Genomic DNA, 72,089 nt, shown 5'->3' with positions numbered 1-72,089 from the left:
GAGACATTAGAGCAGAGGCTTGTCAGAGGCCCCTGTCTTATCCTGGGTTTAAATCTTAATGGCACGCATGCAAATAAAGACGTACACTCACACACGTACATACACAGATAATCTGGGATAAGATGTGCTCTGACATGCTGCCTGCTGGGCCGGTGGCCTGTGGTGAGGGCAGACAGGAGGATATTTGTTTCACATTCCTCATGGATCCATTGACAACATAATAACACAGGAATACGCCTCGCAGCGTCATTACATAGGTCCTCACACAGCTCGTCATGTTAATCAGATAAAGTGCAACTCGTTGTCAATATCTCGTTGGCAATGAAGAGTGATTTATTGGTCTGGTTTATACAGCTGAGGAACACACAGGAGGTCAGTTGTTGGTGTACTGTTGCTGTAGATACAGCAGTAATTCATGTCTCAGGTGTTCTTCAGATTTAAGGGGACATGCTTCTTTCTATATCTTGCATTATGCAACATTCAAAGATTATGAAGCAGAGAAAAGGCAAGAAGACAAACCTAGCAAACAGACAAACATGTATTATAGACATTGGGTAGTCAAGACAAACATAGGGAGTCTGAGACCAAATACAGTTAAAGACCAAGTGGAGACCAAGTCTAGAGCAAATCAGGTCCTTCTCTAGATAGCAAAAGGCAATACTTTATATCCAATGATAATTCTCTTCTTCCGGCATAACCATGCACACAGAGCTTAGATAATGCAAGCAAAAATATTAGGTAACATACTAGCTGTATCAAAACAATTGCAAATTTAGCAAATTAAATATTAAAATCCTGGCCTTTTGAGTCCTACGTTTTATTAGGATTTGTAGTTATTATCAGTCAGTTGTAAGACAAATCAGTAAATGAATCAGTACCTAAACAGCAAATACAATAACTAAGTGATTTTCCAGCAAAAGAATACTAAGCTTTCGATGGTTCCAGCTTCTGTGGGACTTAAGGAAAACTCAAGTGTGCCCGACGTATGGGTACTTTCGCCACATATGGGTAATTTTGCTCTCAAGAGTCAGGCCATTTTGGCTTCATGCGCCACTGAGCAACTTTTATAGGAATGAACGGGGGACCCCCTAATGCTGTATCCAGTTCTCTTTATCAATCTATTGGAAGATGTGAATTCTGCCTCAGGAGTGTTTGAGGACTTCACTAACTGCCAATCATTGTCCTCCACAGAAAGACATTTGACATAAAACAGCAACAAACGGCTTAGGGTTAAGATATTTATCTTCGGTCCTTTTTTCTCTCTCGCTGTAAAACTGTTGCCAACGGAGTCCACTTTAAATGCTGTGAGTCTAACATAAGTGCGATGGAAACAGATATTTTGGGGAAAAGAAAGCCATGATTGACATGTCTCTGTCAGTTGTTTCTCCATATTGATCATTCATATTGTTCATAGAACGTTGTTTAGCTAAAGGAGGGATAACAATAACAGTATGAGGATGTAGAAAACATTTAATGATGATTATATGCCAAAATGATATAGAAGTCAATCTTTGAAGAAACAAAAATTGCATTTCCATTGAATATTAGGTTGGAAGAAATAACAATTAACATATTAACGTGACTTCTGACTAAGTTTTCTGTCTTTCTTTGTATCGAACATACTGTAGGAGGCCTACTGTGAGAGTGTATAGTATGAGTGTGTACAGCAGGTGTGTGTATGTGTGAGTCCTGGGGCATTGCAGGACATTGTAGCAACTTGTTGAGAAAATATGCACTCTGAATCTGTTACAGAAACACCTTTTCACCACCCCACACAAAGACACTCATACACTGCCGTTGAATGATATTTAATTTCCCACTTAAGTCTTGCTGAGTTTCCTTCCTCAGCTACTTTAATTCATAAATCTGCCATACAATCATCTCAATGCAGGACGTATGTCTGTGTCTGTGTGTGTGTGTGTGTGGGTGTGTGTGTGTGGGTGTGTGTGTGTGTGTGTGTGTGTGTGTGTGTGTGTGTGTGTGTGTGTGTGTGTGTGTGTGTGTGTGTGTTTGACAAAGACATCCTTTCTCGTTACTGTCTTCCTAGGCCTTTGTTTGCCTAGTCTGTCCCCGGAAGGCTTATTCTGCTCTATGACCTCACCAACAAACACACACACACACACACACACACACACACACACACACACACACACACACACACACACACACACACACACACACACACACACACACACACACACGTTTCTGATAGGAAGAATTAGTCTAGAGTGCTATTGACAAGACAACTCACAGTGCAGGACATGTTCACTCCCTTGACGACTCTTGACCTGTGTGTGTGTGTGTGTGTGTGTGTGTGTGTGTGTGTGTGTGTGTGTGTGTGTGTGTGTGTGTGTGTGTGTGTGTGTGTGTGTATGTTTGTCATGATGAGGTAACAGTCTGAGTCCTGTAATTAGCCAGTGTTTTCACTGAGTTCAGGTTCCACCCCCCACACACAGCGCACAAATGAAAAACTTCTCTCAGGAATCCACAGCCGACTGAAACTGACCCTCAGTCTTTGCACATGCATGCACATGTGTGAGCATACAGTACATGTGACCTGCTCTATCGAATTCAGTCGCATTGACCCGAAGACACATTTTGAGTTGTATACACTCTTGGAAAGAGGAGATTCCTAGCTTTCTAATGATATCAGGATTGTTGTTGTACTCCAAATATTAAGCAAAATATGTCACATTATATAATGACTGTCACCAAGTCATCATTTTGAGAAAAAGGCCTTCAAAGTTTCCTCTTCTCTGGAATCCATCGATCTGATTGGTTATTACCGGAGCAAATGATCAAAATAGTGCGGAGGGAAAATATTTTCGTTTGGATTACTGGTATGGGGGAAGCTCGCAAGTGTGTGTATGTATGTGTGTGTGTGTTTGTGTATTTTTGCGTGTATTGTGTTTGTTTCCCGGGGAAAACACGAGAAACACCGGCTGTTGTTATGCCTGCTGTGACGTTCAGTTACTCCGTTCTCCGCTTGTAAGGACTCTGTGTTCACCCTAGCGGTTGTCCAGAGGGGGAGTCTTTTAGAGAGCGAGTCCCTGAAGGAGAAGTGCAGCTGATATTTTACAAGAAAGACAGGAATTTCCCAGGATTTGAAAGGAAGGACAGAGAAAGAAAGAAAACATTTGAAGTGACACTTGGAAGACAACTACATTTGTCCAAGAGCCACATTTCCAAATATGTTTTAAATATGTTTTTATAAAGGCCTAATCAGCCTCTCATTTAATGTTTTTTTACTTTCTTACAAAATGAATGTCTATTTTAAAAGACTATAAAAAAACAACTACAAAATCTAGCAAAAATCTGCAAAGATACCACGATAAGCTTACAACAACCAAGCATGGGCAAAACAACCACAAAGACACACAAAATGATCAAGAAAAGACACAAATTGAATACAAAGAAGCACAGTATGAAACGGACACAAAATGATCACTAGCAAGACAAAATAACTCTACAGAGACACACACAATTACAAAAAGAGGCAAAACAATTGATTTATAAACAGCTGATCACCTAAAACTATTTCCATGTTTTTAGTTTCCTTTAACCAAGAAAACATAGATGCTATACGAGACTAGTGTTGTACGTTTATCTGTAAAGACTTTTGTCTGGAGTCAGCAGTAAAACCTATATAATATAAGATGTACTTTATTGATCCCAAACTGGGACATTTTTTAAATGTACGCCAGTCATCATACTCACCTGTATAACCGAAAATGTCATTTGTTTTCTCAGTATTATGTTGTCTTCAATTGTTTTCCATGAAGAGAAACAAGTAGATGAAGCACAAAGGCAATTCTTCCTGAAGAACACAGTGAAAGTTAACACGCTGTTTTGCTCTCTGTCAGTGGTGTATCAGGGCATGAACATGACCGCCTGTTACCCCAGCGTGGGACAACATGACATCCAGAATGACGGCAACGCTGTGGCCATCATTGGAGCAGCCATCATGTACTGCTGCGTCCTCTTTGCATGGTGGGTCGTCTCTATGAACATCATATATGTTTAAATAATGACACTGTCATGACCATATACCATAAAACATAATGTTTCCAAAAATAAATTACAGAAATAACTTTAACACTACTACACTTTACATCTTCTTAAAGGAGGAAATATGTGTGTGTTCAAATGTAATTTCTCCGCAGTAATGAAGCTTCCTACCTGGCAGAGGTGTTCGGCCCGTTTTGGATGATCAAAGTTTATCGCTATGAGTTCCAGAAAGCCACCTGCTGCTTCTGCTGCCCTGAGGAGGAGGAAGGTTTGTTCTGATGACGTTAATATTATAAATCTGTTTTCTTAAAGGTGCTTGGTGGGGTACTTTTGCATCTATATTGTACTCATTCAGTAATATTAAGATGAAAGCCAGACAAGAAGGTGGTCCAGGGTCCAACATCCAGGCAATTCAAGCTATGTTTTGATAATTGTTGTGCTTTCGTTTCATGTATGCACGTTTTACATACAAACAAGAGCGGGAGAAATGTCAACCACAGAAATAAAAAAGATGGTGTCATGGACTAGACGATACTAAGGTTGGAGGTTGTGTAAAATCTATGTTTGCAGTATTCAGGCACAGAAAATGTCATATCTGGGTGAAAAACATTATTGAAGGTAAATGTATTTGTTTGTATTTTACAAGGCAGGGCAATACAAATAACATCAAGCGCAAATTGCTAATTGCTGCGACCAGGTATGCGCGTGGATGTATAAAGAGAAGTGGATACAACGTTGGAAGAAAGCTCCGATTCATTAGTCTGAATGATGCTCAGTTAGGCACTACCAAAAATCTTGACAACGGAGAATAAAATCATTGTGATCTTCAGCATCAATATGTTGAAAATGCAAGCGCTAAGGTTATTTATAAAGGAGGGTGGGGTTAAAGTGAAGGTGGCGGGGCAAACTGTAATTCATTTCTGTGTTCAGTTAGTTGCTGCAACCATGACAGTTGTTTGCATATTGACTATTTAAGGATATTTATTTAAACCAGTGTTTAGTGGCCATTAGAGGGCTATACAAGTTGATGAAAGTAGCACCCTCAACAAGTATGTAGCCTACTGTATATTCAAAATCTATTTCAACCTATAGGCTACTGGATGGGCAGTACATCAAAACATTGTCCTCATAAGTCTTTAGCTGTTCTGCAAATTAAATTGAATTCTGCATGGAGAGATTGGGGATCCATATTTAGCTCTGATTCCTGCAGTGTGTACAAGTTCACCATTTGAATTGATCTACTATAAATGCAGTGATGTTTGAAGTTGGCTGTGACAGTTGCACATTTTCCTTTTCAGCTGAGGAAGAGTTTGTGATGGAGGACGACAGCAAAGGCTGTCAGAAGGTTGTCCACAACGAGACGCAGAGAGTGGCCTACAGCTACTTCTTCTTCCACTTCGTCTTCTTCCTGGCCTCGCTGTACGTCATGATGACCCTCACTAACTGGTTCAGGTTAGTTTATACTATGGGATGTATGGAAATTATAGTGGGAGTGAAGGATCAATTAAGGTGAAGAGTAGTATATGTTTTATTATTTTATTAGCGTCAGCTAAATGCAATGTAATGTAATGTAATGTATTATAGCTGAAGGACAGGGAATATTTTTTGTAAGAGTGTGTATCCGGTAGTGGTGGATGTAATAAATTACATTTACTCAAGTATTGTACATAAGTTACATTAGGAGAAATTTGTACGCCATAATACGCGCTGCAGTTACAAAAACTATGCAAATAAAAAAACACAAATGTGCCGAAACACATTGTGGGTAGAAGGGATGCTGGGGTCCTGATGTATTTTGGTAACGGCTAAAAAATTGCCATGTTATGACACTCCAAATATGTCTTGAGCACAACCTCACAGAAAATAAAAAGAACGTGTTTCTATTTCATTTGTGAGACTGTGGAATCACGCGACACTTGGAAGAGTGAAGGATAGGGGATGCCTCTTTCCTTTCCTTCTTTTCCTCCTTTCTCATCTTCACCTTATCTTTGTCAGATTTCTGTCAGCTGATTTTCCAGAACCCTCTTTTTGTTTTTTAACTGGCACTGCATGATTTTAAATATTGTCAGCTTGGCCTCACTTTCAAGCTTCTTCTTACACGAGAGCTTCCTCCTGTAGTGTAAACTTCCACTTTTCTCTGGGTTCTCCATGTCAGCTGTTAAGAAACCTTGGATGTGAAATGTGGTTTTTACTTGGCACGTGTTTTCTAATACCTTAATAAAATGCTGGGGATTATTCATACCATCTCTGTATAGCTTTAAAAAATATATGGTTATTAATGTGTTTTCACCAGTCCCTAAGCAACTTATGTTTTCCTGCCTCAAATTGTGTTGTCCTCCTGCAGCTATGAGTCAGCAGTTTTGGAGACTACCTTTACCCACGGCAGCTGGTCTACCTTCTTGGTGAAGATGTCGTCGTGCTGGGCCTGTGTGATCCTCTACCTCTGGCTGCTGCTGGGCCCTCTGTGCAGCTGCCAGTCCGAATCAAGACCTCGACGCTCACGCATTAAACGGCGCTCAGGATTGTCCCGTCACGTGCACGTCAGTGTGTGACACGCTCTGGAAGAGGAGTGAGGCGGACATGGCACGATGTGGACGAGCGACCATCTCCCCTCGGTGGCCTGCAGGAGGGGTTTATTAGAACTGAAGGTCACAGGCGTCAGGGGTCAAAGACTCACAGGGCTGTGAATGGACCAGTCAGAGGGCTCAATGCTCTGTTGATATAAGACGAACTGGATAAAGACTTAATGATGTCACAGGCTACATGCAGTAAACCACTAGTGAGGACCTGACTGTGGTTTGGAAACACAATTACAGTATGAATTGCCAAAGGGATCAGAAGTAAAATGTAAAATGTGGGAATTATAGTAGGTAGGTTAAGATATGTTAGTATTACATTCAAATATTGACTGTATTTAGTCTTTAAAAATACAAGGAAGGCGGCTTCCATATACTAGCAATAATATTTCTAGAGGCCAGTATCCCACTGTTTGTTTATCTTTCTTTTTTATAATAATCTTCCCTAAAAAAGAAAGCCCTGTTAGTCCTCTAAACTTAGATGATGGTTTTGATCATGAACAAATCTTTCTCAAAGTTGAGGATTGATTGCATTGACTGTGTTGGCTCAAATATGACCTCTGATCCATGATATTAGTCCTGACTGGTTGCAAATGTTTGCATTGCACAGGGACATTTGTTACAACTATAGAAAATATATTAGGTAAATAGCAAGGCAGATATACGCCAGTGGTGTCCAACTATATGAGAAGGTTTACCTGGAAAGTGGGGGTGGACCAAATGGGTGGGCAATGCAATGCAAACAGAACAGAACTTCACAACATACAAGGGTCCAAGAATGACTAAACAAAAGACAAGATTTAAAAACAACTGAACTAATGACGGGATGAAGTGCAGGTGTACTGGAGGACAGGTGGTTGAAGGGCTAATGGGAAACAGGTGAAACTAATAAGGCCAGAACAAACCATCAAAACAGGCTGAAAAAAACACACAAAGACTGGAAGTAAAAAAATACATGGCATTGAGAAATCGTCAAAATAAAACACTAGACAGATAATACATAAAGCAAGATCATAATAGTATTTTTTTAACCAAACATAATCCCAGATGTTGTCTCTGTGTTTGGTTACAATTCGTTCTGATTTCCAGTACAAAGCCAAAGAAAGATTTGTTCATGTGATGAAAAAAAACCTGACGTGTCCAGGATCACGGGGATTCTGTTTCAGTATTTTCTCTGCATTGACTGAGGGGCAGCTAAATAGAAATGTATGATGTTCTTTAAAAGTCAACACAAGGCATTTTTTAAATTGAGGCAAAAATACTTTGCATTTGATTTACTACGAGGAATATGTTGCATGCTCACATTATGTTGCTCTACAGTCCATCATTCACTTTTACTCTTGTTTACATTTTGTTTTACGTTTGTTACTCTCTTTTGAAAACTTAAAACAATTGAAACCATGAGTGCTCAAAATCTAAAAAGTACTAAAAGTCTCTTTCAGAGGGGATGGAAGCTTTCTGTCTCATGCCTTCAAATGAAATAGTCATGTCTGCTGAGGTGAACTGTGTGATCTAAAAAAGCCCCCCACATGTTTGTGTTGATGTTGGTATGTGGAAACCTGAGGCCTGTACTACGAAGCCGGATTTTCGCTTAGCGAGCTAACTTCAGGTAAAACTCTGGGTTTCCGGTCCTACGACGCTGGTTCACTTCTTAGCGGGCTAGATCTCCATGGTAACTTATGCTGAACGGCTAGCCTGGTCCGGAGCAGGTTAGGTTCCAGGATAAGAGATCAACTCAGTGAAAGCACCGCCTGCTGACCAATCAGAGCTCAGTGTGCGGAGTTTAAAGCTATCAAGTCATATTACAGGAGAAAGGAAATACAGTTTAGACTGCCGTTGCAGGAAAGACGGCCGGCAAAAATCACCGACTGTGTGAACGTGAAAATGAATAGAATATCACCTCCCATCTTCAGAGCAATCTGACTATTATAACATTAGCGTTAAGAAAGCTTACTTAAATATCTGCCATAACACAAGTAACCGGATCAAAGTAACATTACGTACAGTCTGCGGCACTGTGAGTGCAGACGTCGATGTGTCCCATTATCATTCATATCACATCATATCACATCATAATGTATCATATATTTCCTTATTTGAGTCAGCTTCTTGAGCCGTATCTGGCCACTTACAGTGTCACATACTGCAGAAGTATTATTTTAAGCAACACATTAAGTTAACGAAACACTTGAGTCAAATGTAATTAAAGTCAGATCCACTCGTGTCTTGGCAGTGATTTCATAAACCTGTTAATGTACGCATTCAAACACTTTTTCTTTTACCAGCTGTATTCACCTTGCAGGTGCAGCTATGTGGCTTTTATCCTGGATAAAGTGTTTAAGTCTGGATGTTTAAAGTTTAATGTCTTCATATGTCTAATATTATACTTTACTTTTCATTCAGGAAGTATGACGTTGCGCTGTCAGTACGCTTCTCCATGTTTGTGATTGGTCAAATGTAGCTAGCCCCGCCCCTTTCATGTGAACGCGCACTCAGCCGGGACAGAGAAACCCTGGCTTGAGTTACCGAGTTGATAACCAGCGTCGTAGGACCGTTTAGCGAGAGCGCGTTTGTTTTGGATTAGGTAAGCCAGATAACTCAAACATATTCAGGGTGAACTGGATTTGTAGTACAGGCCTCTGGGAAAGAATGGTACCTGTTGCAATATACGTTGGCCAGGGGGACATTATTTGTTGATGCACAGCTGGCCCGCGGGGACGACAGGAGCCGAGGGACCAGGCATGAGCGTCAGTTCTGAAGTTAGCACGGCTAGGATGTTGCATTGTATCTTGTGGAACATTACAAGTAAAGTACGTGAGAGTAAGATAGAGTGTGTCGTTATTATCAGTATAGTACACAATACATATTGAAACATGGTGGCAGCAACACAAATCCAGCCCTGGAGAACAGCGTTTTAGCGCACCACGAGGATTGAGTGAGTGGCTAGCGAGAGGGAGCTAAGAAGACGACTCGAGTGACAGCGCTACGCACGAGTAGACATGGAGAATGCAATCAAACCGCCGGGTAAAATTGACTTTGATGATGCTAACTTGTCACATGCGTGGAAAAGATGGAAGGAGGAACTCTGTTTGTACATGGATCTAACTATGGAAGACAAAGATGATGGATACAAGGTAAAACTGCTGTACTACCTGATTGGAGAAAAAGGAAGAGAAGTATGTGCAACATTGGGAGTTGGAAGAAATGAAGAAGAATTGTACATAGATGAAGTATTGGCAGCATTGGATGCATTTTGTGACCCAAGAAGAATGAAACTATTGAAAGATACAATTTCTTTACAAGAAGTCAGGGCCAAGAAGAGAGTTTGGACGAATATCTAAAAGAACTGAGAACGTTAGCAGCAACTTGCAACTTTGGCATTATTTCAGACTCTCTAATCAGAGATAGGATAGTGTGTGGAACATGGCATTCACAGTTAAGAGAACAACTTCTCAGAGAAACAGATCTTACATTAAATAAATGTATACAACTCGGGAGGGCATCAGAGCTTTCCAGACAGAGAACCAAAATCATAGAGGCACAGAGTTCGCTGAATGTGCATGCAGTACTACAAAAAGAGAGACAGAAAGAAAAAACAGAAGCGGCGGAAGAAGTGAACACCATTCAGTGTAAATTCTGTGGCCGGAGACATGAAAGGAAAAAGGAGAAATGCCCTGCATATGGACAAAAGTGTAAAAAGTGTGGAAAACATAATCACTTTGCTAATGTGTGCAAGAACTCAGCAACTGTAAAGAAAACACGGGTGTTTGCTGTAGAGCAGGGGTTTTCAAAATGTGGGAAGGTGAGCCTCCCCTCAGAGAACATAAGAACAGCCGCGCCCCCCCTCCCAATTATTTTTGCTATTATTATTATTGTTGTTGTTGCTATAATGCAGGGGCATTCAATTGCATTTTAAAGAGGTCCAGTAAGAGAAAATGTCATTAAATGCTCTGTTTTCGCTGTCTACCTTTCTCTTTTTTGAGCACGCCATTTGAAATTACTCCGACTGTTTCTCTCTTCTTGTCTCGTCTCTGTGTGTTTGAATCTATCGTGCTGAGTCCCAGTCTTCTCTGATGTTACACTGCAACCTGCCTGTCCAACCACACACTCTGTCTGTCCAACACATGTCCTGCAATACACATGCTGCCCAGCTGCTCACTGTTTGTAAAAGTAAATAAATAGTATTTTCATTTCAATAATTTACTTTCTTTACCCTGCTTCATAAACAATATTGACATCCCTGTGCTCCTCCGAGTCTGGGGGTCCGGGGATGTGAGGACAGCGCGAGGACACAGACAGGGAGGCTGCTTTACTTCATAAAGGAAATGGCGGTCAATATTAACAACACAGGAGCTAAAACGCTTAATAACCTTCATTACGTGTTAGAGAAAGAACATAAGAAAGCTTGACAAAGATGAGGCTGTTAAACGGGCAGAAAAAAAACACAAATGTGCCGAAACACATTGTGGGTAGAAGGGATGCTGGGGTCCTGATGTGTTTTGGTAACGGCTAAAAAATTGCCATGTTATTCGGTTCGGAGCTGGAGCTTTAAAAGCACCGGGTTTTCCTGTTCACACCGCAGCGGAGCAGCCTCTAAGCTCCGGAATCCGGTTCGTTTCGAGCACCAAAAAGTTGTCCGTCTAGAACAGGGGTGGGCAATTATTTTTTCCATGGGGCCACATGAGAAACTGAAAATATTGTGGAGGGCCGGGCCAAAAGGCTGAACTCAATTCTGCATAATATTAATTGTATTTCTTTATAAAAAGCAGTAAATAGCATTGTTTTGACAAGCTGGTAAGAGTATATGTTATAGTTAAGCAATGAAAAAGTGAGGTTGCCTTACAAAAAAATGTCATTTATTAAATCAAATTTCCCAAAACAATGGTAAACAAAATGAACGTTTTTCACCATTTGTGACTCATATTAGTGAACATTTTCAGTCACATTCACTCAAACACATTTTGAGTTTCATTTACTGTTGGAAAGAGGTTCTTAGCATTCTAAAGACATCACAATATTGTCTTTGTACTCCAAATATTAAGCAAGATACATCATATTGAACTGTCACTAAACATCACTGAACTGTGATTTTGAGAAAAAGGCTTCCAAAGAAAGTGCCAACATTTGTAGTCTAACCACCTCATTTGGTGTTTTTAAGTTCTCTTTTCTTGTTCAGTGAGAGAAATCTAGTCTCTGCTGGGCTTTAACGAGTGCATCAAAGTCAGGTTGAATGTCTGAGGTGGAGATGCGAAGCACAGCTGACAGATGATCATCAGTGAGAGAGGATCTATACCTGGATTTCGTAAACTTCATAATTGAAAATGTTTGTTCACATATGTATGCGTGTCCATGCACTCGTTTACCTCCGTGAACAGATCGCTCCCTGTCGTCGTCCCTTTCATCGACCGCATTGCTGCCAGCTCCTCCGCAATCTTGAAGTCCGGTGTTATCCCGCGGACGAATACGAGTAACTGGGCTGTGTCGCGGACATCACAGCTCTCGTCCAAAGCCAAGGAGAAAAAGTCGTAACTTGCCACTTCACGTTGCAGCTGAAGCTCCAGATTCCCCGCAATGTCCTCGATCCTTCTAGTCACGGTTCGCCTGGACAGCGGGACTTGCTCAAATGCGGCTTTTTTTTCAGGGCATATTAGTGCTGCAGAGTCCACCAAGCACTCTTTGACAAACTCCCCCTCCGAGAACGGCTTACTGTTTTTAGCAATTTTGTGGGATATCACAAAGCTGGTCATGGTTGCTGCATCACTGGATGTGTGAAGCTTGGTAAAAAAGCCTTGCTGCTTTTGCAGCTTAGCTAGCAAAGCTTCCGATGTCCGCGCCCTTTCAGCGTCAGTCAAGTTTTTATATTTCTCCGCGTGTTTCGTCTCGTAATGTCGACTCACATTGTACTCCTTAAACACGGCGATCTGCTCCCCGCAAACTAAACACACGGTTTTACCTCCGACTTCAGTAAATAAATACTTAGCAGTCCAATTTTTGTTGAAAACCCTGCATTCAGCATCTACCTTTCTTTTTTTAGCGGACATTTTTTTGAGGGCTAAAGTCGTCTTGTGACAAGGATCCAATAATGTGCACGTCTTGATATACGTATTGCGTCATTATGCACGTGAATAAAAAACAACTTCAAAATAAAAGCAATGCAGCTTTAGTCCATGCATGAGGTAAAGTTAGAAAATATGTTTATTTTGTAATTTCCAATTAGCCTTACACGGGCCGGTCAGAGTCAACCAAAGGGCCGTATGTGGCCCGGGGGCCGTACGATGCCCAGGTCTGGTCTAGAAGCAAGAACCGCTTACGTCGGAGGGGGGCGAGATTAACCTGAGCTAACAGTTAAGGCGAGTACGGCAAATAAAAGTTGTAACAAGCAGTAGTGCTGAGCAAAGTGACTAGAACGCAACCACACACTTATTTGTACCTTACTTTGACCATCCGTTCGCTGTTATTGATCATTGTGGAGAGCAGGCAGACGTTTTGTTTGTTATTATAGCAGCTATCGGATGGAATCAATACATGGGCTGCACAGGTTGTCATGTCCGACTATCACAAGTAGAATCATAATGAAAAATACGCCGGTAAAAAGTGCCTGGAGAAAACGGCTTAGCAAGTAGTCAGTTTAGCTTCGGTTGCTATGCTAACATCACCCATGTTATACCAGAGAAACTTTCATAACAGCGTTGTGATGCCAAACAGCGTCAATTCAGACTGACACACATTCACTTAAGGGGAACTGGGGATATGTATCAGCTGCTTGTGTGACAGTCAGACAGTGAATACTTTAGAGCCGTGTGAGCTAACCCGGAGCTAACGGGAGAATACACTCGTGGAAGAGCAGCCAGCACTGCAGCGGTCGGTAAATGCCGCTGAAACACATTAATAAACAATGAACCACGGCACTCTGGAGAAAAGTATAAGGTTGGAGAAGTCGTTATTTAATTTAATCTGGCTTCGTATGATTAAAAGCAACACGATCATCGGCCCGTTGTTGTTGTGAGGTGAGCTCCGTTGGGGAGAAAATAAGCGACGTAAACTGTGACGTCATGACGCAGCAGCGGCAGCACCAGTCGGGCTCTGAGCGGTGTGAAAAGAGCTAAACCGAAGTACCGGTTCTGAACCTGAAAAGCTCTAGCACGGAGCTTGAACCGGAGTTGCGTTGGTGTGAAAGGGGTAAGAGAGAGAGAGCTGCGGTCAGCGGGGCTCCGCCTCCGCCTCCTGTCCTCACAACTCTTATTATTCGGGCAATTGTTATTTGTTCTTACTCGGAACCGAGTTTTGCTTCCCAACCCTGCCACTGTGCTACACGTCCCGCCCGCCCCGTCTAACAGAAAGCGGCGAGATGCATTTCCTTAGGAATCGACAAGCAGAACCGAAACTAACATTTATGGGCGAAAAACGTCACTTGTCCGTCGGACACGTCAATGGAAAGATATATTTGTCCGATATTATAAATAACACGTCGCGGACGATCGGACGTGTGCTTTTTCGCACACTGCATGTTGCCGCTCGCATAAAGTTAGCTGAAAGCTAGATTTCACTGTTTCTCGTTATTTCTTTCTCACGCTGCGCCTCCCCTGAAGCTCTCTGGCGCCCCCCAAGGGAGGCGCGCCCCATACTTTGAAAACCGCTGCTGTAGAGAATGCAGCAGAGCAGTCAGAGAGTGGAGAAGAGGTGATGTGCATCAGTTTGGGATCCGGGGGAGAGGCTGTGAACACAGTTAATAGTCAAATAGACTCAAAGGGACCGATATGCCAACATACAGGTAAAAAAGCAACGTGTTGTAGTGCCGAGAGACGGGAGTCGGAGGCGGTGTATCAAAAGTACAAGTTAGACTTTATTAAGCATCAGGACAGCACGTGTTATCAGCTTCAAGCCCGGGAAGACAAGAACGGAGGGAAAACAGTACGTAAGGTTAACATAAATGTCCGTGTGGAACAATACCCCAAACCCATAGTTCCGTGGGTGAATTATGTCAATAACCACAGTGTCAGATTTCAGGTGGACTGTGGTGCAACATGTAATGTTATTCCAGAAAAGTATGTTAAAGGTGTCCAACTGGAGCAATGTAGCAGAAAGTTAATAATGTATAATGACACTTCACTGAAGCCCCTTGGAAAGTTTTTTAATCCACGAAACAAGAAATCTTACAGGCTTGAGTTTGTGGTTGTCAAGCAGAAGAAGCTTAAACCTATACTAGGAGGATCTGCAAGTGAAGAAATGCAGTTGATAACAGCACAGCACCACAACATCCTGACTGTGGAAAAAGAAGGAGCTTGGACAGAGGAGCAGATAAAAAAAGAATACTCAGATGTGTTTCAAGGTGATGGGTGCCTCGAAGGAAAGCTAAAGCTTGAAGTGGATCCAACAGTAGAACCAGTTCAGCTACCAAAGAGAAGGGTGCCAGTTGCTTTATACAAGCCACTAAAGGAGGAACTTGCAAGTTTACATGAGAGAGGGATCATAATGCCAGTGGAAAAGAGCACTGACTGGATCAGTAGTCTACTGACAATAGAGAACCGCAGTGACACGTCCTAAAACCCTACTTTTATAATTTTCGAATCATAAATCTAATCGATAGATTTATGATCGATAGATTTATGATTAGAAAATTATAAAAGATGGGTAGACATGTGGAGATTATCCGACTAAACAAAACGTGATCCGTCTCTTAAATGTGTGTCAACCACAGACCTTATTTCAAGTTATTTTCCAAAATCCTATGGAGAAATTGCATTGCATTTTTGTTGAAGGAACCGGAAGAAGTTTACTTCCGGGTTTTAGGACACTGCGGTTCTCTATAAGGAAGCCCACAGGAAAACTGAGAATTGTCATGGATCCTAAGCCACTGAACAAAACACTCAAGAGAAGTCATCACCCATTACCAATTATGGAAGATATACTGCCTGACCTGAACGTGGCACGTGTGTTTACAGTGTGCGATGTGAAAGATGGATTCTGGCATGTGGAGTTGGAGGAAGAATCTAGTTACCTCACAACATTTGCCACACCTTTCGGCCGCTACAGGTGGTTACGCATGCCAATGGGAATAAGCCCAGCCCCAGAGATATTTCAAAGAAAGCTGAAACAAACATTTGAGGGGTTACCAAGGGACTTGTCTCTATTCTTGTTTTGCTCAATCTCAGTGCTGCATTTGATACTATCGACCATGACATCTTATTGCAAAGACTAGAGCACTTAGTTGGCATACAGGGAACTGCTTTAGGCTGGTTTAGGTCCTATCTATCTGAATGCTCTCAGTTTGTATGTGTTAACGATGAATCTTCCATGCAGACCAAAGTTAGCCATGGAGTGCCACAGGGCTCAGTGCTTGGACCTATTTTGTTCACATTATATATGCTTCCGTTAGGCAATATTATAAGGAATCATTCTGTACATTTTCATTGTTATGTGGATGATACTCAACTATATTTATCAATCAAGTCTGATGAAATTAATCATCTAAATAAAATTCAAGACTGCCTCAAGGACTTAAAAACGTGGATGACCTTAAACTTTTTGATGTTAAACACGGCCAAAACTGAAGTTATTGTACTCGGCCCAAAGAATCTACGAAACAAATTATCTAAAGATATACTAACTATGGATGGCATTAATTTGGCCTCCAGTGAGACTGTAAGGAATCTTGGTGTTATATTTGATCAGGATTTATCCTTTAACGCCCACATAAAATCAATTTCAAGGACCGCCTACTTCCATCTACGTAACATTGCAAAAATCAGGCATATCTTGCCTCAAAACGATGCAGAGAAACTAGTCCATGCATTTGTTACTTCAAGGCTGGATTATTGTAACTCTTTATTATCAGGGTGTACCAAGAAGTCAGTTAAGTCGCTTCAGCTGATTCAAAATGCTGCAGCATGTGTACTAACCAGAGTTAGGAAAAGGGACCACATTACTCCTGTTCTGGCTGCCTTACACTGGCTCCCTATAGAACACAGGATAGAATTTAAAATTCTTCTTCTCGCCTACAAAGCCCTTAATGGGCAGGCGCCATCTTACCTTAAATAACTCATTATACCCTACTGTCCTACTAGGGCATTGCGTTCCAAGAATGCAGGGTTGTTGGTTGTTCCTAGAGTCTCTAAAAGTACAATGGGAGCCAGAGCCTTTTCTTATCAAGCTCAACATTTGTGGAATCAGCTTCCAGTTTGTGTTCGGGCGGCAGACACCCTATCCGTTTTTAAGAGTGCGCTTAACAGGTTAAAGAGTGTTATTCAGCGGGGATGGCCTGTGACAAAAGAACATGTCCCCATAGAAGTGGCAAAGTATTTTCACCACAGAGATGAACTGAGCATGCAGAATGGAGTCATTTTCAGAGGGGAGCGAGTGGTGGTGCCTGCAGCACTGAGGTCAGATATCATGCAGAGAATTCACTCCTCACATATAGGCATTGAGGGTTGTCTGAGAAGAGCATGTGAGTGTGTATACTGGCCAGGCATGAATGCACAACTAAAAACATTCATGGAACAGTGTAGTACATGCAGTGCATGGGGAGTAAAGCAGCAAAAAGAGACTCTGAGACCACATGAGACACCAAAGCGTCCCTGGGAAAAGATAGGAACCGACCTGTTTATGTTTAATGACACTACTTGATAACTGTGGACTATCTAACAAACTTCTGGGAGGTGGATCGTCTGGAGAATACAAGATCTAAAACAGTGATTCGGAAACTAAAAGCATACTTTGCCAGATATGGAATTCCAGATGTGGTGTTCTCAGACAATGGTCCTCAATACACATCGGAGGAGTTCAGGAATTTCAGCAGGTCATGGGACTTCAGACACAAAACATCCTCTCCAGGATACCCGCAAAGCAATGGGAAAGTGGAATCGTCTGTTAAAACAGCCAAAAGGCTGATAGCTAAAGCTAAACGGGCAGTCAGCGAGCCCTATTTAGCCACGCTGGATCACAGGAACACTCCAATGCAAGGTACGGACTGCAGCCCAGCAATGATGCTCATGGGGAGACGAACCAAAACCCTTCTGCTAATGAGTGAGGCTCTGTTGAGACCAACAGCAAGCAGACGGAATGAGGGTTCAAGGTTCAAGGGTTCAAGGTTCTTTATTGTCAATCTGACATAGCTACAGAGTAATTATGCAGTTGAAAATCTTATGTCACAGGCTTCTCCAACAATGCAACATAATAACATAACATAATAACAATAAGAGCATGAGCAATACAAAAATAATAATAGTTATAAAAATGAAATAAAGTTATGATGTGGAATAGTGCAGTACGAGTCTATATACAAGTTATTGGAATGATATATATATATTAGGTATTAGATACATACTACTGAGTAGCAGATGAATGTTTGATGTTGTTTCAACAGTTCAATTTTTTAACAGTCTCACTGCCCGCGGGAAGAAACTGTCTCCGAATCTTCTTGTCCTTGCCAGGATGCTGCGGTAACGTCTGCCAGACGGCAACAGAAAGAACAGTTTGTGGCTGGGGTGATGGGGGTCTTTGATAATTCGTAGTGATTTCTTCCTGAGCCGCTGGGAGTAAAGGTCCTCCATGGATGGCAGCTCCGTCCTGGTGATGTGCTGTGCAGTTTTCACCACCCTCTGTAAAGCCTTACGATCGAGGTCGGTGCAGCTGCCGTACCAGGCCGTCATGCTGCCAGTGAGGATACTCTCTATCGTGCACCTGTAGAAGTTGCAGAGTATCCTGGAATCCATTTTGAACCTCCTCAACCTGCGGAGGAAGAAGAGCCGCTGTCGAGCTTTCTTGGTGATGGTGGTGGTGTGAAGAGACCATGTCAGGTCCTCAGTGATGTGGACCCCAAGGAACCTGAAGCTTTTGACTCTCTCCACCGTAGTCCCATTGATGGCGATGGGGGCGTGTCCCTCTCCCTGCTGCTTCCTGTAGTCCACAATCAGCTCCTTTGTTTTGCTGATGTTGAGATGGAGGTTGTTCTCCTGGCACCAAGATGTCAGGTTTTCGACCTCCTCTCTGTACGCCGTCTCGTCATCGTCTGTGATCTGGCCGATGATGGTCGTGTCATCAGCAAACTTCACGATGGTGTTGGAGCTGTGTGTGGCCACGCAGTCGTGGGTGAACAGGGAGTAGAGGAGAGGGCTGAGCACGCAGCCTTGAGGGGCACCGGTGTTGAGAATCAGGGTGGAGGATGTGATATTTCCCACCCGCACTGCCTGGGGTCTGCCCGTCAGGAAGTTCAGGATCCAGTCACAGAGGGCGCTGTTGAGCCCGAGGTCTCTGAGCTTGATGGCCAGCTTGGAGGGCACAATGGTGTTGAATGCTGAACTGTAGTCAATGAACAGCATTCTCACATATGTGTTCCTGTTCTTCGGGTCCAGGTGTGAGAGGGCAGTGTGGAGGGTGAGGGCTATGGCGTCGTCTGTGGACCTGTTTGCTCTGTAGGCAAACTGCAGGGGGTCCAGAGATTCAGGGAGGGAGGAGGTGATGAATAATTTGACTAACCGCTCAAAGCACTTCATTATCATGGAGGTGAGTGCTACTGGGCGGTAGTCGTTGGGGCAGGTGATGATTGTCTTTTTGGGGACAGGAATGATGGTGGAGTGTTTAAAACATGTGGGGACTACAGACTGCAGCAGGGACCTGTTGAAGATGTCTGTGAACACCTCTGCCAGCTGAACTGCACACACCCTGAGAACACGGCCAGGGATGCCATCAGGTCCAGGAGCCTTGTGTGGGTTAACCCTTTTAAAGGATTTACACACATCTGCCCTATTTAAAACAAAAGGGCAGTGTAGCTCCTGGTCCCTCTGTACCTCCACAGCCTGGCTGCTCTCAAAGCGTGCAAAAAAACTGTTTAGCTCATCTGGGAGAGATGCGCCCGCAGACACTCCCGCAGCACCCCCCGCTGCTCCTTTGTAGTCAGTCATTGTCCTTAGTCCCGCCCACATATTCCTAGTGTTACAGCCTTTGAAGTCAGATTCCACCTTGTCTTTGTACTGTCTCTTTGCATTTTTAATTGCTCTCCGGAGATCATACCTAGACTTCCTGTACTCCTCCAAATCTCCCACTGTGTGCGCGAGAGTGCGCGCTTTCAGTTTGCCGCGCACCTCACCGTTTACCCAGGGCTTTTGATTTGGGAATGTCCGTACAGAAACCTTCGGTACCACGTCATCGATGCATTTCCCAATGTAGCAGATGACAGTGTCCGTGTGTGTGTTGATGTTATTGTCCTCAAACACACTCCAATCCGTAGATGCAAAGCAATCCTGCAGTGCCTCATCTGACTCCACGCTCCATCGTTGTACTGTCCTTGTTATCGGTCTGTCCCTTTTAAGTTTCTGCTTGTACGCAGGCAACAACAGTAGTGAGATATGGTCTGATTTGCCGAAGGGAGGGCGAGGGAGAGCCTTATATCCATTCCGGAAAGGGGAATAAACATGGTCCAGTATGTTTCCCCCGCGCGTCGGGAAGTTGATGTGTTGGTAATATTTTGGCAAAACCTTCTTCATGTTGGCGGTGTTGAAATCTCCGGCCACAACGAACGCCGCATCTGGCCGTGAAGTCTCGGTTTTATCAATAAACCCAAACAGCTGATCGAGTGCCGTGTTGTTGTCGGCGAGTGGCTGCGGCGGGATATACACTGCTGTTATCACAAACAGATGTGAATTCCCTCGGCAGATGGAAGGCCCGACATGAGATCATGAGGTGCTCTAGCTGTGCGGAACAGTCCGATGAAATAATCTTCACATCTGAGCACCAGTTGTTGTTAGTCATTACACACACACCGCCTCCCTTACTTTTCCCCGAGTTAGCAGTCCGGTCCTGACGAAAAATAGAGAATCCGTCAGGGACAATAGCGGAGTCCGGGATAGCGGGGTTGAGCCAAGTCTCAGTGAGAATTAACACGTTACAGTTCTTAATGTTCCGTTGAAAAGCAATCCGGCTTCTGAGTTCATCTAGCTTATTTTCAATGGATTGAACATTAGCCAGAAGAATACTCGGAAGAGGGGGCCGATTCTCTCGTTTCCTCAGTCTGACCAGCAACCCGGCCCGGCATCCCCGCTTTGTCTTCTTCTTGCGTCTCTCAGGTAGAACAGCAACAGGTAGCCATGGTGAATCTCCATTGTTTGTCGGAGGGTTATTATTGTCCACGAAGTTTCGCAAATTGGAAAAGTTCCTCTCTGCTATATTGTATGGCAGAGTAGGTGCGGTCGGCTAGCATGTTGCGAACCATGTTAAAAGTAAAACGGCAAAAGTAAAAGAAATATGTACAAAATACGAAAATGGGCAAAGTTGGAGAGGAGCACATAGACGATGCGGCCATCTTCACCATCTTCACCAAGTGAAATGAGACGAAGTGAACACTACAACTCGACTGCAAAAGACTTACCTGAACTGCACAGAGGGGACAGGGTGCGAATCGAACCACTCACTGGGCAAAAGTGGTGGTGGAACAAGGCAACAGTCATTCAACCTGTAGAGCAAAGGTCCTATGAAGTAATGACAGAGGAGGGTCAGGTCTTGAGAAGAAACAGGAGATATATCAGGATGACCAAGGAGCTAGATGAGGACATCACAGCAGGGGAAGGAGCTTATGCTGAGCTGAATGGTGAGCCCGAACCAACACAGGACGAGAGCAGCAGCGCAGAGGCAGAAACGAGGCCGGACGGGATGCCCCGCACTCCGCGCACGAGGTCAGGCAGGCCTGTCAGAAGGCCGGCGCATCTGAAGGACTTTGACTGACAGTTATACTTACTCAATACTAGTGAATAGGTATATAAAGAACAAGATAATATGGATACAGGAAAATACATTAAGATACTAAATGTTGTTCAAATGTGTGACTGCTAGTCATTTGTGTAATATTGTTGTTTGTGTTATTCTTGTTAAGTATTGGCAGTTTGTGGACAGTTACTTACTAAAAAAAAGGGAACATGTTGCAATAAACGTTGGCCAGGGGGACATTATTTGTTGATGCACAGCTGGCCCGCGGGGACGACAGGAGCCGAGGGACCAGGCATGAGCGTCAGTTCTGAAGTTAGCACGGCTAGGATGTTGCATTGTATCTTGTGGAACATTACAAGTAAAGTACGTGAGAGTAAGATAGAGTGTGTCGTTATTATCAGTATAGTACACAATACATATTGAAACAGTTTCCAAACTGAAGGGACACAGTAATCTGGCTCAGTCCAAAAGGAATATATTATCTCGAGTTTAGTGTAGTGTTTCCTTTGTTGTAGATGTGAAGATTTCTTGTAAATACAATGTTTTCTTACGATCACGTCTGTTTTCATAAAGTGGCAATTGGTTACATTTTTGCTTTAACTTACAAGTATTAAGTACATGTTGATCAAATGAAAAATGAATAAAATGTCATGACTTTGGAAGAATTGACACTGTAGTGTTAGGTTGGTTCCTATACTTTGCCGGCTCGAGGGCACTTCCATAAGTTAATTGTAAATTAACTGAAAAACAGGATTAAATGGGGAAACTACCCTGCACAAGTGCCCTTTTGATAAAGGATGCAAAGAAGACGAAGAGGGAGAGTAATAGAAACACTCTTTCTACTAAACTAAATCAGAAATAAATAAAATATGCCTACCTAATACCAGGTGTTTAACCCTGCCTGTATCCTTGCTCTTGGGTTTCTAGTTATGTGGGATTCTCACAGTAGTTTCTGGCTTTAGACAGTGGCATTAGCTAGGCTGCTAACGGTGGCTAACGAAGTATGAAAATCAAAGGACAGAAAATATGTTTTCAAGTTCTTCGTCACGCAGCTTGTTTGATCAAATTGAGTGTGTCCTCTGGTTGTAGCTCTGAGGAAAACTGAAAGTGATCTGTCAACAAAAATAATAATACCAATTTGATAAACTAGTGGGAACACTTTTGGACTGTGTGGTAAAGAACACAAATCACTTTATCATGTTTAATCAGCTTTAATACCAATTTACCAAAAAAATATATGTGAACATCTAGAATACGTTCATATTAAGAAGAACGGGTGATTATCATTTTTACACTTTTGGCACATGTAGATGAGGTTAGAAAAAAAGTGTTATAACTCAAATGCACAACACAAGGCACATAAGTTAACTGACTATTAATCAGACTGCAAGTTATCTCAAACAAACGGTAAAATTAGTAGCTTTAGTATATTTGTAGCTAATCAGTGCCATGCAAAAAAATACTGTTTATTTCATAATCTCTTTCACGTAAAGTATCACAAAGCAGACCTGATTTAACACACTATAAAAATGAATACCACAAAAGGAACAGACATTACGAAAAATGTTAAACAACAAGTGACACACAACTTAATGTGTTATAGTTTAAGCTTATTTTTTTTATACATAAATATATTGTGAAGCAATATGTTGTTACTATATCTGGAGTTAAAACCAAAAGGAAAATCCACCTCTAATTAAAGTCCTAATTCTATGCTGTGACATGCACAATGTACTTGAATTTAGCTGCAGTTACATGTGCTGTTTGAAGGAAAGATAATGATATGTTCTACCTGTGTTAGATTCTTTTTTAAATTGTTAAAGTTCGAATCTGGTCAGCTTTCCTCCCTGAAATTCCACTTCCCCAAAATGTCAATGTTGCTCAACATAGAAACCCAGGCACAATTTGATGACATTTTTGGTTATGCTATGGAAGCCCTGGAAAAGGCAGCTTATTGCACTTAAACTTTGAGGGACTGAGACTAAAATACAACACCTAATATTAATATTTTATACTGAAGAATTTACTCTTATACCAACTCTACTAAGCTTCTGGAAATATTTTAATGAGTCCGTCTATCCCAGAAAATAAGTTGAGGACAAACTCAAAATGGTGTTTGATGGGAATTAAGATGCTCTTTAAGTGTTTTGAGGTGGATTTTTCCTATAAAATGTACGCACGCACAAAAATATAATAATATAAAACACTTAAATGATAAAAAGGCCATTCAGTCAATGTTCTTCTCTTTGGTACGTGTTTAAAGGTGGGCACAAGCATCCACCTAAAGTGCTCTATATGGTACAGTAAGCTGGTCAGGCTTTTAAATAAACGTGGAGTCTTTTTTATTTCTGACTGTGGCGAGTCTTAAATGAGGCTACAATTGTCTGTTTTCTATCCAGCTGTCATTTTTCTCCAGTGACGCCACTCTGGAATACATCAGACCATCGTATGGACCGGATGTAGTCTGATAGGGTTCGAAGGTCCAAAAATAAAACATTTGAAGTGATAAAGCTTCAGTATGAGCTCTATTTTCTGACACACACACACTCAAACACATTGTGGCTCCACTCTCATCCCGTCCGTTCTGCTGGGTGTTTGGCTCCTCTGTTGTTGCAGAGTCTTTCGAGGGGTCGCAGCAGTTCTTCCTCTCGGGGTCTGTACGGCACGACGTAGCTCTCCTCCTCCAGCAGGATGCGGTTCAGTGTCTCCTCGTGGTTGATGTGGCGGCGCACCATCAGTATGTACTGTTTTCCCTCCTCCAGATGGGGGCAGTCACACACGTTAGGGACCCACAAGAACTCCCGGTGCTCCAGGCGGAAGCCGTTGCGGTAGGTGTGGAGGATCTGGACGTCATACCGCGTCTCCTGGCCTCGGTACAGCTTTCCGAGCACCCGGGCACGGAAAACTAACAGAGAAAATTCAATGAGATATTTAAATTCACATGTTAAAGTCATATTTAATTTAAACTACAAGGTTCCAACTCACCAAAGTCCTTCTGGCAATACTGTCTTTGGCGTTCCCTTCGACCTTTAATTCGATGACATTTCCCACAATGTCCTGCGCAAAAAAGTAAGCATAAAAAAAAAGGATCACAAACATAGGCCTGATAAAAATAAGTATATATATGAAAATAAGTACTTCAACATCAAAAAAGACATGCTTGCTTGCGTTGTATGAAAAGACGTTTAATATAAACAAAGGCATTTTATGAAATATCTGAGTATCGTTTACACATTTATGGGACCATGCTTAGCTGGGCTGTTTGGTGAGGTGAGGGTCAGGTTGGGAAAAGGTGAACATACTTCCTGGTGAAGGCTGAGGAAGGAGGTTTCTGTGGTTCTCCTCTCTCTGTAGGCGGGGCAGGATGGGCTGGTGGGGGGGCTGGCGACGGTTGTGGTGGGGAGATTGGCGAGGTGGCTTCAAATGTCTTGAAACTAGGAGACACATATCAAACAAACACAGTGTTACCATGACATGTCTTCCCAGTCAGAGATTTTTTAAATAGTAGGTTACATTTTTTATAACACTTCTGACGTAAGCCACTTTTTAATTACAAATATGTGACAATGTCTCACCACTATCCGCAATAGAGTACTAAAGGATAAAGACCTGAAACTCATAAATGAGGTTCCTTGTTTCAAAGCCAATAGGTTGGTTAGATGCCTGAAATAAGATCTGTGGTAAACAAAACCCTAATAGACTTTCACGTTTTGCACTCGACATAAGATGGCTGGATGAGAGTTAAAACATTGTTGAAGACTTTGAAACATCATTCCTTCAAGCACAGGAAAATGTATCTACTCAGTCATGTGACCAGAGTGTAGTTTGATTATAGCCCAAAGTTAGCTTTCTACTTCTGGCGATTGCTTTTAAGCCTCAAATTAATATTTGTTACCACAGAGCCATGAATTGACATTGGTACCAATAATAACTCAGACTACTTTTTGTCAAAAAGGAACTGCAGGCACAGTTTAGCTTAATATGTAGCACAACACATTAGGACATTTCTTTTTGCATAATGGTCTGATACTGATGAACAGGAAGGAAACAGCCGGTTTCTCTCAAAATGTGGTGGTAGATTTATTCAAATAAATAACATGCCAAACCATGCATTCTATCCTCATTATGTCTTTTCCAAGAAACAAAACCATGACCAGACTAAGCAACAGAAAAGTTCACCTTGCTACCCAACAAACGACCAACTCACTTCTTCTGGCAACATCAAGAGTCAAAGTGTGTTTTGGAAGAATCCATCAGCAGGTAAATGTTTGCAGAAAGGCTCAAAGATTTATTGCAGTGTTAGATAGATTCCGACAGAAGGCATGAGTTGGCTGTGTGAGGATTTCCATGTGAGTGTGAATATTTACGGAGAGAGTCAGCACATGTGTACAGCAGGTTTATCAAGAGAGATGAACCAGCCGCATTCCTCAGCTGCTCAGCCTGTAGATAAACTCTTCCCGTTTCAAGTCCCGTAAAGATGGATTGTTTAAACCATTGTCGACCACACAGGTGTTTTCACTTATTGTTTCTTGCTTTCAGGACTTTGTAGGCTTGTAAATATTGCGATTGATTGACATTTCCCTCGTTCTCCTTAGTGTCTTGCACCTGTGAGCTTCCTCAATCATTTTTATTGGCGAACAAATGAAAACACCTGTGAGGGAGTGTAGGGATTTCAACATGATCAAGATAAGTGTATTTGAAACACAATCCGGCCTGAATTTTAATGCGTCCTCCAAATTTAGTTGAGTTATCACATACCTAACCCAAGTCAACTGAAACTCCATCAAGTTTTTGAGACAGCAAACAGTTACTTTTATTTTTATTTTTCAGCCTCAAACTTGACAGTAGAAGCATGAATGACAAGATCTCTATCAGATACCGTGCTCCTTGATGATTTAAACTTTATTCTATACATTTGTTTAAGGGCAATTAAATGAAGCTAGCTGCAGGACTTACTCCAATGTGTTTGGGTGGTGACAGGGGAAGCCCGGGTGGTGGTGGTAGTTGTGGTTGTGGTGATTGGTTGATCCCAGGGGAGGTAGTTGTCAGTGTGGTGAGCTTGGCGCAGTGGACTCCTCCTCCCATGGTGGAGGGCGTATTGACCTGGTGGGAGCCAGTACTCATACTCGATCCCCGGGTTTTTGTCTGTAGCCAGCACCTGCACACAAGGACGGCACTGAAACTTATAGACTATTTTATTAGCTTAAAGAGCAGCTTACTTTGTTATACTTTTTACTACTACTACTATTTTGGCATCAAAGCAAGTCCTAGAAACAAGACCAAGACCAAATCAAATATTTTGGTCTTGATCCTGATCCGAGTCCTCTAATATTTGGGATTTGTCAGCACCAAGTACGATCCGATACTTGTATTTTAATCTCAATTATTTTGTATGTGCTCCTCATAACCTTGGTATTGTAAGAGTTATTGTTTGGATTACTAACCAACTAAACTAAACAAGCAATGAACGAAACTGCGTGATGACTAAATTGATGACACATGTTCCTTATGTTTTACAAAGCCAGAGGTAAAAGTTGCCTTAACCCTAAGGAGTAGGATTAACCCCTAACCCTAAGATTTAGTGTTACAAGGGTACTAGGCCAAATTATAGGCATTAAATCCAGGCACTTTCCAGTAAGAAGTCCTGAGTGTTGCTGAATTTATACTCACCATGTAGAAATACCACATGAAACAAAGAGTACACTGTTCTGAGGATGCTTACAGCTACCATCAATGTTCTACAGAACTCCCAACAGCAGTGTTCTTACAGGAGAAAGCAATAGGTAACAGCTGTTTGGTAACTAACCAGATCTTTTTATAAAATACCTGCACAGGGTCTGAATGAAACCATAAAATATTCATTCAAAGCTGATGTTTTTCTTCCCTTGGGAAATACTGAACGATGTGCAGAACAAGTGTAATGCACAATGCAGGAAGGTACAATGTGTTTATCTAGTGCTGTGTTGTAGCCTGACTTGGTTGACCAGAATGGCCTCAATAATAAATCCTGGTTTAACTGAAGCTTCTCGATGGCTTTACAATAAAGACATTTATTGCATTGTTTTGGAGGGGGGTCCTTTTTCAGTTTCACTACCCATTTTTTCCTGTAAAGGTTGTTTTGAGGTTGCTTTCAGAGGGTTTTGTTTGCAGGCTGTAAAGATTGTAAGGTCCTGAAGGCAAATTTCTGATATTGGTAAGATCAACGAAACATCAAGAAGAGATTTCCAACTCCTGCGACCGGATGCTGACCAAACCATCCGGCATCAATACGTTAGAGCTCTCACCATGAGATGGAGGTCTTCCTGGGTGGGTCCTGGTACCTCGAAGCTCTCCCAGGTGTCTGCAGAGCGCCGGTACACCAGTTTCGTCCCGGCTACATTGTACTCGCCCGGAATGCTGATCTTCCAGTTACCGTTGATCACAAACTGGGAGTGACCATTCTGGAGTGCTGGATAAGGGATCAAGGTACGGAAAGGAAGGAAGGAAACGTTTGATGTTATTCAGAGTTGACCAGTCAGTCAAATATTTCTAAATGCCATACATTCTTTGTCCATATAAGGGGGTCATGCTCTCTGTTTGGTGTCAGAAACAGAAATATTTCCAGCTGGCTATATAAGGCAGCTGTCTCTCCTCAGCAGTGGGAAAGGGAATTTCCATGGCATGAAATGGAAACAAGTACCTTCACCTGCCTCGCCCCAGTGGTCAGATAAAGCCTTTTATGAGCGTCCCCTTTCAGGACCACAGTGTGCGCTGTTTGAGGGCCTGTTTTATTTTGGTCTCATAAACAAGGATGAGAATAGATGTCCTTGGTTATTATGTTGCCTGGAAAACACACAGCGGGTCCAGAGACCAGATAGGACTGCTGAGCCCACTGTCTCTGGGGAGAGGAAGTTATAGCAAGTCTAGGAAATACTTTAACTGCTGGATTAACACTTCAGCCATGGAGCCAGTGACGCAGAGGGAGTCCTATGCAGAGAGCTGAGACTGATATACAGAGCATCCCAGGAGCCATGTGTGTGTGTTTGGTGTGCATGGTCTTACCTAGATAATTCCTGCTGTTATCAGTGACTCGGATGTGAGTAGCTCCAGCTGGGATCATGGTCACTTCGTTGTATCCAAAAGGTCCGCCTGGCAAACGGAGACATTCAATTAGAAGCTCTTTTTAATGAGTCTCCTCTTTTTTTTAAACTACTTAACATGATTAAAGGAAAAGTCAGTATTTACAAGCTTAAGACAGTTTTGCAACAAAGTGAAGCCCAGAAAAAAGAAGAATCAGATGGCTCTTTAAGTCATTTGAAGTTATTTTAATCTGAAAGGAGAACATCAAAAGAAAGTTTCGCATAATCTTTTAAGACTGTCTGTTGCATTATAGAGATAATTCTGAGATCAACGAGTGTCAGTGTCAGTGTGAGATCAAACAGAATGAGAAGTTAAATGAATGTCAAAGGGCCCTTCATCATATTAACAACATTCATAACAAACAGTTGAGTTATGTGCATTATGATTACAGTGTGTACCAAATCTAATGATATGTTATCCTTCACTGCAATACTCTTGGCCTTTCTTTAAATCACTGTCACTTGCCATACACTAAATAAATGCTACTTTTAATAAATAAATTCCTTGATTGCATAAGACTCCACTGTGAGGTTTGTGAGGTTTTTATATGACTGTAATGACAGTTATTACTGCAATGTAATGCAAACTTAAAAGCATGTAAATTCATCAAAACTAAAAGCATAAAACCAAGGTTGCGAAATACTGTAATTCCCATTTGCATTTAATTACAGACTGTGTGAGCAATCAACACCACTAACATCGTCTTTGCATTCATCATGGTGTCACCTGAGGTGGTTGCCATAGTGTTCATGTAAACTCACAAATCAAAATCACAACAACAAAGCAGCAGTGTTGTCCAGTTCATTTAGTTTCTTTCAAAACCTTAAACCAGTGCTGCTTGTTCAGATGCTGCTAACAACTATGCCTTCAATCCTGCTTCAATTCACCAGGATGCACTAATCATGTTTTAACAACAAGCAGATATTTAAAAGCAAGTATGTCAGCGTTTGTAGGTTTCAGATCCAGGCCTGAACAGATAGATTCATTTATATAGTTTGCTCTTTAAAACGCTCTTAGACTGAGCATGTAAAGCCATGTGTATAGTACTTTAGGTGTAAATAGGCAGGCCTGTTCATTCAATAGTAATTCATAATCTATTAATAGTTGTGGATTGATTCCAACCACAGCTGCAGGTCTTTAACATTTGACTGTAGCATTACGGTTCAGTGCTGTGAGCTGTCACTTGAAACAGAACAGATTGCTGCACGCCTTCCCTTTGGACTGAGCACTTTATATTCAGGGTTAGTCTTTGAATAGCATGCTATGCCATGCTATGCCATTTTCCAGCAATCAGTAACTGGTATGTAATCAGCAACTCACAATAATCTGGATTAGTAATCAGATAATTATATCTTTGAACATATCTTGCCAGACATTGATGTGGCTCGTACAGTATTACAAAGCTCTTGGAAAGTCTTTATCATCTGTCATTAAAAAACAATGACAATCTATGATGTCAGCAATGATTAACTGCTATCAATGGTTTACTAGATTTTACAGCACAAAGACAGATACTTTTTGAATGAGCTGAAACCACAGCCCTTCAATATAGAGTGATATTTCACTTCTGAGCCAAAAAAAAAAAAAAAAGAGACAGGGACAGCTCTATGGTTCTCCTGCTGCTGTGGAGTGTAAGGTGGCCGCGGGGTGAACCCCATTCATTAGGGCCTTTGAAGAGCACGTAACTTTGGTTGCCCCGGCTCACCCGTCTCAGAGAGGAACTATTCAAAAGGTTCATCTCTGGGGCTTTAGCTACATGAAGATGTAGCGCTGTAACTGAGGGAGTGTCAGAGTTACAAACAGGCAGCGGGAAGCTCCAGGCCGTCGGTATTTGACCTTGTGAGGAGCGATTTTGTGCAGCCGCCCTCCATCAGATCTACCTCCTTTGGGAAACACAGCTGTAGGCGGAGGGACAACATCTCAAGGCTGTCGAGTCGCCAAAACAAAGCGGCCATTATCAGCATTATTTCTTGCTCAATCTGAGCCATTACGGCCGGCTTTTAGTTCTGCCGACCCACGGAGCTGTGGGAGGAAGCCACTCACAGAGGTGCTCCTGAGCCAAGAGCCAGAGGTGCTTTCTGTCAATCAGTGGTGGGCGAAACCATAGACCTTATATTTAAGTAGAAGTAGCAATACCACAGTGTTAAACTACTGAGCTGCAAGTATTCATGTTTCATTCAAAATTAAAAACTTAAAAATGATGTTTGCATGTCACATGTTTGCATGTCCGTCTCGCAGAACCTTTTTTGCCTAATTTAACTGTACAATTCTTATTATTTTGACATTTTCTTTAAGTCTCTCTGATTAAACTTTACATTGTAAATGCAGTTAGTGCTGCAGAAGGGGAACTAACATTTTCAATGATTCATTTTTCCTCCACAACACATACTGTGGCATTTCTTCAATGCCATATTCACGACAATGCCACATCCTTATACAGAGGCATTTGAATGAGTATGTGTCTTTCTTTGCCTCTACCCTTTGACCCCTAAACAGCACATTTGGGTCGAAAGGATGGAACACATGTTTATTTTGTTGCATGTCTTTGTTTGAGTGGTTTTGGTATACACACATTTCTAAGTTGGTTTGTTGTTCTGTGTTTTTGGTAACCCTGTTTTCCAAGTTGGTTTTAGTTGTTCATCATTTACAGATTTATTGCCATAATAGTTCATCTACTTTTAATACTTTAAAACATTTGACAAAAAACTCCTCCTCCCCACATGTTGAACAGAAGAGAGCGACCGCATGTTGCCCTCTGAACTGCAGATACAGTATGAACGTGGGTATAACATGTTTTGGTGGCATCCAGCCAGAGTTCCATTTAGAGCAGGGGTGGGCAATTATCTTTTACAAGGGGCCACTTCAGAAACTCGAGCTGTGTTGGGGGGGCCGAATCAAAAATAAGTTGAACTTAATTCTGCTCAATATACCAATACTGAAAAGGTGTTTTACAGTATGTTAAAGATAAGAAATGAATCAGCTTTATACAAAAAGAAATGAGTGCTTTTGATTTTTGTTTTTCAGTTCATTTTACTTGTTCAGTGAGAAAAATCCAGTCCGTCTTGGGCTTGAACAAGTGCACGGAAATCTGGTTCAATGTCTGAGGTGGATATGCGAAGGACAGCTGAGAGGTGATCATCAGTGATAGAGGATCTGTATCTGGATTTGTTGAACTTCATCACTGAGAATGTCTGTTCACATATGTAGGTAGATCCAAAGAGGACCATCATCTTCTGAGCACGTCTCCTGATGTGTGGAAAGTTCTCCTCTTTCAGGGAAGCGTAAAACTCAGGCAGTGAGACTGACCTAAAGTGCTCTGACAGAAGTGTGTCAGACTGCAGGTCAATGAGTTCAAGCTGAACATCACTGGGTGCATCATCCACATGGCATGTAAATGGGGAAAAGATCATGTTCATTTCATTCTCAACTGTTTTGAAGTCTTTAAATCGCCTTGAAAACTCACCATGCAGTGCTTCTAACATGGATGAGTACCTCTGGAGGTGATCAGCTGATGGTGTGGCTTCCTTCAGTGTTGGCAAGTGCGTGAGAATGTTGTCCTCCATTTGGCTTGAGAGAAGCGTAGGAAGATGAGTAGCTGGGCAGTGTCACGTACATCGCAGCTCTCATCCAAAGCCAAGGAAAAAAAGTCAAAGTTGACCGCTCTGTTCTGCAGCTGAAGCTCCAGATTTCCCGCGATGTCCTCAATCCTCCTCGTAACAGTGCGTCGGGAGAGCGGCACTTTCTCAAATGCCTCCTTTTTCTCCGGGCATATTAGTGCGGCAGGGTCCAACAAACACTCCTTAACCTCTTAAGCCCTGAGCCTGTTTTTCAGGTCTCAGGCTCGAAAATGACATTCCCAGAACAAATGACCATATCTTCCCTTCTAAAAGGGTTAAATTAATCATCTTTATTCTCAAAGTAATGATAAACCTGTGAGTTGGATGTAGAAAAGTCAGAATCAATATAGATGTTTTTTATTTTAAAGAAAATTCAGATTTTACATAGTAAAAAACTGTAAATTATAGTGTCCGTCCAAAAATTCTTTTTTACTTATAGTGAAAACTACCCTTGGATGATGGGTTAGTAGACTAAAAGCTTTAGGAATCCAAAGTACAACATATAATAAGTACCCTGTATCAAGATTGATGCAAAACAAGTGAAATTTGACCTTTTTAGAGAGATTTAGCCAAAACCCCCCACTTCTGGGGTCATTTGGGTGGATTTGACCTATCTCTGGCCCCCCTTGCTCGATTTTGATGAATGAAATCTCTTTATAACCGCTAGAGCCAATGGAATCGAGGGAAAGTTATATACACACCAAAACGTTAACAAATAAGGAGTGAGAGTGACGCGTTACCAAAACCGGTGGCTACCATTAGCAGCTAACTTTTCCGCTCCGATCTTTACATAAAAAATGGAATTATGGATTATAAATAATTTTTTAAAAGCAGTGGCGGCCGGTGGTCTTTTTTTTTTGGTGGGGCTCTTGACGTACCGTAAGTGACCTACCCGGGGGGTCCGGGGGGTTTCCCCCCGGAAATTGTTTTCGAGAAATGACCCCTTAAATGATGACTTCTGGTGATGTTAGAGGGGGGGGGAAAGGAGAAATCGAGGCTTAAAAATATGAGAAGACTGATCAATACCTCCATAATCTTCAGTGTGGAAAATATTATTTATCAACCTCAACATCTACTACTTTACCAGGAATTTGTGTTCTCAGAACTGGTCTGTTTTTTTCTTTCTTAAAACTGTTCATGTTTTATGAACCAACACCTTCACCAAGTAGCTTTACAGTGAACTGCATGTGAGATATAAAATTAATAGCATCTTTTCAGTAGCATTAATTATAAATATTTAAGTGGTTCAATACAAGTCACTACAGCATTTCAAACTGAACTGTGAATAAATGCAATTTAAAAAAAATAACCACAGCACAAAATGTCATAAATTGTGTTTTTTTCTTTGTTTCTCTGAGGATTATTTACAAACAGGCTTATTTACATATAGCAATAACTCAGAAATGAAAAGCTACATCGTCTAACACGAACAACCAGTTAGCATAATGATAATATATGTGTTATGTACAATGTAACTGGCAAGGCTAGAGCAAGAAAGAACATAAAGTTTGCAAAAGGTTTAAATAACTTCAAGTATCTGTCTTCAGATTACGTGGAGGTTTTAGTCCGATGGGAAGCAGATTTTAAGCGACACCGAAGATAAACCAAAAATGTGGTGGAGCTGCAAACCGTGTAGTGTTGCTGGGACAGAACAGGAGCTATAACCGTTGGAAAATACATCACAGACAATGCAACAAACGTGGAGACAGAACAATCACTTCTGTGATAAATGCCCACTTATTAATAAACTTCTAACAACCATGGGAAACCTCCTCTCTACATATAAAGTGATATCCAAGCATGGGAAACAAAAGACAGCATTTACCTGTTTGCATCCAGCTAGCCAAGCCTTTCTTGTGTACCAGCTACTTGTGAAGCCTCGTGTATAAATGTTGTCTTTTTCACGAGATTGCTGCGATATATTCAAATCGGGTTGGTCCGGTGCAAGGTCTTTAAGCAACAATTTATCTGCCAAACTTCTCCTTTCGAAAGGATTGGAGATTAGCTCTTGAACAGAATTAGCCGGGGACCGAGGTCCGGAGACTCCACCTGCACACGAAGCCATCCTCATCAACTACTGCGTCAACCGGATACGAGTCACTGTCCAAACTACTCACAGACTGCACTGGGCGCTGACATTGGCGCCTGGTGACCGTCATCTTTGACGACGCTGATTGGCTGAAATTATATTTTCGCGGCATAGTTTACACGTTACAGATAGCAACAGTCAGCTGCTAGTGGCTGATGCTGCACTGGTTGAAGGCTCCTCTCTTAGCGCCCAGACGAGAGAAGGTGCATGGGCAAGGCCAGGCAGGAAACATGTGACTTATCAGTAACTTTAGACATCGTAACACAATTTTAAACGAGATTTTATTGTAGATTATACATTTTACTGATACCAATTATATAATATTTACCTTGTTCATTAAAAATAAAAATAAAAACATATATTTTTTTTTAAACATATTTTTTTTTTTAATTTTAATTTTAATTATTATTATTTTTATTTTTTTTCAATATGGGAAGAGGTGGGGCGGCGCCCCTAGCGCCCCTATGGACCGGCCGCCACTGTTTAAAAGGTACAGGTACATTATCAACCTATGGATCAACAGTTGTAGATTTTTTTTCTTTCGTTTTAATGCCATTGAACACGTCTTTTGACCTAATTGACAGCTACGGTGAGACGATCTGCCGTAAAAGCTCCGTAAAGGTACGTGTTGTGATGTCTGTGTTTGCACCACAAACTAAACACACAGCTTTACCTTTCACTTCTGTAAATAAATACTTAGCGGTCCATGTCTTGTTGAAAACGCGGCATTCAGTATCGATCTTTCTTTTTTTGCCCTTAGCGGACATTTCGAGGACTAGCCGGCCAGCATCACTCGTAGCTGTTCACGGCATGCGCGTTTACGTAAATAAATAAAAAAAACAGCAGCGCCCTTTTCAAAATAAAAGCAACACAGTTAGAAAAGTATTCACGCCATGCAAGCAATACAGCTGTGTTGCTTTTATTTTGAAAAGGTTGCTGTTTTTTTTTAATTATGTTATAATTTATGCTCAACCTCACACGGGCCGGCCAAGGCCGGCCAACGGGCCGGATGTGGCCCGCGGGCCGTAAAATGCCCACCCTTGATTTAGAGCCTCAAATCTTAACCACCGTAATTTTGGAGCTGAATTTCCTCCTGGAAGGCAAAACTATTTACCATACTTAATCTTCATGTCATCAGAGAACAATAACCTCTTGATTAAACCTGAATGACAAAGAGGGCTTGGATTTATCCCCAGATCGTGTTGGTTTGAAACTGCTGCAATTGATTCCTCATGGAGATTATACGGCAATTGTGTGTGTGTGTGTGTGTGTGTGTTTCCTACCTGCCTCCAGACCGTTGCTCTGGTACACGCTCTTGTGGTGCATGCAGGTGGTGTTTTGTCCTCCACACACCATGCAAGCGTCCTCCTGCTGCTTTGAGCCCAAGATGGAGTCACAGCCGGGCGTCTGTATGACACACACACACACACAAACACACACACACACACACACACACACACACACACACACACACACACACACACACACACACACACACACACACACACACACACACACACACACACACACACACACTACATGTCACTTGTTAGACGACTTACATACTCAATACTGTGGGCAATCCCCACAGGAGCAATTTGGGGTGAAGTGTCTTGCCCAGGGACACAACGACTGCTGACTGCAGTGGGGTTCGAACTTGCTATCCTCTGATTGGAAGATCAGCGCACTAAGCCACTGAGCCATAGCCTCCCTGTGGGGGGGCGCACACACACGCACACATGACAGGAGTCAACAGTTCAATCTGGTTAAATGTGTTTTTTCTCTCACAGCGTGTTGTGCCTTTGCACTCACATATACACATTTCAGACGAAAGCCTTTGCTCAAACTTTCTTTTTGTCTTGTGTCTGATGTAAAGTTCACCTTAACCTTTAAGGCAAAGGTTCATCTCAACCCACTCTCTTCCTCCTTCTCTTATTTGCTGTTCCCTGTCATTTTCTCCTCCTCACAAACATTTACTTTGGCATTTACAACAGAAGGACGGGTCACAGAGTTGTCTCTGTAAATCTTAAAATGCCAAAGCAAAGAGCACGGAGGATGAGCTGGATGGTTGCGGTTGTGAGGAGAATCTTATTACTAGACAGATTACAGTGTCCGGCCTTCATCTCACAGTGTGCAGGGCGGACCAATCAAGGGGGAGGTCCCGGGCAAGAGTGCAACAATCTAGGGAACCTATAATCAGCCCCCTAAGCCTTTTTAAAAATACAAAAACACTCCAAGCATCTGTGTGTGCACAACAGGAAATGAATTGTCGGTGACAAAGTAGTAGAGTGCACGAGGGCCCCACTGAGGGAGTCACTAAGGTCCACCAGAATCATTCAAGTAACTTTGAGAGTGGAGGAATAAACTTGCTGCTGCTCATTCTTTCTGCAACATTCAGACAGGTTTGAGTTGGTTTTGTGCTCTACTGTTCCCGTTGGTACAGTATGTGATTAGACCAGTATTTAAACAATGGGTCCATTCATTTATTGGTGAGTCAACATATTAACAACAATTCTAAATAATGTATTAATTGTTTTGGTCATGACATTTGTTTAGGGTTTTAAATAACTTGAGAACTATTGAGTGGATAGGGAAAGTGAAATGTGCTGCAGATCCAACGTCCCTTTACGATACATCTTAACAACCCAACTACATTTTCATCTAGCGCCTTTAACAGCTTACAATTTGTATCCGTCTTTGGTTGATAAGCACATTTCTGAGAAGTCTTTATATTCCCATCACTTTTACCTAGTGTTACTCTAAATGCTAATTAGAAAATGTGGAATGTTGGAAAATGTTGACTTTTTAGTAACATTGAGCCACTTATTGAGCTATAGACTCTTGCTTGAGTCTACTTTTTATCATTGTAAACTGAGCAAAAAATGAATATCTAGGTTTGGACTGTGGACTGAGTCTTCTGGTATTTGATGATGTCAACCATTTTTATAATTATTGATTGAACAAACTCTTAGATCAACATTTTGCCAGTAAAACTACTTAACCAAATTAAATGAAAAAGAGCTACACACAGATACCACATGCGCACACATAGACGTGTTCTGCAGTCTGATCTCATTGGTGACCGTCAGCTCTCCACCCCAGCTGCAGGCAGCATCTGCTTCCTGTTTCAGTCCTGTGCTGCTCTGACCTCGGCTAGAGGAGCCAATGACCCATAAATCCACTTATATACACCACTCGTTAGCATGCAAAACATACATAGACATATGTAAACATACATATGCATTAATCCTCTGTCAGTGCAGTAAAAATAACTTGAGTTATTAGTTCACCCCCATGTAGCAGATGTGTCTACTGAGTACTAGGATGCATCTCATTACTCTGCATGTGCTGCAGGACCCGAGGGATGCTAGTTCATTTCCATCTGTGTGAGGAGGGTGAGAGGGGTGAGCAGGGGACAGGCTGGGAGCATGACGTTTGGACTGAGTGCAGAGCACAGCTGTAATGCTGGCTGAAGGCTGCAGTCCACACTGATGAGTGCACTCTGGTCCTAACGCACAGCATGGAGTGGAGTTCTCCAGAGACTCAACATCACTTACACCACAACAGGGTGGAAACGGAGAGTGAGAAACCTCCACTCAATCCATCCTCGTTTTGAAATTAACATCAGAGAAAAAGAAGTTGGAGGAGTGACTTGTGCAGGTGTGTGTTTGTATTGTAATTCTATATTCAAACATATACTTCTTTTTGACGTCCATATCAACCCCATACTCATCACTTGTGTTGGATACATCTGCTACAGTGCTCCATAACATGGCAGTAATGCCCCTACAGTAGTACAACAAGGACAACAGCATGTGTTTGCCCCATATGGCAAACGTGAAAATTGATCAATATCAGAGGAGTTGTGTGAGGCGTTCAAGGCTCTGGAGGAATATGTTCCATTTATTTTTTCATTAGATGTGTTGGATGATTTATCGACTCACATTAAAGTGGCATTTAAAGAAACTCGGCCTCAAAATACAAAGATGTCTTCAAATTAAATTCAGCATCGTCACTCACATTCACATTCTACATTCAACATTTTCCCTCCTGGTAATTATAAAAAAATAGACCAAAGAGATCATCATTAGTTAATGATATTGACTGAAATTAAACATTTGACAGAGATTTTATCGCCCAGAGCATTTAGCTAATTTAAGAAATCAGCCATCACAGAGCTTGGTATTTGGTAGGTAGAGTGTGCTGGTATCAGTGAACAGAAGCCAAAGTTGACACATTGTAGATCCTCACAAAACATTCAGCAGGTTAAATCCCTTCCGCTTGTTCAATATTAGACTATTTTGGCAACTATGGTGTTTTGTTTTGCCCCAACATACCATAAGAATTTCCCCTAGAAACGGGGTTGAACTCCAACACAAGTTTGGTATTGTTGACACTCACCAGGCAGCGCCCGTTGACACACACAGCTCCAGGCTCCTTGGCGCAGGCCGTGCCATCGAGCACACGGCCAAAGTTGTAGTAGAAGTTGTGACCCAGGGCCAGGCAGCTCAGTTCACAGGGGTTAGAGCCTGGCAGGGAAGAGCTTCAGTCAGTGATTCATTAGTTTATTATGGGAAAACAGGCGAGGCAGGAGGAAAGGGAGGGAGGAGGCTGAGAAACAGAAACAGGCAAAGATGAAGATAAGAATCTGGGAGAGAGCAGAGTGAAAGAGAGGAGGCAAAAAACTAACAGATGTCATGGAGTATGTCATGGAAAACTCATGTGGATTAATTACACAGCATGCCTCACAGTGGACACGAGAGCTTTCCATCATGGAAACTTAACTATCTGACTTCCAAACATAGTCAAATTATAATTCACTCCAATCTGCTAAACCACAAGAATGAGTGTCCATCCGTCCTTAGTGTGGACGCACAAACTTCCTCAAGGCCAGAGGAGTTCGGGCCACAGAGGCCTTTTACACAGTTGTATTTTTTGGTATTTATCCACTGCCAGAAGGAAGAATTACACACTTTGTATTGTGGGACCATCACAGTGAACACATTGTATCTCCTAACAACAAGTCCTCAGTAACTGAACAGAAAGTTGACTTCACTGACCTCCGTGAAAGGTGGTCCATCTGAAGGAGGTTCCAGCCACTAACGGTCGGTCATTGAAGGCAGCACACTGCATCTCTCTGAAGTCCTCCGAGCTGGGGGGGCACTCCTGCACACATACACACACACACACACACACACACACACACACACACACACACACACACACACACACACACACACACACACACACACACACACACACACACACACACACACACACACACACACACACACACACACACCACACACACACACACACACACACACACACTTTTTTACTCCCTCCTATATGGTAGTGCACTCTTCATGACAGTTTTTTTGTATGTGTTTCTGCTTAGATGCCTGAAATAAGATCTTTGCAAGCTTAACATGGCAAGTTTAACAATAGCTTTTTGCCTCCGCCGATTGCATTTACACTTCAAATGTTTTAAAGTGTTGATATGATGACATTATCCTGCTGAACAAAACGTGTCACTATCATAAACGACATTATTTTCTGTCATATCAAGAAATCCAATGGCCAATCATTTGGCTTTTTTGTCGAGGGAGCCCTAGCGTGCTCACTTTGTGGTTATACCCACAACCTATATGGGTATAGAGTGGTGCAGTGAAGACATATGTCTTCACTGCACCACTCTATACCCAGCTTTAACAATACATGAGCATAGTGGTGAGTAGGGAAAAAAAGGAGAAGGAGAGAGGTTGAGGATTTGTGTCCATTCATTGAAAGCTCTGAGCTAATCACACTGCACCAACTGCCAAATGCACACACATTCAAACATGCTTAAACACGCTGCAACCCATGTGTGTGTTTTTCCTTTAATCAATAAGGGCAACAGTGACATGCTGTCCAAACACACACATACACACACACACACAAGCTGACAACACATTTCTAACACAATAGCAGGTCTGATAGCTGACTGCAGCAGGTCTGTGTTTAATCCCTGAGTTCAGTGCAGTGAAGACACAAGTTAATATGTCGTTGAAATTCCAGTTCACACCCTGAAACACCAACCCCGACCACGCCTATATGACCAACTTCTATAGCAAACATCATCCATTGTTCTAAGAAGTTTGCATTGAAAAGACATTTTTCATACAGTGTGAAAAGCGTTATTCTGAAATGACCTTAGTGTTGCAGATCTTGTATTGCCTGGGCTCTCCTGAACATGGTCCACCCACTGGGTTCCTGGGGCACAGAAGACATAAAAGTAATGTAATGTGTTATCAACATATGTGAATGATGTTCCAAAATATTTGTTAAACACACTACACACAACTGTATGAACTACCTCAAACAATGATTTCAGATATATTATTTTATTATGTATTTAATGTTTCTCTAAATATCCTGCATTCAAACAAAGTTAGAACATTAAATGTACTTAAAATTACCAAAAACTAGAAGTAAATTAGTTGATGCTATTTTGTGCAGAGTGACTAGTAACTAAAGCTAAATAAAATGGCCTACCAAATACTACATAAATGTAGTGGAGTAAAAAGTACAATATTTGCCTCTAAATTGTGAGTAGAAATAAAGTACAAGTTCCTCAAAATGGTTGTTAAGTTTTGATGAATGATGAATCCTTCGTTACACTCCTTCACTGGAAACAGACAACACTTAAGCTTCAGTTGCAACTTTAATTGTGATTTCTGAGGATCATTGGTGACATATTTGAAATGTATTACATTTGTAAAGATTGATGCTGTAGTCTGAGTGACCCTGTGGGACCCTGCTGATATTTACCTTGTGATGCAGGTGCGAGTCCTGACTGAGGCTCCGCCCCCGCAGCTACGGGAACAGACAGACCAGCTGCTCCACGGCGCCCACTCGTTCCTGAAGTGCAGCTGCCGCCGGGCGCGGGCCGGACGCCCTGATGACGCCTCGCTGGAGGGATGCCACGCAGAAACCCATGACTGAGACATGAACGACAGAGAGAGACAGTTTAATACTGACATTAAACACTTTAAACAAAGCGAAACAGAGACACAGCCAAAGTAAGCTGGTAAGTAATGGAAATCAACTAAGTACATTTACTTACTGCTATAGTAAAATAATTGAGACTTTTACTATTTGTTCAACTACCAACTCGCAATGCATACAAAGTTTGGTGGTTAAAATAGGCTCCACATTGACCGGCTACAACATTAGCTATTATGACAATAATTTGATATTAGAGTATATGCCTTAATAGCATATTAGTGATGGGGTCAATCTACTACATAAAGAGTGGTAATGGGTTTCATTCAGATGTTCATCTCAGTTTCCTATGTTACTTGGGTTACTTTCTAATTAAAACAAAGCCCCCACAATATGAGTATCTACACCAGCTGTTGGAGAACTATCTTTGCAAAGCTGCACAACATTTATTTCACAATCCAATCAGGGCAGACTAGGCTGTTTCTAAGTGGGGCTTAAAGAAACAGGCGCTCAAACGGAGCATTTCAGACGGACAGTGAATACAGGTATTTCTAGACAGACAGTATGAGAGAAAATAATTTGTTTTCAGAACATTAAAGTATGAAAACATGTTCTAGTAGAAACCTAAAATGCAAATACAAACCCTTCAAATTGGCATGATATTTCCCCTTTAAGTACATAACAGAGTATTTTTTGTGAAAAGAGGAACCCGTTAAAAACAAAACAATGTCTTGATAACCCTACATTCTTTGCAATTGAAGTCTATTACAATGTTCTCACAGAGATCAGACTGTTCAGTTTCTATTCTGATCTGCTTTTTTCTCCATGTATTGTGGTTTCTTGGACCCAATATAACTGCTGCTGTGAAGCCATGCAGTCAGGGACAACATGACTCTGCTCCCCACTGTGATGTTTAAATGTTCAAAGCTGTCAGGAGGCAACTGGCTACTGTCAGCAGCTCTCGATCCCTGCATGTGTGTGGGTTAGAGAGGAAGACAGAGAGGCTACCGTCTTGGCAGAATGATGGGATATCATTTGTGGAGGGGAAAACTTGTGTTGGGGGGAGTTAAGTGTGACGCCAAACAAGAGCTTCTATTAATAACAGAAAATCCACCTGGCAGATTCATTTAAAGAGTATAGTGTACAGAAATGACCTTGTGAGCCTGGTGGATCAGGACCATCACAGCCAAACAATAACAAGTTATTAGAGATATCTCAATGGTGCTCCTCAAACACATTCCAGAGTTTATGCCCTGGAGGAGGACTGGCAGCACTCCCACAAGTTCCTCATACAGGAGCTGGATCACACACACACACACACACACACACACACACACACACACACACACACACACACACACACACACACACACACACCACACACACACACACACACACACACACACACACACACACACACACACACACACACACACACACACACACACACACACACATACACACACACAAACACACACACACACTCAACAAGGTACATTTATTTCAGGAAGCGCTAAACTCAAAGTCACCTGGAGTGACTTGGAGTGAAAGATCTGAATTGACGCTATATGACCACATGTGAATAAAGAATACTTCAAAGTCATGCCATCGCTTTCTGCCACTTCCCTCATTGATATTCAAATGTATCCAGCACGATTCTGCACTGTATAATCAGATCTGTAACTGAGAAGCAGGATTGTGTAAGTAGGATGTTTCTGTCATGTTTTGCACTTGATTTACAAGACTAATGAATATTTTTCCATTATATACACCAACAGTCTATCTAGCATCCTGGTGAACTATCAGGGTTATAAGAAATAATAACAGCATAATAAATCAAATGTTTAAGTATGAGTTCAGTTCAAATAATGCTTTATTTGACAATGGCATGAACTAAGAGACATAAAAAGATTCATTTAGTGGGAATACTGATACAGCATTCAAACTACTTGTTCTTCTACGGACAAATTCTTTATTTCTTTACTTGTTGTGCTACGCACGAAATTCTTTATTATTATTCCGCAGGGTTATTTTGCTGCTCTTCTTCTCCCACATTCCACATCGCAGAAACTCCGTTCGAACATCAAAACGTTCAGCTCGGTCGGGAATCGATTGCTATTACTTTTCTCATTCATAACTTTCATAATTCCCGAGATACATCCCATAATTCATCACATTTTTAACATTGAAGTCAATGGAGAAACTCTTCAGACTTGAAAGATCTTCATGCAACTTCAACTGCTAACTGCTCCTTCATACTTTCACTCAGAAACCTCATTCCAACTTTAAAATGTTACACATCTTTCTGACATTATTCATGTTAAACAACTTTTAAATCAGATTCATACTTCTAGAAATATTAAACATTGTTCAGACCTTGGTAAAGAGGCCTTCTTCAGATTTTAACATTAGTGTGTATTGCGCAGCTCGTTAAGGCTAGAGTGCGTGATCTCAAAGCTAGAGTGGAGGACAGCTTGAAATTCGCCTTCATATTTTTTTTTAAACCTGCCATAATTCCCAAACCCTACATTCCTGAGACATAATTCTTCATGACAAATGTAGGAAAACATCTCGTAGCTTGAAAAATAAAAAAACTTAAGCAGAAATAATTAAACAAAATGCTTCTTGGGCATGAAGTGACAAAAACTTTCAACATATCTCCATTAAACCCCATTGTAAGTTCAGCCTCATCTTTCCCCACCACAGCAGCTGCACACCTTTAGTTAATCTGCCAAAAAGGCCACATTATGAACCCGAAAGTACACAAAAAGTACACTTCAGATGCTCAAGTTCTTGAGATGCTTCACTCGTTGAAATTTCACCGATATCTGTTACGGTTCTTCAACAAAACGTTCACATGTAAGAGGTTTATCTCTCATTCAGAACAATGCAAACGCTCTCCTCTCACTGATTACTGCACATCACCATGGAAACCTTTGATCTCTGGGCTCAAGCACAGGTGTTTCATAACGTCCTTAGCTCAAACATAAACACCTGTGTGATGGAACACGATGATGACACTGACAAGCTCAGAACGCCACCAAACATCACATGATGGTTAACACTGTGGCCCTGAACAGCTCTACATCAAATCTGATGTTACGTAATGTAGTGTTACTATGGCAACGCATCCCTCGCCATAAAACACGATGTCGCTGTAACTCCAATGGACACGGTCCAATCGTCCCCCAATCTTCACTTGTATATCACCGGTCCATGGCTCAACAGCTCTACGCCAAATCTGGGATCTCACCATATGCCGTTTCCATGGAAACGCATCCCTCGCCATAAAACACGATGTTGTCGTGATACCTATGCAAATGGTCAAAGCAGCACCAAACTTCAGATAGTGGTTAATGGTCCGGCCCTTAACAGCTCTATGTCAATTATGGGGTGTCATCATATGCCGTTTCCATGGAAACGCATCCCTTGCCATAAAACACGATGTCGCTGTAACTCCAAAGGACACGGTCCGATCGTCCCCCAAACTTCGCTTGTATATCACCGGTCCATGCCTCAACAGCTCTACGCCAAATCTGAGATCTCACCATAGGCTGTTTCCATGGAAACGCATCCCTTGCCAAAAAACACGATGTTGTCGTTACTCATGAAAATGGTCAAAACACCACCAGACTTCAGATGACAGTTAATGGTCCAGCCTTCAACATGTCTATGTGCCATTAGTGAGTTTTCCTCAAAAGCTGTTGCCATGGCAACACATCCCTCGCCGTAAAACACGATATTGCTATAACTCCTATGAAAATGGTCAAAAAGTGCTCAAACTTCACATGTGTGCTAACAGTCCAGCCGTGAAGACATCTATTTGACAGTTTTAAGATTTCTTCAAATGCCGTTGCCTTGGCAACACAATGCTCGCTATGAAACACGGTTTTCTCATAACTTCAGTGAAAATGCTCGAAATGGCCCAAAACTTCACAGGTTTGGTAACGATGCAGCCATCAACACATCTAAGCGCATTATGGTGTGTCATCAAATGCCGTTGCCATTGCGAGAGATCATTCGTTAGTTCAAAAGTTTGCAGTTCAAATATTCTGCTGCTTTTCCAAGCCTTTTTACTTTCTTTAAAGGGGACCTATCATGCAAAATGCACTTTTGTACGTCTTTTATACATGAATATGTGTCCCCGGTGTTCCAGGGAACTCACCAAGTGTCAGAAAACACAACCCTCTCTCTTTTCCTCCATACCCAAATCTCTAAAAACGGGGCTGCAACGGATCTGATAAAAACTGATCCAGATTTGAACAGTTCTCTGACGTCAGGACGGCGGAGCTGACCTATCAGGGGAATGAGAGGTTGGCGTGGCATGGTAACAGCATGGTAACACGACGCTCGTAACTCGGCCCCCTCCTTTGCAGGGGGCGTGGTCAGCTGCAGCGCATGCAAAGACAGGGTGGAGGAAAGCAAAATAGAGCAAAATGAGGCATGACTAAAATGCATGATCTGTTTGGTATTTTGAAAAAGAAAACATATAAATATACCTTATATAAGTATGGCCCTACAATATATTATTCAAATATAGCATGATAGGTCCACTTTAATTCTCTTATCACAAATTCAAGCCCTCAGTGTTCATGTATCATTTCAATCTAAATTCTTCACTTTCTTCTTACACATTACATTTCAGCATAGCAGTTCAGCGTCAGCTTTTCAGCATAAATCATTCCCACTAGCAATTTCTTCAGGAATTGCATTCTCGAGTTTCAATTAGTATTCAAAGATTGTTTGCACTTTAAAGGACTCTGGTCTAAAAATGAACCGCGCTAATATAACTTATACACTGAAACCTCAAAACTATGAAACTACACTAGTATGGATCTTTTCTACTGACTGCGCAACAACATGTATGTTTTGGAAAAAAACCTGAGACTCACTGAGGCTCGTTGACTTTGTGAGTCACAGAAGAGAATTTGTTTGACATACACACACACACACACACACACACACACACACACACACACACACACACACACACACACACACACACACACACACACACACACACACACACACACACACACACACACACACACACACACACACACACACACACACATCACACACACACACACACACACACACACACACACACACACACAGCTGAGAGCAACCTGTGCTACTGCTCTCCATCATTTTCCATGGCAGGGTCACCTGAGGTTGCCCTCATTAGTGTTACCACCGGTCAAATTAGCGTTGATAACAGTTGGAGATGGGGTGGGTCGAAATTCTAGATTAATGACAGTGACCTTTGAACTTCACAATGCACCCCCCCTCTTTCACATGAGCAGAGAAAAAAACCTGCTCTTGTATTTGAAAAGCAAACTGCATACAGTAAGAGAAAGGACTTAAGGAGAAAGGTAAAGAGCCAACAGTTTAACATGCAAGTCAACAGATTTATTTAAAGTAATGTAGCTTGACTTGAAGAAAGAAAAGTAATTCATGAAATTATGTTTAAAGTCAGAATATGTTTTAAAGAAAAGTGATAATTACGTGGGGATGCTCCGTTACTTTTTTAGGTGTTTTTTAAGTGTCAAATTTGACTTACAAAAAAGCCCAACAAAAGGCAGTTGCTGTTGTGTGTGTGTGTGTGTGTGTGTGTGTGTGTGTGTGTGTGTGTGTGTGTGTGTGTGTGTGTGTGTGTGTGTGTGTGTGTGTGTGTGTTGCGGAGCCCTGCAGTTGTTTGAAGTTACATTTTGTAATTAATTTTAACATAAACAACACATCTGCTACGTAAGTAATAGTTTTTGTTGGAATTCCCAATGTCATCCACAAGTTGAGTGCGACTGTAGAGGAGCATAGGGCTACCCAGTGCGTTAGAAAGTGACGGAAAAGACAAAGCGTCTCTATGTGAGGAGTTGGGAAACAAAACAGGTTGGTGCAGCTTTCATATGGAGAATAAATAAGGAGAAAGAAAGAGATTAAAACGGAATGTTAGACAGCAGCCACGAGAAATATCTGAGCGTGGTGTGAACTGCTCTGACTGCTGTAGCACTTTTTGCATCTTGAACTGATTTAACAAATATGGACAACAGAAACCATCTCAGTTATCCAAAACATCTAAAACGAATTTGTTGTCTTCGTTATTTATGTTTAAATAACACTAGTGAATCATTGACTGACAGTTTCTTTCTGACAACATAAATAAAAAAGTGTTAAGCATGCTGAGCCTCTATTGCATTCCTGTGTTTGGTGTTACAGAGCGGGTTAGGGGTATCCTATCTCTGTCTATGACTGGTTATTCCAGCCAGACCCAGGGGGAGGGTTGGGGCGAGACTGCCTGACAACAAGACAAACAGTGATGAAAGATGGAAGCTGTCGTTGGAGGAGAAAAGGTGTGTGATCAGAGTATGGAAAGACCAAGAGGAACATTGTGATTTCCGAGTCAAAATATCATCAGATGACAAACATGCTACAAAAACAATCCAATCAGGACGCTCCTATAGCTCAGCGACAAGCCGCCCTACTCACATCTGACGCCTGTCAAAGGGCTGTGATTGGTTTATTATCTGAATGAGCTGAACTTCCTCTGGGGAACCAGAGAGCATGATTTTTTAGCGATAAACAAATGAGCTTAATCACTATATTTAACCCTGTGAAATGTAAGAAAAAAAGAGGACAAAGAGGCAGGAAAAGTGGGGAGGCGCTGGGAAATGGCCTTGAGCCCGAAACGACACAGGTCCCATGTGCTAATTCAGACTAGTGCACTTGAAACACTGTCATCAAGCTATTAGATCATTATCTATTTACCCTTACTTTTTCATTTGTTTTTAGTACAGAACAGAAACATCATTGTCAGCCATAAAGGCTTCTCCAGCTATAAGCAATGTGTATTTAGACAACATAAAGCCATCATGGCCGTGACTGAATTGATTTGTAAAAACACAAGTTGACGAACATTAAGCAGAAATATTTGTCACAAGTTGTAAAGGACATCGGCCACAGAATATTTAATAATGTACTAAGTTTGATCATTTGGACAAAAACAAGCTAATGTAGATATTTTCGAAAAAGAATTCCGACATGTGAGCCATTCCAAATATGTAATCTGTCTGGCTGAACCATTGATCCATCGCAAAAATATTAGGCCTGTTATTAATGAATCGTATAGATAAACATATAAATAATCGGTGTTTCTAATGGAAACATGTGCTTAACGGTGCTTAATTGAGATTGGCTGATTAAAAAGCTTTCACTTTGTAGAGTTCCGTCAATAGAAGGGAGCTGTAGTTGATGATCAACCCAGGGTTGATACAGTGAGAGCTGTTGAAAAGAGAGCAGGGCCACGCAGTGAATCGTGTTGACGACGGCGGGTCGTACTTACGCTCTGAGGGGACGACAGGCAGAGGGGAGCGACCAGCAGCAGGACGAAGGTCAGGGCCTGGCACAGAGTCAGCTTCCTGCAGACAGAGAGAGAAACACAATGTCAGTCAGTGGGGGGCATCACCCTCGCTGTTTTACAGATCATATATACAAGATGCACAAACACAGAAGCAAAGGTGGGAAGTAGTGGAGTACAAATCCATGTAATGATGTATCAATCATTTCCTGGTCTTCTCTAAAGAAGAGGGACCAATGAGAACTTTGTCATTTTGCCGCATCGAAACATTCATTAGCTAACAATGACATTATTGTTCTATTGATATAATAGATATAAAGTGAGGTCAGTTACTCTTTAAAACAGTTGGTAGTTATGGGTACTTTTTACTTAAAGGTCACCTATTATGCAAAATCCACTTTTTCATGTCTTTTATACATAAACATGTGTCCCCTCTGTGTAAAGAGATTCTGAAAGTTTCAGGAAAAGATATTCGCTCACTTTTTGTCCTGATCCATTTATATATAACCCCCCCGCCCCACCTTATCTCCTCCTAGAGCACCACTGCGTTCTTTTTAACCAAATATCACAACAACAACAACCGGGGACTGCGTCGGGTCGATGATCGTGTTGCTTTTAATCATACGAAGCCAGATTAAATAAAATAACGACTTCTCCAACCTTATACTTTTCTCCAGAGTGCCGTGGTTCATTGTTTATTAATGTGTTTCAGCGGCATTTACCGACCGCTGCAGTGCTGGCTGCTCTTCCACGAGTGTATTCTCCCGTTAGCTCCGGGTTAGCTCACACGGCTCTAAAGTATTCACTGTCTGACTGTCACACAAGCAGCTGATACCCCCAGTTCCCCTTAAGTGAATGTGTGTCAGTCTGAATTGACGCTGTTTGGCATCACAACGCTGTTATGAAAGTTTCTCTGGTATAACATGGGTGATGTTAGCATAGCAACCGAAGCTAAACTGACTACTTGCTAAGCCGTTTTCTACAGGCACTTTTTACTGGCGTATTTTTCATTATGATTCTACTTGTGATAGTCGGACATGGCAACCTGTGCAGCCCATGTATTGATTCCATCCGATAGCTGCTATAATAACAAACAAAACGTCTGCCTGCTCTCCACAATGATCAATAACAGCGAACGGATGGTCAAAGTAAGGTACAAATAAACAGAATCACACGAAGCCTGGTTAGTGTTGCCTGACTTTATAAAGTGTGTTTTTTTTATAAGTGTGTGGTTGCCTTCTAGTCACTTTGCTCAGCGCTACTGCTTGTAGGCAGGCATGACGAGACTCTTCAGTCGACCCATGTTCGGGTTTAGTTTCCTGCACGCCTCGACGTAGAGAGACGTAAGCGACGCCGCCTCTTAGCTCCGGAGTCTTGCTTCTAGACCAGGTGTGGGGAACCTCCGGCCCCCTGCCGTATACGGCCCGCGAGACCATTTGGTACGGCCCTCGAGGTAATTTATAAACACACGCAAAAAAGAAAATAATTAAAGAAATCTAGACCGCAAAAAAATTAAACAAGCGAATGCCTGTTTTTCCTGGCCAAGGACAGGGTCCTTGAACACAACACGATCCTAACGTGTCATCACGTGGTATCTGTCTCGTCTGACTGGGGCTGCGTCTCAGGTCGATTAAATGGAATCCTTGCGTCCCTCACTTGCGTCGTTTCCCTGTGTTTAGTCCCTCCCACCAGGGAAGCATGGAGAGACGCAAGGAAACCACGAGAAGCAGGGAAATGAGTTTTAAGAGCAATGGGACGTCCTTTCCTCCGGAGCGTCACGTGAAGACGTCCGTTTGTGATGACGCCGCACAGCTGATCGTCTGACAGCAGCTCTGTCCCCGTTATTTTCACAAACACCCCCGCCTCTGTTAGTACACATTTACTGACACAAACATTTGTATCATCTGTTGTAGACCCAAATACATTAAATAAAATAAGAACTCATTCTCAAAAAAGATAAACGCCATTCTTAAAATGTATAAACGAACAATAGTTGGATTAATATTGATTAGAGTGTACAATAGAAATAAAATAATTCAGAGAAGAAAAAGAGATATGTTATCTATCAAAACCCAGTTAGATTAACATTCATTGGATTGCACACTTTGTTTGTTTGTGTGGATATGTAGCAAATTAACATGTTAAATAGCACTTAATGACTGACTGAATGGAAATGACAATAAATGAAAATGTAAAATGAAAAAGCGATCATGAAAATGTTTCCAATAAACATAAATAAATAAATAAAATGATTTTTGACCACTTTGTTGTTCAGATATATCACATATATGTAACTGAATGATGCATTAATTGAAACAAAACACAGTATAAACTGAGGAGTGACTCTCGTGAGTTTCATGTATTTTCTTCACTCCGCTGGGAAACTGCTCTCATGTCAAGAAGCATCAGATCAGTGCATGCGCTGCATCGTCCAATCAGTGAGAGATACACAGTAAGGGGGCGGAGCAAGTATCTGAGGATTTCACCGGAGGATGGTCTGGTGGTTCCTCGGTTATCGCTCCTCCATTATCGCTCCTCGATCCTCGATCCTTGATCCTCGGTCCTCCGGCAGAAATAAGAGCCATGGGACGCTACTCAAGATGGCGCAGACAAATCAACTTCCGGTGATACTGAGGACCGACGACTGAGGAAATGAAAATAGTCGACCTGAGACGCAGCCAGGGGTGCAGTTCTAACGTAGAGCACCAGAACGTCGCTCCGGCACTTCCAAAAATTGCAGTACCCATAAGGAGCCGTACACATGCCGCAGTTTTTGCGTGGCTGTGTCTTTAGTTGTAAGCCCAGTGGCGATCTGTTCATCTGTCATACTGATCATACAGTCAATAACTTTGTTATTAGCATCTGGTTAGCTAGCTATGCTAACGAATATAAGAAGCTTTTTCTACAACCAGTGAGGTAAAGGCACATCTTTATATGATCATTATAGTTATAAAAAAATAAGAGAATGAAGTAAACAGGTATCAAATACTATATGACAGTAAAAAAAAGTTGTTATTAATAAACAAGAATACAGTTTGAAAGGGGAGTGATTTGTAAAATATCCATAAAGAAAAAGAAATCTGCTTACAGTTCTGTTTCATATGGGTGTTGAGAGATGTATCCATAGATCTCCTAATGTTGCTCTCAAAGTGCACCAGATTGATGCTGTTAACTTCAACATTTAAAAAAAAATCATCCCGGGGGAGCATGCCCCCCGGACCCCCCTAGAGGAGGTTAGGTCCCCCCCACTTAAATCATGTCCACATGGATAGGAAACTAAATACATTTGCACACATCTTGTGTCCATATCTTTCTGTTTTGGTGGTCATGCCACAACCGTGCACGTGAATGCATACGCGAGTCATGGTAAGATATCTGGATTAAGAGGTTGCTCTTTCTTTGCACAGCATGAAAGAAAGGCCAAATGAATGGGCTGTGATTTTTGTATTTTTAAGCAGAGGTCAATAATTTGTACGGCCCTCGGAGGATGTTGAAAAATTTGAAATGGCCCTTGAGAGGAAAAAGGTTCCCCACCCCTGTTCTAGACCGAAAAATGTTTGGAGCTGGAAACAAACTGGATTCCGGAGATAAGAGGCGGCGCCGCTGCGGTGTGAAGAGGAAAAACTGGTACTTTTCAGGCTCTAGCTCCGAGCCGGCGCTGAAAACGCGTTGGTGTGAAAGGGGCATCTGAGGGGCGTGGGGAGTGGCACCTTATTTTCATCTAAGGCGCCGTTTACACGAGGAGAAAACTGCTTGTATCTGCATAGTTTCGCGTGCGTATAGCCCTATTATTTACACGAGGCCGATAGAAACTGACCCCACAAACGATAACGGGTCCCAAGGTGGATAGATTTGCAAACGAAACGCTCTGGGGGGTCAACCGAGTCCGTGTAATCACCTCTATACGAATATTTCCTGAAAAAATAGCGATAGCCCCACCTCTCCCCGCCTCTCCCCACCTCTCCCGCTCACTGCTGTAGCAACTATCAAAAATAGCTGTGTTAATTAAACGCACAAGGGGTTCTTGAATGAAATAATATTATAAAAGGCAAACCAGAATTGTTAACGCCCAATATACTCCTTAAACAAAATAAACAGAGTCAGATTTCATGCATTGATCCATTATATTGACAAAGGTGCGATCTCACCCGGTGTTTGTAGAGAATATCTCTCTTTCTGAGCGCGTCCTCTCCACAGAGACGTGCTTCTTGGTCGGTCGATGCAATATCCACAGATCCGGTTTCTTTCAGTTAACTTCCCCGTTGCATTTATCCATATGCTGAGGAAATTACTATATCCCGCTGAATACCAGCAATCGCCACACACACTTCCTCCTGTCAGTAGCTACTGCTAGTGCTACTGCTACTGACCATGCTACAGATATTAGTGCAAAATCTACAGCTCCTCTACCACAACCATCAGCAACAAGTGGACATGGAGAATTACATGAACTACATGTTGCTAAATACACCGCGGGGCATAAACAGAAGGGTAGCCATGGCAACATTGCGGCGGGGCTGCTCGGGCTGCTCTTCTTCGCGGCTTTTGGTGTATTTTGGCGGAAGTTACAGCGCCACTTACAGTCCCGGCATATGTACTACAGCGTTTCCAGCGGCCTCCTTTGAACAGACACGTTAAATGAAATGAATGCATGTGAACGGAAGACTTTTTTGAATACGCATACTGTGCATAAACGCAAACGTTCCCGTGTGAGTGGGGCCTAAGGTAACAGACAGAGAATCAGCACTTTTGAAACAGGGCTGAAACAGAGGGGATTATGGGATGCTGCAATGATCTGTTTGGTGTTTGGAGCCAAACACTTCAGAGCCATGTTTTGTATATATCTTAGACCTATAATAAATGTATGAAAAATAGTATAATAGGGGACCTTTAAGTACATTTCGAAGCCCATACTTCTATAATTTTACTTGAGTAAAGAAGTTTAGTCAGTACTTCTAAAAGTATTTTTAAACATGAGTATCTGTACTTCTACTTGAGTAAAGGATATATGTACCTTTGCCATCTCTGCACAGAAGGGAAGATGCAGTCGTTGTTTTAGCAGACGTTTTTTGAGCAGGAGATAAGAAGGAAACAGACAGGAGAGACACGACTCACTATTCAGTAGAGGTCTTCAGGTCATTCAAAAATATACACAAATAAGTTTCCACACTGCTGCGGACCCCTGGGGCAGGAGCCAAGGTCAGGAACTTTCACAGAAAGTTTTGAAAATAAAGTTCTCAGGGGTTGAACAAAGTGTGGCTGCCCGATGACTCTGTTATAACTAAACCACCAACAAGAGGGTGTTAAAGGGTGGATTTATGCACTCAGGCACACTCACTAAATGTGCTATCCAGAGATCTGTATAGCACTAAAACAAAGAATGTGAGTTGCCTTGATCTTATTTAGGAAATGATACTGACCTTTTAGATTAGCCTGGGACATTCCTGAATTGCCTCATACATGATTGACGACCACACTGGGTTAATTTTGAGACTATAAGAAGGATATTTTAGTAAAATAAAATGAGTCAAAAAACAACTATAGGCAACAGTACCAAGCCACTTCTGAGGTGCTTCCAGATAAGACCTCTGACTCTTGTGTTAAGTGTCTGTTGTGTCTGTTCTAACAGCTGCCTCCTTCTTTCACCTCCGGGCTAACACACTTTGACTCTCTGTCTTTTTCTCCCTCTGATTCATCAAAACGCACCTTTCCTGAGAAGTGTTGGTGATTCCTGGAAAGCCCTTCTCTTTGATTGCTTCCTGGCACTGCTGACAGCCGCAGTGTGTCATACTTTTAACTGTCTGTTTTGTGATGAAGCATGTCATGTTTATTAAGACAAGAAAAATATCGAAGACTGGTTGCATATAGCAACTTCATCTTTTCTTTATTTTTTCCCTCTAACCCTTTCTGCCACCTCCTCCATCAGCTTCCAGACTGTCTGTCATTTATCTCTTTCTGTGTCTGTTCTTTCTCTTTTATCTGCCCTGGGCCGTGAGCTGCTTCAGAGCTTTTGGCTCCGTCCCAGGTCAGTAGTTGCCCTGTCCAATTAAACGATACACATCTCCCCCACACTTGGCTGAGCGGCCCTTCCCTTCAGCGACCTCGGCTCCAAGCCTGGCCTTACATGGGGGAATTCATATCAGGGAACAAGGAAGGTCAGACTGACCGAAAAAGGGTATTGGCCTCGTAAATCAAGATGGATGTAAGAGGTTTTATCACAAAGACTTTATTTTACTTCCTGCATCTCAGTTGGATGTCTAAATGGAAAATGTAGTTGTCTTACCTCCTGACCCCTGACCATTTTCAAAAGCAGCCCATCGTGTATTAAATATCTGGGGACATTTATATTACAGGGAACAACTTGTATGAGAACATAATTAAGTGTATCACCAGACTAGATGTTTAGTCTGCTGGTTCAGTTTCTAATTACGCTGGAGTAAATGAAAAACAATGGTAATTCAGTTGTTATGTAAAACTAAAACCATGATTTCTTTTAGAAAATGTCCCCGATGATAAAGGAAGGTGAAACAGTTTTACACAATAAAAATGCATTCCAATTATCTACTTGATAATTGAGCAATGCTGTTTTTATCCGTTTTTTTTTTGTAGGTAACACATCATGTAGTCACTTCCGCCAATGAGAAATGTGGATAAAACCATCACAACAGACGGACACAGTAAAAACAGCTGGTGAACATGGTGCATTTAGCAGCTAAAGAGACAAATAGGCCATTTGGAGTTGGTGGAGCTAAAATGGATTACATTTAGGACTTTTATTTGTCGAGTGGACAGACAGATGCCTTCAAGTGAAGTGTTGCTCAGTATCTTCTATAGAATATATATCAAATGTAAAAAAAATAATACTGATAATATGTCATTGTTGTTTTTACAGCTATTTTAACTTTATACTTATTTTGATAAAACTAAAAGATGAACGTTTGGTGATGCACAAAAGTCCTGTTATTAGTTTGTTTTAGACATCAATGCGGATGAGCAGTGTGGAGATATCATGGAACAAAGTGATACAAAAGAAGGACCTTGAATAAAGCAATCCGCACAGATGAAGTCATTCCTCTCACTTTCACTTGATCTTTGGCTTCAGTGTTTGAACATGAAAAGACAGCAGCCCCGGTCATGCAGGTTGGCCCCTTCTCCACAGGGGCCCTTACAGAGGGCACAGGGGTCAGTCCGCCTCCTCCTGCACTCATTAAGGCTATAGCAGCACATTAGTGAAGAGCCCCCGGGCAGGGAGGGGGAAATGGCTCTAATCAATATGAGACCACTTGTTTGTTTTGACAGACATTAGTCCGAGGAGTAAGAAAAAACACACAGGCCCCACCCGACACCAACAACGCTAGACTGCTCTTATCATTAAACAAATAATTAGAAGGCAAGCCAATTCGCTTTTTTCTGAACTTGGCGGTACAGCAAATAGAAAGATTGCTCCTTTGTTTATACTTTTCAATTAATAAATGATCGATCATTTATGAATATATATATAAAAACTGCAACTTTTATATTCTTGCTCAAAATTAAAGCCTAAGAATTGAACACTAAATCCTTATTTTCCTGTTCTGTTTATCATCTTCTACATTTTGATTAATCGGGGGAAAAAATTATATAAACAATTTGTAAACTTTGTCTGATTCCAGCTACTAAAATGTCATTTTTTTCTATTCTGCTAAGTATTGATTACTTGATTACTTTTACATTTAACTGTCAAAGCGAGATATTGGCAACAAAAGATTGGGCTCTGGGAACTGTCGATTGGCAATTTCCACAATTTGCTGACATCTTGATTAGCTGATACAATATAAAAGCGACAGCACACACACACACACACTTACACGCACACACACACACACACACACAACACACACACACACACATACACACACACACACCCACACACACACACACACACACACACACACACACACACACCCAACACACACACACACACACACACAACACACACACACACACACACACATACACACACACACAGCACCACACACACACAGCACACACCACACACAAGGACACACATACACACACTACACACACACCACCCACACACACACACACCACACAACACACACACACACACACACACACACACACACACACACACACACACACACACACACACACACACACACACACACACACACACACACTCACACACACACACACACACACCACATCACACACACACACACCCACACACACACACACACACAACACACACACACACACACACACACACACACACACACACAACACACACACACACACACACACACACACACACACCACAACTCAATATACCATAATAAAAATTACAATAAATCACATTTAGTCGTGAGAAAAAATGTGTCAATTGAAAAGAAAGGATAAGAATAATTGAATGCTGATTTTTTTAAATGTTTCTTTAAACAATTTTGCTATCTTCCTAAATGAACTGCTCCAAAGTGATGCATTAATTGCCCATCAATCCAATGAATACCTATACATTGTATATTTTTATTTTATAAAGATTTTCTGGGGCATCAGAAAATTACCAATTGAGCTATACGACAGCACATCCATTCTGTATTTTGATGCAGATTATGATTCTTTTTTTTTTTTAAACGTAATTTAGACGTATAAGATTGGCAACTTTGGTCAACACTATTAAAAACTATGGTTTTGGTATAACCAAAGTCCAACATGAAGATTCGCAATAAAATTCCCTTCATTGACACTTGTACAAAGTGCGATAGTCAAGATAAGTGTTTGTTGCCACCCAGCCTCAGAGACAGAGGTCAAAAATAAATCTCCCCACCCTCATTGATAATTCCTCTAACGACTGAACTCACAAACCTTTGCTTGAACACACCCTGACAGACAGGTAGCTCTTAGCATCCCACCCTGCATAAATAAACAACAGCTCCACGATGTTATCCAGCAATTAGATGGAGGCTATTAGTGTGCACAGGTTGAGAGAGCATTGCAGGTGAGAATGTGTCCTTTGACCTGTTTTGAGTCGAGTCAACACAGGAGACACCTGACTGAGGATCTCTGCTCCTTCAGTTTCTTTGTGTGGGATCTAAGTGCTTCTGTATGGTGCCCTTTGCTTTTTACAATTGTCTGCACACCCACTAAGTTTGTAAAAGCAATACGTCTTCCAACTAGGGGCCGGTCTTAACCTTTGACCCCCCTGGAGATTTAGCTGTGACCCACCCAGTGTTTGGGCGAGCCTGGTGGAGGGTCTGAGGGTTATATGGAGCACGCTGCTGAATGAATTGACACAACCCTTAACAGATGTTCAGGGACGAGGCTCTGTGGTCAGCTCTGAGCCCGGGACCTGGTTTGACTATGAATGAGGCGGCAACAATCGGACCCTCAGTGGCCTCGGTCAGCACGCATTGACAAAATGAGACTCTTTGAACACAAGTGGAGTGTCTTTGTGTCTCAGCAGATGTTTCGGTTGAAGAGACATTGTGAACCATTTAAGCGAAAAGAAATCAAATAGTTTACCAATGTTTATGTGGACTTATAAAAGTGAATCCTATTTTTACATGATTCAAATGTCCAGCAAGTTTTGGTAATGTTTTCTACGAAGTGGCGAATTTACGTGAAACAGATTACTACAGAATCTTAACCAACATTTAGCTGATTGACAAATGAGTCAAAGTTTGGATGAAGTAGTAATGGCGTCGTCACATGACAAATAAGTAAACGTTTAAGTAAAAATAACTATGGAAGAGGAAAGTGTTGTGACAATTAGTTCAATGTTCACGTTAAAATAAGAGGTCTTACTTTTAGTACAGAAGTTAAGTATGAATAAATTCTGGTTACACACGAGACACAAGCAACAGTCCCATAGGAAAAAGTCTTATGTACTGGACCCTCCCATCCACCCCATCCTACTCCCACTCGGATTCCTCTTCAAGCTCTCTGCTTTTCAGTTCCGTGGATTACAAACATGAAAATGGGTTTTGTCCGATATATTTGAATTACAATGTAATTACCTTTCCTAGGTATGCCTTTAGCTACAAACAGTGTATGATAACAGCTTGGGACCAAACACCCCACGTGTTCCAGTAAATGACTAAACAATAGACAGACAGTCGTTTTGTTGGTTTTGTTGTTGCCCAAAAGTCTAGACTCAGTCTCTTGCTACAACTTTGGTCCCTTCCCTTCACTGCGCTTCGCTGCACTTAACTCGCTCCTTCCACGACAGGGAGAACAAACTTGGTACACCATCATACCTCAGGGATTATGGGATTATCTTTTCACAGCCACTTTGACTGAGGCAGAGCCTTCCAGGTCATCTACAGTCATGGTAGCAGCATGGGGAACATGCAGAGATGCACGCAAGCAATATTGTGACCAAAATGACAGAAAAACATCATGAACAATAAGCATAAACGCCAAAATCTTGAACAATAAAGAGCAAATGTATCACTTCCAGCAGGTGCATGTCAACAATGAAGCCTGATGTAAATCTGATAAATGAACTCCTCGTCAACCTCTTTGCCCAGACATTATAATAAGCATAAGTTCTCCATCTTTTTGATAATTATAGTTAAAGAAACACTAATGAACCAGTGGCAGAAGTCCCAGATCTGGATCACCACAAAATCGGAATCAATTGTTCCTTGGAGCAAAGCCGACTTGTCTATCAAGTTTCACGGAAATTCTTAACAGGGTTTGAAATCATCCTGCTGACAGACATTAAAACACACTAACGGTGGAAAAACTACAACCCTAATCCTGCTTGGAAGCAAACCATGGAGATGGAACAGGCTTTTCATCAAGTTCAATCAGAGAGACAGAAACACAGAGCAGTAAACTCTTATCTGACTGAACCTTGAAACCGTCTGACTTCATTATTTTCTCTGACATAAAGCATGGCAAGGTGTACAGAACTTGGTTCAAAGAAACCATGAAACAGTATTTAGCTGAGCAGAATGATCTAGTTGGACACGACATGAGGAGAATACTTTAATGTTATTAAAATATATCTCTTTGCTTTGGAATAAGAACGTTAGGGTAACAAGAGTTTATGTGGCTTTGTTTACAAATGTATGTCTGGATTGTTGACTATATTCTTTCTGGGGTGTGAACACTAAGGTAAATCTAGTGCACCTGTTGATTTAAAGGGATCCAGGACCCTTAATCTGAGGCAGCTAAATTAAATTCAGTACATGGATACATCAGGAATCTTGAATTGTTTCCTTTGTGTAGCTGGGGCAGTACTCTTGACCAGTATGTAGGTAAATTAGAGTAATCTTTGTGTAAGACACAAATAACCTTAAAGTACAATGTTGTACCCGAAATGACAAAACTGCACAATATTTCAACAACAAAGAAAATAGTGTAATCCAGCACTTTTGCTTTTAATTATGGCGCGTTTCCACTACACGGCCTCGCTCGGCCCCGCTCGGTATGGCTAGGCCTCGTTAGGACTGGCTCACTTTATGGCGCATTTCCATTACAGTTTAGGAACTGGGGTAGTATCTATAGTAACGCAGTGTAGGCGGAGCCGTGACGTCATCTTCAATGAGAACCCCAGAAAAACAACACAGCCGTTAGCACTGAGAGCTCACAGCTCCTCATATATGTTCAGAAACTAGACAAAAGTTAAACAAGTACAAACCACAGACTGCCTGTGTCATGGCGAATACAGTCGCTGCTTTATTTATGTCTGTATAGGCCGTTGTTGTGAGTGTGGACGGTCGGAGCATATACTGCGTTAGCTTAGCCAATCTCCATTTAGAAAACACGCATTTTAAAAGGTTTTTCGCCTGCCGTCTGTCTGCAGACTTGTCAAAGCATTAATTCATGGTTTTTACTAACCGGTATCAGTATGTTGTTACTTCGGCATCATTTTGAAACGTGTATTACAATTAAATCACGGTCAAATATGTCCATCTTGTTGTAGTTGTAGCCCCCTTGCCAGCGATGCTCTCTCTAGTTTAGCATACTCAGCCCGACTCAGCCTCGTTGTCTCTGGCCCTAGACCCACGATTTTATGAGGCCAGAAAAACTGTGAATTAGGACCCGCCGGCCGGTACTAGGCCAAGTGGAAACGCAACCAAAGACGGGCCGCTGACGTCACAGCCCTCTTAAACCGTGCTCCGCGCTGTAGTGGAAACGCGCCATTAGACAACTATAAGTGGCCGACAATTAGGGCACTTGGACAAGCACAAGCTGAAGCCTGGACTTGAAATCTGATAAAAGTTTCAGCAGTTACAATCAGTTTGCTTTCAAATTCATTCTCATTTCGGGTGAATTCAGCAAATATGCAAAAATGTTTTTTGGAGAAGAAACAATGATGTATTTAGTAATTGTCCATGTGGCTGATGGAAATTGTAGTACTTAGAGCAACACAATACCAAGTGACTGAACCTTATGACCCGTTTCAATCTGTGACAGCACATCTGTAGAAAATTGTCTTTTCAGTACAAAAATGTACCACCCGAAAAAAATCTGAAAGCTGGGGTAACTTTTAGGCATGTTTGATATAAAAATCCAATTAGTTTACGAAAAGTCACTTTGAATATATACTGATCCTTCTCTTGCGCTCTACATCTACAGTGAAGAATAGCATTGAAATTCCAGCCTGCAGGAAAGAGTGACATCATAGCATGTAGCACCAAATGATGGCGCTTTTCCACTGCAGCACGGAGCACGGTTTAAGCGGGCCGGGCTTTTTTTTGCTTTTCCACTCAGGGCTACTTTTTCACCTTTTTTCTGGCCCTCCAAAATCGAGGTTCTTACCGGGCCAACAACCGGGCTGAATATGCTAAACTAGTGACGTAAACACTCGACTGCTGAATGGTCAGAGAGAATCGCTGGCAAGGGGGCTACAACTACAACAAAATGAACATATTTTACCGTGATTTAATTGTAATACACGTTTCAAAATGATGCCGAAGTCACAACATACTGATACCCGTTAGTAAAAAACATGAATTAATGCTTTGACAAGTCTGCAGACAGACGGCAGGCGAAAAACCTTTTAAAATGCGTGTTTTCTGAATGGAGATCGGATCGATCAGGCTAAGCTAACGTATATGCTCCGTCCACACTCACAACAACGGCCTACAGACATAAATAAACCAGCGACTGTATTCGCCATGACACAGACAGTCTGTGGTTTGTACTTCTTTAACTTGTGTCTAGTTTCTGAACAGATATGAGGAGCTGTGAGCTCTGAGTGCTAACAGCTAACGGCTGATGTTTGGTTTTGTGGTTCGCATTGAACATGACGTCACAGCAGTTTTAGTTAAATTGTTTTAATGAACATTTTGTGTCCTGTGGCTCTCTGTTTGATTCTGTCACTAACTCTGCTTCTGTGAACACCACAGTCTGTGACTGAAAAACGTGTTTTGGAAAACCCTTTTAGTTTTACTCCTTTTACTGTTGATGTTGTTCGTGAAGCTTTAACCAAGTTAGATCCTAAGAAACCGGTTGGCCCGGACAACGTAGAACCTTTCTTTTTAAAGATAGCTGCAGATTTTATTGCTCCACCTCTCACTACTCTTTTTAACCTCTCCCTCAGCACAAACACAATTCCAAAATGGTGGAAGTCAGCGTATGTCCTGCCTCTACTAAAAGGTGGGGAGGCCACTTTATTAAATAATTATAGGCCCATCTCTAAATTGTCAGTTCTGGCTAAGGTTCTTGAACGCCTAGTGAGTGAACAGGCAAAGGTGTTTTTATGTACAAATGACATCCTGTCTAAACATCAGTCAGGCTTCAGAAAGCAACATAGCACCATCACTGCCACAATGAAAGTGGTGAATGATGTGGCGAGTATTTTAGATAATAAGCAGAGTTGTGCAGCTCTATTTATTGACCTTTCCAAAGCGTTTGATACCGTCGATCATCGCATCTTAAAGCAGAGGCTACTCAGTATTGGCATATCCAGCCATGCAGTGGGGTGGTTTGTGAACTACCTCTCTGAAAGGTCCCAATGTGTTCATTTTGATGGGCTGTCTTCTGAGTGGTTAAACATTACTAATGGTGTTCCTCAAGGTTCTGTGTTAGGTCCACTTTTATTCTCCATCTACATCAATAGTTTAGGTGAAAATGTCGATGGAGCAACCTTACATTTTTATGCGGACGATACCGTTATGTACTGTGCAGGTCCCTCCATTAAGGAGGCTGTTGTTGAATTGCAAGCTGTTTTTAACATTATTCAGACTCAGCTCGCTGAGCTTAAGCTTCTTTTAAATGTTGAGAAAACCAAGGTAATGCTCTTTTCAAAAGCTAAAAAGACACCAGAGCCTGTTTTAGATATTGTAACTACGCAGTGGCGACTGGTCATTAGGGGCAGGTGGGGCACAGCCCCACCTAGTGTCAGCAGAAAGTATTACAAATAATGATTACAAAAATGCAAAAAAATAAATAAAAAAATATATAAAATATATTTTAAGATCATGTTTAATCATCTGATTCGTCTGTACATTGCTGTTTTAGTCTGTGTTCTTCTAATTAGTGTGTCTACAGTCACAGTGTGTGCCTATTGAGCTGTTTAGAGCCATGTGGGACAAAACCTGATTATGCCCCTCCCTCTCGCTGTGAAGTCAACGGTGACTGTAAAAACTACACTGCACATGCTCAGAGTATTTTGTAATGAAATGTGTGTGGCAAAAAAATAATGACCAGAGGGGCATGGAGCTACCATCCCCACCATACGTCATCTCAAATCATTCAGAGCTGATTGGCTGTAAGTACGTGTGCCGCGAAAAGTGTGGTGTGTGAAGAGGAGACGAGAGAGCTGCAGTGACGCGTCCTAAAACCAGGAAGTAAGCTGCGCATGGCTTCCCTCGACAAAAAAGCAATGAGATTTCTCCAGAGGATTTTAGAAAATAGCTGGAAATAAGATCTGTGGGAAACGTACCTGTTAGATAAATGCACGTTTTGATCAGCCGGATAACATCCACATGTCTACCCTACTTTTATAATTTTTTTATCATAAATCTATGGATTAGATTTATGATAGACTTTTGAAACTACAAGAACATAAGGAGGACTTTTACAAAAAAGTTATAGACATTTTTGTCCAGAAGGATAGGCAAATGGACTTCATCTTCAAGTCAAGGTAAGACCGCAATTTGATTGAAAATGGGATCTTACTAAGAGAGAACAATTCAATATTTAAATGATAAAATTACATTTTTTGGGTATCCTTTTGTTGAACTGTCTGTTTAAAATTAATCGAAGCATCAGACAAAAAAAGCTTTTGAAAATAATATTATATTTTGGTTTAGGTCAAAATATAATATTTGTAAACCTGAAGAGTCAGTGCCAGTGCCTCACCAGCCATGAACCTCACTGCACGTCACTGCAGAAGCTTATATATAGACATCTACGTTTTTTGTGCCCCACCACTTTTGTACATATAAAAACGCCACTGTAACTACGCAAGGAATAAAACTTGAAGTGGTTACCTGTTACAAATACCTTGGTATCTGGCTTGATGACTGTCTCACTTTTAAACGTCATGTCAATAACCTGCTTAAAAAACTGAGGGTTAGGCTAGGTTTCTTCTACAGGAACAAGTCCTGTTTCTCGCTTGAGGCCAGGAAAAGGCTAGTCACTGTGACCTTTTTACCTGTGCTGGACTATGGTGATCTGGTCTATATGAATGCACCTGCCAATTGCCTGGTCAAGTTGCTGCGTATCACAGTGCACTGAGATTTGTGACAAACTGTAAAGCATTAACCCATCACTGTACCCTGTATGCAAGGGCTGGTCTGCCTTCACTAACTGTACGGAGGCTCAGTCACTGGTACATTTTTATATACAAAGCCATGTTAGGGAAACTTCCATCCTACATCTGCTCCCTGATCTCACGGCGAATTGTAAGTGGCTACTGCCTGAGATCGGATGCTGTGGTTTTATTAAATGTGCCAACTGCTAGGACTGTCTTAGGGAAGATAGCATTTAGATGCGCAGCTCCTGTCTTGGAACAGTCTGCAAATGAAATGGAAACTGAGCAATCTGGTGCCACTAAATGTTTTTAAAGCTCGGTTGGATGCTACTCAATCGGAAACTGTTGGTACCTGTTCATGTGGATAGTTATGTAAATTGTAATCCCTGTAATGATGCTGTATGATGTCCTTTTTGTTGTTCTGTTTATGTTTTTATGTTTCATGTGGAACCTACTTGAGCAGGTCTCCCTTGAAAAAGAGATCAATGATCTCAATGGGATACACCTGGACAGTGGCGGCCGGCCCCTAGGGGCGCCGCCCCCCCTCTTCCCACATACATTTTTTTTTTTATATATATATATTTAAAAAATATATTTTTTATTTTTATTTTTATTTTTAATAAACAAGGTAAATATTATATAATTGGTATCAGTAAAATGTATAATCTACAATAAAATCTCGTTTAAAATTGTGTTACGATGTCTAAAGTTACTGATAAGTCACATGTTTCCTGCCTGGCCTTGCCCGTGTATCATTACTCCCTCTCGTCTGGGCGCTATGCACAGAGCCCAGACGAGAGTGCAGCAAGTGCAGCAGAAGCCAACTGTTGCTATCTTTAAACTATGCCGCCGAAACATAATTTCAGCCAATCAGCGTCGTCAAATCTGATGGTCACAGGGCTCCTAGGTCAGCGCCCGGTGCAGTCTGTGAGTTGTTTGGACTCGTATCCAAGGAGACAAAACAGGAAGCTGTCATACACTCTGGAAGCTACCATTAGCAGCTAATGAAAACTCAGTTTTTTACATAAAAATTGAATTATGGATCATCAATAATTTTTCAAAGTGACAGACACATTGGATTAACCTATGGATTAACCTTCAGCTGCATTTTTCTCGTTTTTGATCAGAATTGTTATTCTGCAAAAGGTGAGCATATCTCCGTGTTTTGCTACCTAAAGCTACGTCGTGTGATGTCTGTATTTGCTTCCCCTGTCGCAAGTTCTGATCGCTCAGTGATGATACTTATATTTGTTTGTGCATATCCGATAAGTATATCGATTGATTTATACCCAGAGCATTTCTTCGCTCAGGGCTCATTTAGACGCTTCTTGTGAGACTTGTGTTTTGTTTCGGTAAACATGGTTCATATCATCAGTTAGCTGCGTTTCCTCTGAGTAGGACACATGAATAGTTTATTACATTTTAAGAAGCCCTGAGACACAGTTTCGTGAGAAAAAAAACGGGGGAAAAAAGCCCCTTAACAGGTTAAATGGGAATTAAATCATTTTAAGTAATTTTGAGTGTTCCCAAAGCCCCGGTGTTCTGCAGTTTGTGTGGGCCTACTGTACTATTGCACAGTTTATGCTGTAGAAACTATGTCCAGGACAAGGTGTTTGGAAGTTTTGGAAGATTCATAGCTAACCACACTGAAGTTATGGAGGTATTGATCAGTCTTCTCATATTTTTAAGCCTCAAATTGTCCTTCCCCCCCCCCCTCTAACATCACCAGAAGTCATAATTTAGGGGGTCTTTTCTCAAAAAAAATTACCGGGGGAGCATCCCCCCGGACCCCCCTAGTATTGTTTGATCACCATTTCCACAGCCCCACCTAAAATATTTTCCACCAGCCGCCACTGCACCTGGATAAATAAAGGTTTGAAATTAAATGAAAAACACAGCGTCGCTCCGCCCGCCGAACAGCCGATCGCCCTGCCTACACTGGCTGCGTTACTATAGTAACTACCCCAGTTACTAAACTGTAATGGAAACGCAGCTTAAAGTGAGCCTGGCCTACCAAGGCCAAACTAAGATGTGCTAAGCCGTGCTAGGTCCTGCAGTGGAAAAGCGCCTGTAGAGTCCTCGTTTTGAAGCTATTTACTCAGTGTTCAATGGTAAACTGATTAAATCAGCTCAGGGGCTGATGGGCTCTTCCTAAATAAACGTTCCTCCAAAGTGTTATCAGAGACAGAAAAGCCAAATCTTTGTCTTGCCATCGTCTGTTCTGCAGACCAGTCAGGCTGACAGACAGCGTACATATGTATTCCAACACATGCAGCTGCAGCCCATAAGAAGGAATATCACACTTTTACATCTTAGGTGTAGAGTACAGGAATGTCAGCTTGTATTGTTTCCGTTAAGAGGAGTAATCCACAAGATAGAGGTAAACACATGGTCAGGGTGAATTTAGGGTTTTAACATATTTTTTAAAACTTCCGTTTAAATACGGATCCAGACCTTCTGCAGTCCCCCCATGTTTGTGTTCTGTAGCAGGGATGGGATTAGATCAAATATGAGCAGGGTATTTATAGCTGGTGACATTTGGGAGATAAAGGTAGTGGGCGCAGGATGGGTGGAATGTAGAGCCAGGAGTCGTAATATCACAGATACTGTATGGCAGGAGGATTACCTCACCCGCTGGCAGGAAGCAGCTCACAGCAGAATGGATATGACTTCTGCCCCCAGAGAAACCTTCACACACCACAGGCCACCAGAGGATTATCCAAACTGTTCCAAGTCAAGTTTGGAGTCAAATAATGCATATAGGGCTGTCTTCAACAAAATAAATTATTTGTCAACAAACACTCACACAATGTTATCAATTTAAGGATTGCTTGATTCATTCAGAGACTGGTAAAACTGAGTTTCTCCACAAAGAATGAAGCAAAAGCAACCACTTAAATCTTGTGGTAATCAAAGCTCTTCTTGGAAGTGATTTGAAACAAGACAGAACGACTTAACGACCAAAACAACCAATTAGTCGATTAATCAAGAGGGGCAGCCCAATATGACATGTTACAAATGTCACTCTAACTTTTTACAACCCACCACAGGCCTGCAGTTCTTTAGATTAAATTAACTATAAAACAAACTGCTTCCAATCTGGAAAAAACCTCATCTGTCCCTGGAATGTATCACCTCCAATCCTGCACTGTACTGCAACAAAATGTTCAAGGCTTTGCAGCTCCTTGCAAGAAAAAAACTCAAAGTAAATATTTAAAGCCACCACATATTTCCCCCCTAAAATGCAACTCACAGTACAAACAGTCTCCAGTAAGAAAAAAGGAAAAATCAACGTGTCTCTGGAATTTATCACCTCCCATCAAAGCTGAACTCCTCTCTTATAAATCACCCTCACTCACATCTCATGCGATCCTTTGTGCAGGCAGCCAACAACTAGCCTACAGTGTCTTACCTCTTCAATAGTGAGGACATATTAGATCCGTTTGGAGTGGTTTAAGGTCTGTGACATTCGTTGTCAGGTGCAGTTTTGATGCCGCATTATGGTGTGAAACGTCGCGGCTCAGATGCGCTGTGCATCCCAGCTGCAGGCTGCGACTCACGGATTTCAGAAGCAACACCATCCATATCCCACTGTCTCCTGGAGATTATTACGCTTTTGCTTTTTTTTTCAAAGAGAAACTTTAAAATAACTTTGTTTCTTCAGCTGCAAAGCTTGTCCATCCAAACAGCTGTTAGTTCCCAAAACACATCAGATCAGTTTTGTCTTTCGGGACACGCAGAACAAAAGGTATTGCGCATCTTCTGCTGAAGGTGCACTTACGTTTTCTCTGGCACTAAGTTCCTGTTTCTTCTTTAAGAAAGTTTTTATTCACATGGGTACTGCACGTTATTCCATTAATTGTGTCCTTGGAGAGTGTGTCGCCTTTACGCCCCAGCAGGTGATCTCAGTTTTGCCCAGTCCTGCACCGGACTACTTTCTCCGCAGTTAGCTCCAGCGGCTGCTTCTTCCTCTCAGTCCAACCAGGTCCAATGTGTGGCGGAAAAAGCCAGATAAAGAGCGCAGAGAGACAACAGCAGTGCTCCACCAGTCCACCGTCACTGGCTGTGTGAGCGCAGTGCTTTTCTCTGTGTGTGTGTGTGTGTGTGTGTGTGTGTGTGTGTGTGTGTGTGTGTGTGTGTGTGTGTGTGTGTGTGTCTCTCACTCTCTTTCTCTCTCTCTTTCCCTCTCTTTCTCTCCACCTGAGCATTGTATTCTTGCAGTGAACACGCCCTCCTCCAATCACAGCCCAGCAGCTACTCCAAAGTTAAAGGTGACACAACTTCGACATCATGAAAGTGAAGAGATTAAAGTCTAAATTCTGACTTTTTGCTCCGAACAAAAGACAACTTTTGGTCAGATTTCAAATAATTTTCTAATCCTCTTCCTTAGTATAGAATGGTAAATCCATTAATAATCTAAATATTCCTTAATATTCGGGATTCAAAATGGTGTGTTGTTGCCCTTCACAGTCTGCGTATCTTAGTTGAATTGAACACAGGTCTAAACGTTGATGTATCACCTATTTGAATATACTAGTATGATACCATTCATGTCATCATATTCCTATAGGGCAGTTACAACTGAACAGCTGCTCAGAACTGTGCCTCCATGGCTGGATTAACGAGAGATGTTGACATTTTTCTGTTCACAACTGTGACTTAAAGGTCTCCCATTATACTATTTTTAGGCATATATTATAGGTCACAGATATATAAAAAAACATGTCTATGAAGTGTTTTGCTCAAAATACCAAACATCACCCATTCGAGCCATGCCTCATCTCTCTATACAGAGTTGTGCAGTGACGAGTTCTAAAACCCGGAAGCATTTTACCACTACCGGTTCCCTCGTCTCAGAGTCAATGGGATTTCTCCATAGGATTTTGGAAAATAGCTCGAAATAAGGTCTGTGGTTGACACAAATTTAAGAGATGGATCACGTTTTATCAGCAGTGACCCCACTGGTGATTTTTGAAGAGTTTACGTGCCTGAAAAACGATGGTTGTAAACAAGTGGCTGAATAGGACTGCAGAAGTTGTCGAGGACGTTGTACGCCAAACATGTAAACACTCCTGCTAAGTTTGTTTTCCCTGTTCAGCTTGAAAGCAAGTACCTGCCTCCTGCAAACTGTTAAAACAAACGCTTCAACTTGTACAATTTTGAATCTGTATTTTTGAATATCGATCTTAAGTTGGCGTGACGTTGAAGTCGTGCGACTCTGCTGTAGTTCGTTTATAGCATAACGTTAGCATTTTGCTTCTGGCGATTAGATTTATGATTCGAAAATTATAAAAGTAGGGTAGACATGTGGCTGAACAAAACGTGCATTTATCAAACAGGTTCATTTTCCACAGACCTTATTTCGAGCTATTTTCCAAAGGATTATTTCTGAAACAGTATGGAGCTCAAATGCCTTTTGTCACGCGGGTTTACCACAAGGTGGGTGAGTAGGCCTACCTTTTTATATCCTGCTTTTTTTACACATTCTCTCTCCAGTACAGCGTTAGCTCTGAGTGTTAGCGATGCTTGCTAATGTAAACAAAGACCATATTACTTCCAAAACACGTCGCGCATTGTTTCTGATAGCGACGTTTCTGATAGGGCCGTGGGTGTAAAGCCAGCTCACATTTGAGTAATGCCGTCATGACCGCAGCAAATCTGGATCAGCTTCGTTGTACCTCCGCTTTTAGAGATGTGGGTAAGGAGGAAAAGAGAGTGGGTTGTATTTTCTGACACTTTGTGAGTCTCCTTACACACCTGGGACACATAATGTATAAAAGACATCAAAAAGTGCATTTTGCATAATAGGTGACCTTTAAATCATGTAAGTAGCCTACCTATTTCAGGTTAAGCAATGATATTTGTTCTCAACCAAACCAATAGTTGTTTTTCTTTTAATATAAAACATTAACGTTTGAAATTGCAACAGTAATCTGTGAGGAAATGCATTATCTTCGAAATATAATTGAGGATGCAGTTTAGTTGTATAGGAATGTCATTTTGTAGGAGCGTGAGTCCAAATAGTTAACTGTGACCTAAGTTTTGGTCTCCTATCACATAATAATAATAGTGTAGTATACCTACAGCACCTTAGTGCCTATACACATGTGTTAGGGCTTTTACAGCTTCAGTGAAGGTTCTGTGAGTGTGACTTTGAAGTTTCACACATCTCAGGCGTTTTGTCTCTTTATCTTTATGGCTTCTGCTCTGCTCCCCACATCCCGTCACACTCTCCTCACCTCCTACACGGTGACAGCTTTAAAGAGATAAACCTCATCTACATGTCAAGACACCTTTCTATGTTAATCACTCCATACCAGCCTTCCTTTTTACAAAAGAGCGTCTTAAAATGTCCTCTTTTTGGTAACTCTACCCATCATGCATCACTTTTGTTTTGAGCTTTACGTTTGAAATAGCACGTCCCCTTTTAGCAGGTTTTGTTCAACAGTTCAAGCACATCTTGATGTATGAAGCAGGTCATCTCCAGTTTCCTACATGGCTCCTAGCACAGTATTATGGGTAACTCGGCAGGGATGAGGCAACCACATGGCCTTTCTGTGAACTCAGACCACCACCTCCACCTAGTCCTGTCACAAAGGCGGAGATTAATCTCAGCCATGCTACAACTTCAACACGCAACCTTGAACTATCATCTGGAGCGGTGCAGACATAACAGAGGGAGCAGGACAACATTTCATTCTGCACCCAGAGCTGCGGGGATGTCAGCAGTTACTCTGTGATCTCCACTGTCAGTATCCGTTACTGCTCGGCTTGTTTTGGACAACATGGGGTCATGTCGCCAGGGTAAATATTATGCTGTATCAGATCACTCACCAGTACACAGGATGGGATGTTGCAGTCATCTGAAGCCAAAGGAAGGACTTACTAACCAACACATGAAGACTTGCAGACAACATGAGCCTGCAGCACCATAAATCTACATCAGACAGGCAGCAGCACTCAGCAGAGTGTGGTTAGAGGATGTTTGTCACTCCGGTTGTCCAGTGGTCTCGTCTCCTTAAAAACACATTTGTTTGGGATAATTATAAGGTTACAGAGAGGACTAGATTTATTACGTTTTTGCAGCTTGCCATGAAGTTAAATGTGTTCATATTAAACCATATCTTTAACAAAGAAGATGGCATAATTTATCATAAATCTCATAAAACTAAAAACATTGTCCCAGCCCTGTGGCGTTCCAAGTCCATTAGTTCACACTGAACACATAAATCTATCACTTATACATGGTTTCACAAAAAAATCCCTGATCACTGTAGGTTTATCAAACGAACTCGATAAAATTATGTATTTTTTGGGGACTTTTTTTTTAAGTAAAGTCTTTCAGTTCTGCAGCGAGTATTTAAGGCAACAGGTCTGTGTATGTACATATTTTTTTATGGTTTTAGAGAAGATTTAGCCAAGTATTTCTCTAGTGTGAGTCTACCCTGGCTACACAGATTTTAAATATTTAACCTGTTCAATATCTACACTCAGATATCCTGTTGTGAGTGGGAAACTCTGAGGACAGCCCAACACACTGTCGGGATCAGACGCTGAGGCAAAAATGAGTAGCCTACCAACAATCTCAAGAGGTTTTACTGCAAAGTTAAATCTTTTTTATTATGACATTCTTTCTTTGTTCTCAGCAAGGACACCATGAAGTGGAATTTCATGGTAGTTTTGAAGGGGAATGTACATGTCAGGTCTAGCTGTAGCATTTTATGAGAGTCCATGCAGTAAGACAAGGGTTGGAAATGATTATAAATGCATATAGGATTGGTAATGCATTGTTTTAAGTCTCTCAGGTCATAACTTTTATAGCAAATGTTTCCGCCAGCAGTGAGTGTCTCCTCTATACTGTACCTGTAGTGTGTATATATATATATAATGATTAGTTAAGTGCTCCCGGGACTCTGTGCTTGTCTTGGCTTGT

The 72,089-nt window shown here is 41.7% G+C and overlaps 2 protein-coding genes across 2 annotated transcripts in view; one reads left to right on the top strand and one right to left on the bottom strand.

The window, feature by feature from the left end:
* serinc4 (serine incorporator 4) overlaps positions 1 to 6,631 on the top strand; it is a 21,980-nt gene extending 15,349 nt beyond the window's left edge. Inside the window, exons 8-11 of the mRNA XM_034116646.1 lie at positions 3,864 to 3,990; positions 4,164 to 4,276; positions 5,307 to 5,460; positions 6,353 to 6,631. Of these exons, the coding sequence (XP_033972537.1) occupies positions 3,864 to 3,990; positions 4,164 to 4,276; positions 5,307 to 5,460; positions 6,353 to 6,560 (602 nt within the window). The 3' untranslated portion in view covers positions 6,561 to 6,631. The remainder of the gene's footprint in view (positions 1 to 3,863; positions 3,991 to 4,163; positions 4,277 to 5,306; positions 5,461 to 6,352) is intronic.
* Positions 6,632 to 22,478: 15,847 nt separating this feature from the next.
* Positions 22,479 to 68,290, bottom strand: adamtsl5 (ADAMTS like 5). Its single transcript, XM_034116900.1, has 13 exons — positions 67,569 to 68,290; positions 48,430 to 48,505; positions 40,917 to 41,086; positions 40,298 to 40,358; positions 39,167 to 39,272; positions 38,508 to 38,635; positions 35,390 to 35,513; positions 28,323 to 28,409; positions 27,566 to 27,729; positions 26,238 to 26,439; positions 24,584 to 24,715; positions 24,267 to 24,338; positions 22,479 to 24,186 (listed from the first exon to the last, which is right to left on the bottom strand). Exons 1-13 carry the CDS (start codon positions 67,586 to 67,588, stop codon positions 23,852 to 23,854), a joined length of 1,677 nt encoding a protein of 558 aa, XP_033972791.1. The 5' UTR covers positions 67,589 to 68,290; the 3' UTR covers positions 22,479 to 23,851.
* Between the last annotated feature and the right edge of the window lie 3,799 nt (positions 68,291 to 72,089).

Source organism: Trematomus bernacchii, unplaced genomic scaffold (assembly GCF_902827165.1).
Source record: "Trematomus bernacchii unplaced genomic scaffold, fTreBer1.1, whole genome shotgun sequence".
Taxonomy (NCBI): domain Eukaryota; kingdom Metazoa; phylum Chordata; class Actinopteri; order Perciformes; family Nototheniidae; genus Trematomus; species Trematomus bernacchii.
The sequence above is the reverse complement of the archived record's forward strand: the minus strand, read 5'-3'. Positions and strand labels throughout refer to the sequence as shown.

Coding starts and splice junctions, on each gene's coding strand:
- adamtsl5 (XM_034116900.1), bottom strand. CDS start 67,588: ATGTCCTCACTATTGAAGAG. Junction 35,514..38,507: donor GTGTCAACGGGCGCTGCCTG/GTGAGTGTCAAC, acceptor TGTGTCATACAG/ACGCCCGGCTGTGACTCCAT. Junction 28,410..35,389: donor GAGCAACGGTCTGGAGGCAG/GTAGGAAACACA, acceptor TCCGTTTGCCAG/GCGGACCTTTTGGATACAAC.